This window comes from Lutjanus erythropterus, chromosome 3 (genome assembly GCF_056507025.1).
Source record: "Lutjanus erythropterus isolate fLutEry1 chromosome 3, fLutEry1.hap2, whole genome shotgun sequence".
Lineage (NCBI taxonomy): Eukaryota > Metazoa > Chordata > Actinopteri > Lutjaniformes > Lutjanidae > Lutjanus > Lutjanus erythropterus.
The window spans coordinates 41,153,905-41,224,909 of NC_139319.1; the positions used below are offsets into that span (position 1 = coordinate 41,153,905).

The 71,005-nt window shown below is 39.0% G+C and overlaps 6 protein-coding genes across 9 annotated transcripts in view; all 6 read left to right on the top strand.

Annotated features, from left to right (window-relative positions):
* Positions 1-5,416, top strand: part of LOC146330697 (uncharacterized) — a 15,620-nt gene extending 10,204 nt beyond the window's left edge. The window contains exons 4-6 of the mRNA XM_084711603.1: positions 1,665-1,831; positions 3,927-4,027; positions 4,448-5,416. Coding sequence (XP_084567729.1) covers positions 1,665-1,831; positions 3,927-4,027; positions 4,448-4,589 — 410 coding nt within the window. The 3' untranslated portion in view covers positions 4,590-5,416. The remainder of the gene's footprint in view (positions 1-1,664; positions 1,832-3,926; positions 4,028-4,447) is intronic.
* An 8,212-nt stretch (positions 5,417-13,628) lies between these two features.
* LOC146330698 (uncharacterized) lies at positions 13,629-18,336 on the top strand. 2 transcript variants are annotated; one of them, XR_014769560.1, is made up of 4 exons: positions 13,629-13,901; positions 14,034-14,202; positions 14,385-14,507; positions 17,345-18,336. XR_014769560.1 is itself a non-coding variant. In XM_084714239.1 (4 exons), the coding sequence occupies exons 1-4, from the start codon at positions 13,724-13,726 to the stop codon at positions 17,413-17,415; spliced, it is 495 nt and encodes a 164-aa protein (XP_084570365.1). In that variant the 5' UTR covers positions 13,629-13,723; the 3' UTR covers positions 17,416-18,336. The 2 variants fall into 2 exon arrangements, 1 of the variants encoding a protein (XP_084570365.1); XM_084714239.1 differs by having other exon boundaries at positions 14,080-14,202.
* Positions 18,337-19,929: 1,593 nt separating this feature from the next.
* On the top strand, positions 19,930-30,142 carry LOC146330699 (putative ATP-dependent RNA helicase DDX5). The gene is made up of 13 exons (XM_084716215.1): positions 19,930-20,130; positions 21,245-21,425; positions 21,642-21,738; positions 21,884-22,017; positions 22,535-22,600; positions 24,032-24,173; positions 24,346-24,506; positions 24,782-24,954; positions 25,273-25,383; positions 25,585-25,646; positions 25,763-25,822; positions 27,270-27,491; positions 29,317-30,142. Exons 1-13 carry the CDS (start codon positions 20,090-20,092, stop codon positions 29,772-29,774), a joined length of 1,908 nt encoding a protein of 635 aa, XP_084572341.1. The 5' UTR covers positions 19,930-20,089; the 3' UTR covers positions 29,775-30,142.
* A 1,544-nt stretch (positions 30,143-31,686) lies between these two features.
* polg2 (polymerase (DNA directed), gamma 2, accessory subunit) lies at positions 31,687-40,218 on the top strand. Of its 2 annotated transcripts, none has more exons than XM_084716217.1 (9): positions 31,687-31,745; positions 32,019-32,576; positions 34,189-34,294; positions 34,619-34,724; positions 35,277-35,462; positions 38,857-38,994; positions 39,090-39,166; positions 39,383-39,483; positions 39,574-39,739. In XM_084716217.1, the coding sequence occupies exons 2-9, from the start codon at positions 32,078-32,080 to the stop codon at positions 39,603-39,605; spliced, it is 1,245 nt and encodes a 414-aa protein (XP_084572343.1). In that variant the 5' UTR covers positions 31,687-31,745; positions 32,019-32,077; the 3' UTR covers positions 39,606-39,739. The 2 variants fall into 2 exon arrangements, with proteins under 2 accessions (XP_084572343.1, XP_084572342.1); XM_084716216.1 differs by having other exon boundaries at positions 31,728-31,745; positions 39,090-39,170; positions 39,574-40,218.
* Positions 40,219-42,191: 1,973 nt separating this feature from the next.
* On the top strand, positions 42,192-59,346 carry srp68 (signal recognition particle 68). Of its 2 annotated transcripts, none has more exons than XM_084716219.1 (16): positions 42,192-42,347; positions 42,820-42,886; positions 44,687-44,800; positions 45,067-45,262; positions 45,552-45,634; positions 46,086-46,195; positions 46,376-46,455; positions 46,663-46,803; positions 51,535-51,633; positions 51,799-51,863; positions 52,990-53,143; positions 53,493-53,587; positions 53,729-53,858; positions 56,113-56,188; positions 56,299-56,351; positions 57,082-59,346. In XM_084716219.1, the coding sequence occupies exons 1-16, from the start codon at positions 42,260-42,262 to the stop codon at positions 57,307-57,309; spliced, it is 1,779 nt and encodes a 592-aa protein (XP_084572345.1). In that variant the 5' UTR covers positions 42,192-42,259; the 3' UTR covers positions 57,310-59,346. The 2 variants fall into 2 exon arrangements, with proteins under 2 accessions (XP_084572345.1, XP_084572346.1); XM_084716220.1 differs by having other exon boundaries at positions 51,802-51,863.
* A 6,339-nt stretch (positions 59,347-65,685) lies between these two features.
* Positions 65,686-71,005, top strand: part of evpla (envoplakin a) — a 20,607-nt gene continuing 15,287 nt past the window's right edge. The window contains exon 1 of the mRNA XM_084716221.1: positions 65,686-65,865. Within this exon, the coding sequence (XP_084572347.1) occupies positions 65,807-65,865 (59 nt within the window). The 5' untranslated portion in view covers positions 65,686-65,806. The remainder of the gene's footprint in view (positions 65,866-71,005) is intronic.

The window sequence follows — 71,005 nt, forward strand, 5'->3', positions numbered from 1 at the left end:
TTGAGAGAGGAGTGAAAGAGGCCATTTTTGTTAACCTGGAACGGCCATCTCTCAACAGAGGAGGAGGTCTGAGGCACAATTTATCTGCCACTTACAATGTAGTCTTAAGATCACTCCCCAGGCAGTTGGATACCCACCTGAAATCATGTGACCCTAACAAGTCACATGACAGCAGAGTCCTTAACGACTCTGATTCACACCTCCCCTCAAGTGAAACTCACGAGTCACACAATGGAGGGGTGGACACATGAGTCACATGCTCCCCTAGGTGTTAACGACCCCATTAGGTTTAATACCTGAACTCCCAAACCAGTCAGGAAGAACTGAAGAAGCTTCTTGGATGAGAGGCGAAACGTCTTCAAGAACTCTATCAAGTCCAGTTGCCTACTACAAACCTTGATATGAACACAGCGGAGTGGGCTCGGCGGGAGGCGTACATGGAGGAGGGCCAGGGGGTGGAGTAAATTACACAGACCGTTTTCGCGGGATGCAGAAAATACAAGGAAGAGATGCAGCGAGATACACAGCGTCCTGAAGATCTACAAAGCTTTCTGTGCGGGCGATGGTGTGTAGCTGCTCTATAGGAGTCCAAAATCAAATACAAAGGCCCAAAAATGACTATAATAGGTCCCCTTTAAATGTTAAGAGTACATATTTAACATCCTTTGAAGTGATTTAGACACAGACAATAGAAATTAGTCTTGGTGTTATCTTTATACAACTGCCAATACGCCTAAAACTCGACGAGACAAGAATGTTTAGAAGCAGCTCCGGGACTAAACCCACCCAACCCAAACAACCCAAACCAACAAAGGCAACAAGTATTAACCAATCTGATCTTCTGTGTTCAGTCAAGTGTTAAAGTGCAACAGTTTGGAAAATCTAAGGTTCTCTTATAGACATGATCCTGTTTCCCCTTTGCACCATCACATGACCAGTAGTGGGTTAGATTTCCAGCTGTTATAAACCACTGGAAAGGATGCACAGCACAGAGAGAGAGCACAAGCAGCATGTGAATATGAACAGAAGTGTTGATGTGCCTCTTGTGCCTGGTATTTTTCACACTTTTGACGGCTGTAGAAGCTTCACTGGACTTCAACAGCAGGGCTTCTACTATTAATACAACACACAGCAGAGCTCCAGCAGCCTCTCTGAGTCACTAGTGTTAGCTCGAGATAAAACACAGAAAAAAAGGTCACAAATGTGCTTCTAGAGACTGTCAAAGCTCCAGCAGACTCTCTGTGTTTCCAGTGTTTCTTCACAGACACAGAGAGTCTGACAGCAGTCAACCATGATAGGTTAGCTCTGATTACTAGCAGAGCAGTGATCGCTCTCTCCGGCAGCTGTTGTAGCCACGCCCCCTACTGTCCTTGTCCTGTGTCGCCCCTGCACACACCCCTCCTCAACATTTTTCCCTCTTTTTAGCATTTCTCAAAATGGTGCAGTGAGGCTCAGACGTGGGGATGCAGTTCCACTTCACTGTTTAGACATGGAGAGCTTTTTAACTGATTGATAGAACAGATGGGTAACATACAGCACAGCATATAAAAACTGAGAGTGGTGTTTCTGCTTGATGATCTGAATTGTGTTTGTCTTTAATCGTGTCATAAAGTATTGTTGCTGAAGGCATGTCATTTATTTTATCATTTTGTGTCATTAAATAGAGACGCATTACTGTCCGGACTATTGGATACCATTTAACAAGAGCTGTTATTTAATTTCTAACAAGAAACAACCAACAATACAATCAAAGAAAAACTGGAATGACAGCAAAAAGTTCTGTGAGGATCAGGATGCACACCTGGTGATCATATCTAATGAGAAGGAACAGGTGAGTGACTTTGTTTTTATTTCTTTCTCTGTAAACTTTTCTAAATTATAAATGCTACCAAAGTACAAAACATGCTTCCCTTCCCAAACTCATCATTTGAATATTAGGACTTCCTGTTATCTGTGTTTTATGATGCAGTTAAAGGACCAGTGTGTAGGATTTAGTGGCATCTACACCTCATCTCACCCTCCTACTCATACGGCAGCCACAAAACTAATGCAAATGCTAGAGCCAGTGAATATTATATTCCATATTTATAAATCCCTGTATATTTCACACACTGGATCTTTAAAGGATTTCATCTAAAATATAGACAACAACTAAACAAACCTGTTTGATAGTGTGTTTAGTATGAGGTAGAAGAACATTTTAAAAAGATGAAGAAATAAAGGTCAGTGTGTCAAAACAGGTTACAGAAATGTATTTTAAAAAGGAGGAAGATGAATCCACAATGACTTGTACAAAGCTGCAGAAATAATAACCTTGTTCAGACCCAGTATTAACATGTGTCCTAGCTGATCTGATCACAAGTGGACTCCTTTCTGTTTGGTCATTTATTCATTCCTTTATTTTCAGTTCAGCACCACACTAAACTCCTCTATCAGCCAACACAAGCCTCATATTTTACCTGCGCTGTCAGCAGCACAGCACAACAGCTTCATGCTGTGAGGACACACACTTTGACTTGTTTTAGCTGTGTGGAAATCTGATGTTTTCACATCACACATGACAAAGACACACATTAATGACAGAGTCAGACCCCACAGAGCGACCCTCCTGTCTGTTCCTCTCAAAAACACATTGGGTCTCACGCAAGAACATTTTCATATTCTTATCTTAAATTTCTCTGACTTTTTTGGGACAAAAGGCTCGTATGAACATGCCACATCAGATTCAACAAACACTCATAAGTTCAGAAAACCATGAAAATGATCCACCTGTGAGTATTTGACTGCATGTGCATGAGACTTGTAAATGAGCATAATTAACACCCCAGTAATACCATGTAAGGCTGCACTTCCTGCTCCATATGTCAGGAAGTGTTTGTTCATGAAAATGGAATCAATGAGAAAAAAGAAGAACTTAACAAGTTTGGAGCTTGACGTCCTGCTTTCAGAGATCCATAAAGGAAAATCTGTCATTTTAACAGCGTCAACAGTGAAATTAAAAGACCTGCTAAAGCAAAGAAACGGGAAAAGTGAGTGCTGTTAATGCTGGAGGGTTGGACTTTCACTGAAATGAAGAAGAAACATCTCAATATGAAATTGACTTAAGAGGGGGAAAACAAAATAACTCATCACAGCCACAGTAAGGGGCGATCAATGACCACAGTGAGAGAAAAGAGTTAAGGAGAAGTTTTCATGAAAGAGACAGAGGACAGAATAAGTGAGAATGTTCACCTGGACAGAGACTTCATAAACCTGCACAAGGTAATAATAGATCATTAAATGAATGACGAGAGGCTTTATATGTAATTTATCATTTGAAATATAGTCAAACAGGATAATGTCAACATAATACAAAATAATGACAGTTTGGCTAACAGCAGACTGACTGCACAACATGACTCTACAACACGTCTGGACCTCGTAAACTGTCTTCATATCTGAAAGAAAATTCAAAATACGAGAAAATTGGTGCCACAAGTTCTCTTCAATCACTCGTACACACACAAGTTAATATCAGGTCTGAAAGGAGTCCATGTGAACAGGTAACATGGAAATGAATCATTCAAACCTGAGAACACAGACCTTCTTCATGGCAGCCATTTAGACATGAAATCACAGCGTAAACACAGGTGTTACCAGTGATACTAATGAAGGTTCCATCCATTCAGCTCAAACAGAGGCAGAGTGCTGCTAATGTGCATGTTGACTCACTGGAGAGACTCTGCTACACTAAATGGAACAGAGCCTTAAAAATTATCATTGGTATCACCTGTGTTTGGTATTTCATGACAATATTGCAGCCATCAGTAATTTCATCAAAAGGTGAATCTTTAAGTGATCTCTTTGGAAAGACAGTGAATAAAAAAATGAGAAATAACTATAATAACTGTAACTGTGATCCATCTGATTGTCTCTTTGAAATCCAGAAGTTTATCAGCTCATTTGATCTGCGTGTCTGGATTGGTCTGACTGATGAAGAGACAGAGGGAGTCTGGAAATGGGTAGATGGGACAAACGCTACTGAAACGTAAGACATTCTCCATTTTCTCATCTATTGACTGTCTACACTCTAAATGTGTGTCAGAACAGGGAGACATTGATGAAGTAACAATAAAGTCCAGGTTGGTCTTAATGTGTCTCTGGAGACAAAGTCTGCACAGACTTGAATTCAAAGATTAAAGAAGACAGATGATACAGAGATGAGCTCTGCTCAGCTTTATATAATGACAATAAAGAACTGTGTTTGTGTGAGTTCTGTCTACAGATTGTGTGATTGTGAACATCCATGATGTGACTCCCAAATCAAATACCTGACATTTCTCTTTCTTTATATTCACTTTTATTTATGTGGGACCTCATAATATCATGCACTGAAAGTACAATTCACAGATGTCAACTGTATTGATTTATAATATTTTTTGTCTAATCAGTTTTTGTTCATCTCTAGGTACTGGAGAGTCAATCAGCCGGATAATCATAAACCAGCTGAAAACTGTGTTGTGATTGGAACACACTCTACTTATTTAAAAAAGTGGAATGATTTCTACTGCAGTGAATCATCAGACTTTATCTGTGAGATTAATTTATGAATAGTCAGATGAAACAAATGATTATGATATGCTCTTGGACTGATTCTACATCTGTTTTGCGCTCGCATATGAAATATCCACAGGTGTGGACTCGAGACTTGGACTTAAAGCTGTGTTGTTAGCATCAATGAGCAATACTTCCATAATAACCTTTCAGCATGTTATGAATCAAGTAGTCTGAGACAGAACTAGACTTCTGCACCTCCTCTTGGCTCTGCTTTCAGCCTTTACATTTAACATTTCCAGTGAAATCAATGGCAGAAACTCCTGCAGGAAAAGTCACTTTAAAACAGAATTATCAGTAGCAGAATCTTTAAAAAGTTCATGTCCAGCTAATGAGCAACACTCAGCCCAGGAGTTTGTCAGCTCACCTGGTCACTTTTGAATTCATCTTCCTTGAGTTCATTCACGTCTGTCGGGGGGCTTTTGCTGAGGACAGAGAGGACAGAGAGGACAGAGAGGACCAGGCAGAGCTGAGACACAGATGGACAGTTTTTCCCAGATGTCAAACTTTTTATGTGAAGTGTTGACCATGTTATCTACATGACTTTATATATTAACTATGTTCAGTGACACAAATTCAAAAAATATGTGACTAAATTATTTCCTGTATATGTATATTTATAAATAAGTGCACATATTGTTTTTGATTCATATTTTATCTTATTCTACTCTGAATTTAATTATCTGTACTGTTATATTGTGTGTGTAGCATTATGGAGCTACTCTGCATGTTTTTGTATACCTTTGTATTATGCAATGTAATAAATGACCTTGATTGGTAATTATTAGTGCTGTGCATCATTAATAAAGTCATGGAAGCTGTTGCTCTGTTATTATTTTAGATGCAGTTTAAGGTTTAGAACCGGTTTCAACCTGTGTTGTGTGCATCAGAGTCACATGATCACTCAATATGAACACAGAAACACAGGAGTCTCCCTCATGGCATAACAAACAGGGACTTATCTTATGACCACCATTTTTAATTATGTCAGCTTTGTTTCTGAGTAATCATGTCTATGTTAGTTTGGCTCTGATGCCCATGAGCCTCAGCTGCTCATTACTACAATACCCATGAGCCACTGCAACCGTTGCCATGGGAAGAAGCCCGTCAAAAGTCTGAATCAGTGCAAATTCAAAACACGTTGTTGTTAAACCTGTGAATGAAACATGGCACCAAAGTTGTTGAATTAATCCAAAATTGACCCAGAACCCAAAATTCAGTGAAGGGGTCCTTCTAACTAACTAACTGGAGAAGTGTGTGTCACACCTGACAGTCCAGTGCTCCCACTACAGTCCTCCCTCCTTTAAAACTGTTTGCTCCATCTGTCAGAAAACAAGTAGATCTATATAGAACAGAATGAGGCACAAAACAACAATATTTATTGATTAGAATATTTTTTTATTTAGAATTTTAAGATAAGTGAATATTGACATTAACACAAAAAAATGTAGAAAATACTAAAATATAACACTGAGCTTTGGCTCTGATGTTTGCTAATTAGCCAGTTGATGTAAATGTAATTAGTTACTGTCTACCACTGATTACATTAAGTACTGCACTTATTTTGTACTTTAGTTCCATTTTATCCAACTTTATGCTTCTACATGACATGCTGTAAATTAAATCAGCCAACAGTGGCTCATTTTAAGTAATTAATGCGCTCAACCTTAAACATCTACAGCAGTAAACAGCAAGAACATTAATGCAATAATATTAATCCAGAAACATCAGACATAATAACACTGACAGGAACATTTTACTGCAACATGAATACTTTTACTTTAAGTTCAGTTATCTGATAATATTGCCATGCTTTTACTTCAGTAAGGTTTTGTCAATGCAGGACTTTTACTTGTAGTAAAGTATTTTTACAGTGTGATATTAGTACTTTGTTTCAGTAAAAGATCTGAATACCTTTTACACTCCTTGTTACCTTAGAAGAGAAATATCGGGCCAAATTCAATTTCAAACAGGCTTTATTGTCATGACCATAACAAAGTACAGTATTGCCAAAACACACTCAAGATATAAATATATACTTAAACACAGGCAATAAGTGATAAAACACATTTCCATATATGGTCTGGACAGACAGACAGACCAGTGTCTGGTCGTTTAACATGCTGGGTGGAAGGAACAAAACTTGTTTGCTGTAAATGATAAATGTCAGTGTATTGTAAATAATGAATGATTATAACAATAACACAGTGTCAAACCAAACTGAGAACTTATCACTTTATATTTAAATCTACATATATTTAATCATGGTCGTTATTATTCATAAGAATTTACATTGTGACCCAGCAACTTCCTCTATTTTTCTTGATTTATTCAAAATAAATAGACCTGTGTTTACTTCCCTGTTCACTCTGTGATAGCTATAAGCTAGATCTTACCACAAAGGTTCAATTTCAGAGAGGTGAGAAGAAAGAAGAAAAAGAAGAAGAGAAAGACAGATGAAACACAGACGTCTGTGATAACGCTGAGAATGTAGTGATTTATGACAATTGCTGGACAGAGGGGAGTGCTTTCTATCTATCTGTCTGTCTATCTGTCCGTCTGTCTGTCTGTCCGTCCATCTGTTGAGCACTGTGAAAAACTCATATTTTTATGCCTGAAAATATATTTTAAAAGAACACTTGGTTATTAAACTTTGTAACCAGCCAGCCTGCAAATGATTACATTTTTTCTTAAATGTAGACGTCAGATGGAAAATCTGATGAGTCTTAGGTGGTCAACATTTTCACAGCATAGTTGTACAGGGTGTCCATAAAGTCTCTTTACAATTTAACAAATTTATTACAAAAGCAAATGAATAGAAAAATCTGTGGAAATTATTACAAAATGAAAAGTAGATATTGAACTTTTTTTGCCTCATTTAATACACCTCTATATAGGCACCAATAGTTGCGTGAAGCATGTCAAGACGGTACTCAATTTCTTGCCATGTTCTCTGTAGCATAGCCTCATCAATGGTGATCTTTTGCTTCAGGTCGTTGATGTTCCTTATCTTTGTAGCTGTAACTGTCTGGCAGCAGTACAGATGGACATTGTAGGAGAATGATCAAAGGCTTGTCTTACACGATCAATGTTTTCCTCAGATGTTCTTGGTCGTCCACTCCTCCCTTTATCCAACACTGTCCCTGTGTCCATAAATTTCTTGTGCCATGCACAAATTGACACGTGTGACAGTGGATGTCTTCCATACTTAATCCTGTAGTTTCGCTGAGTCTGCGTATCTGATTTTGTTTCAATAAACCACGATACACATTGTGCCTTTTCTTGAGGAGTAGCCATTTTTAGGGGTTTATTTAACAGAACCTATTTCATCAACAGGGTACCTGAAATACACAAATGCAATGTGATTAAAGACTTTGATAACCACTGAGTACATAGAACAAATCTGATTAACATATCTCATCAATTGCTTTTGTAATAAATTTTTTTAAATTGTAAAGAGACTTTGTGGACACCCTGTAGCGTCTCAGAGTTATATATATATATATACACACACTCCTGAACACAATCTTAAAACTGGGAGAAAAATTATAAGTATTCACATTTTGCACTGGTGGATCATAACCAGGTTGTAAGTGGAGCTTCAAAATACAAAAAGAAGAAACAGGAGCAAGAGACAAAAAATAGAAAGTAGGCAATTTATTTAAAACTGGATTTAAACTCAAACAGGCTCTTCATCAGCTGATCAAAAGTTTAAGACCATCGCCCAAAAAAACCCAAAAACAGAACTAAAAGTGTCAAAAAAGGACTCAGTAGTGAGGAGCCCCACCGTCCTTGTTGATCACTTCAAAAATTTGTTTAGGCCTGCTTGATGCGAGTGTTTCCAGGAGGCTGGTGGGATTGTTGCTCCATGTGGAGAAGATGGCTTCACAAAGGGCAGCCACGGTCTGAAACTGACGTCCGTTGTTGTAAACTTCCCTTGCCATCATCCCCAAATGTTGTCAGTGGGATTTAGATCAGGGGAACGTGCAGGATGATCCAAAAGAATGACATTATTCTCCTGGAAGAAGTCTTTCGTCAGGCAGATGTTAACTAAGGCAGTGTTGTCTTGTTGAAAGACACAGTCATTACCACACAGACGAGGGCCCTCAGTCAAGAGGGATGCCCACTGCAACATCTCCACATAGCCAGCTGCTGTTTGACACCCCTGCACAACCTGAAACTCCATTGTTCCATTGAAGGAAAAAGCACCCGGATCAAGATGGAGCCTTCTCCACTGTGCCACGTAGAAAACATCTCCAGTGGGATCTCCTCGTCATGCCAGTAACATTGGAAGCTATCAGGACCCTCCAGGTTAAATTTTTTATCGTCAGAGAATAAAACTTTCTTCCACATTTCAGTGACCCATGTTTCGTGCTCCCTTGCAAACTCCAAATGGGCAAGTTTGTGGTGTGGGAGTAGACGTGGTCTTTGAAGACATTTATTATTCTTTAAGCCCTTCTGTCTCAAATGGCATCTTATGGTTATTGGGCTGCAGTCAGCATCAGTAAGGGCCTTAATTTGGGTCGAGAATCGGCCTGTGTCTTCATGGACAGCCTGTTGGATCCACCAGCTCAGTGCAAGTGAAATTTTTTGGGGTCTACCACTTGATTTTTTGTCCCACAACCTTGAGGATCTTTTAAGAAATTTAAAATGACTGTCTTACTGTGTCAAACCTCGGCAGCAATGGCACGTTGCAAGAGGCCTTTCTTGTGCAGCTCAACAATCCTGCTACGTTAAAAGACAGAAAGCTTTTTTGTCTTTGCCATCAAGAGGTCATGACAGTATGAATACCTAAAAGAAATGACATGAAGGACAGATTTTTGCACAGATTTTGACTTTTTAAGGCTATGGTCTTAAACTTTTGATCAGCTGATGAACAGCCTGTTTGAGTTTAAATCCAGTTTTAAATAAATTGCCTACTCTCTATTTTTTGTCTCTTGCTCCTGTTTCTTCTTTTTGTATTTTGAAGCTCCACTTACAACCTGGTTACAGTCCACCAGCGCGAAATGAGAATACTGGAATTTTTCCCCCGGTCTTAAGATTTTGTTCAGGTGTGTATATATATATATATATATATATATATATATACATATACATATAGATATACATATATATATATATATATATATATATATATATATATATATATATATATATATATATATATATATATATATAGGGTAGGAACGTAGATTGACCGGAAAATCGAGAGCTTCTCCTTTCGCCTTCTTTCCCACGACAGACCGGTGCAATGACTGCATTACTGCTGCCGCCGCACCAATCCATTTGTCAATCTCGCGCTCCATCCTCCCCTCACTCGTAAACAAGAGCCCAAGATACTTGAACTCCTCCACTTGAGGCAGGGACTCTCCTCCGACCCGGAGGGAGCAAGCCACCTTTTTCCGGTTGAGAACCATGGCCTCGGACTTGGAGGTGCTGATTCTCATCCCAGCCACTTCACACTCGGCTGCAAACTGCCATAGTACATGCTGAAGGTCTTGGTTCGAAGGAGCCAACAGGACAACATCATCTGCAAAAAGCAGAGATGAAATCCTGTGGTCCCCAAACCGGACTCCCTCTGGCCCCTGGCTGCGCCTAGAAATAAGTTATCCTGATTACATAATCTTTACGTGTGATCCATTACTCTCCAAAAGTGCAGATGTGTAACATACAGAACAGCAAATAAAAGCTGAGAGTGGTATTTGTGCTTGATGCTTCATGCTGTATTTTGAATTGCCTTTACTCTGATCATGGGGTTACATAAAGTATTTTGACTGAAGGCATTTTATCATTTTGTGTTGTTAAACAGAGACGTTCTCCTGTCCTGCTGATTGGATCAAGTGTCACAAGAGTTGTTATTTCATTTCCCCGACAAAGAAAAACTGGTTTGTAAGCAAAAACTTATCATCATATTTAACACTGAGGAACAGGTGAGTGGACAGACATTTCTTTGGATGTACTTCTGTTTAATTCTCTGCTGTGTATTTGAAAAGGCTGTAAATGTAGAGACTTGTTTCCCTTCCCTTATAAAGGTTTTCTGATGCTTTTAAAGGATTACATCAGAAATATATTTACCCTTTTTGTGTGTGGTAGAAACACAAAGACATTTGTCCTTTTCAAAAGATAAAAGAAGAAGAAAAAGGTGCGTTTAGCAAAACAGGTTCAGTCTTCCCGAAATGTATGAAAAAGGGAAGAGAAGTGCAAAGTGTTTTCTGCAAAGCTGCAGAAGAAGCATATGAGCAGGGGAACAGGACAAAGAATAATGAATAATATGACATTCAGTTCTGTTTTCCCTTGTCTACCTGCATAATCTATTTATTAAATAAGAATGTTTATTGCAGCAGCAGAATATAGATAGAGTTTGGTGTCTTGGCTCCGACCTGATCGTTCCTTGCAGATTATGTTTAAATAGAGATATTGAGGAGTGATGAACACATATCTTTGACCCCCTGTCAGAGCCTTCAGATGGATGCTGGGGTGGTGGTGGGCCTGAGTGAACAGGCAGTGACATTGTTGCAAGGCAGCAGACTTGTTTCCTGGTTTTTAGTGATTAAATACCTTAGATTTTTATTTTCATTCTCAGGAAAGATTACAGAATAAGTCACCCCTCTGGCATCAGCTAATTTTCACCAGTTTTCTTTCATTTATTTAGTTTTTGCCCTATCTCTGTAAGAAACTTGACATTGCAGATTTTTTAAAATGCATGCCCTTTTCCTCAATAAACAGGAATCCTTCCTTCCAGGAAGTCTGGTTTGGCTTAGCTGTGTTGTTGTCCAGGTCAAAACAGTAGACTTTTAGAGTCGTAGGGTCGATGCACACTGTAGAGTTCCAGAAACAGGTTGTGATGAAGAAAATAAGATGTGAAGCTTTGTCATAAATTGGGAGAAATACTGGAGAAAAGTAATCTCAGAAGGAAATAGGGTAATAGGGTAATAGGGTAATGAAAAATGGAAGTCAGGAGGGTTGGCAAGTATGATCAGAAATGAAAGCAGATGAAGAGCTAAACATGCTGCCATCATTTAGACTTTGGAGTGAGTGATATGAAGAGATTGAGTTCAGTGTGATGGATTTTTTCTCTCACAATGCTAGAGGGGACAAGTTGACTAATATGTGGTGCTGACGAAATAGTCAATTTCATGACTTTAGGTTTTCTGTGAAAGCAGATATAGTACAAATCACTTTGATATAACTATAGTTTTTCATTGAAACTGGACAAAGAATATTATGCAAAATAGTAGCTATATTGTAAATCGAATGCAGTTATCTGCAAATGTCTTTCATGTGCAAATGTAAAAGATTTCAGCATCAGGCAGCACCCATGCAGTCACACTTAATAACACAATGCATTAAAAATGCAACAACAGCAAGAAGTGCTTTTATTCCAAATGCATAATCAGACAGCTGTGCACTGGTAATAATATTTCAGATGAAATGGCTTTCACAGCAACAGAAATTAAATTAATTATATCCAAAGTGCAGCCAGAACAAGAAGTGCATTTAGCCTAGATGCTGTAAACTGTGCACATGCTTGTAAAACAAACTATCATCACAGTTTTAGTGATTTTATTTCTGTCGCAAGAAAAAAAAAGTGTAGGTCAATGATATACATGAACATGCATCGGTTAATGTTATGGATTAAAAAAAAAATCACAATGTCATAAATTAAAGGCATAATATTCACAGTAAAGCCACAACAAGAAGTACATTCACCCCTATGTCTGGAAACTGTGCACACATGGTGTTAAATGAGCTCTTTATTGAATTTGCATATTTCTTTATCTATGAATGAAAAAAATACTGAAATGCTGGGTGAGGCTTAATTGGAGCTATGCAGATTTATGACATGGCTATAGCACCCCCTAGTCCTGATGTAGCACCCTGCTTGCCTCTGGGGTGCTCTTCCAGTGGAGAACACCCAGTTAAAAAAAAACAAAAAAAAAAACTGTTTGTGTCAGCATGATTTGGAGCCAATAAACTCATCATGACAGATTTTCAAACTGTTAGCATTAGGGCTGCACAATTAATCCAAATTTTAAAAAAAAAAACTTATATTATGGCTTTCTGAAAATTTCAAATCGCCAGAGGTGCAATATTTGATAAAGGCATAATGTGTTTAAGTCCACTTCAACTATCCCTTTTAACGTAACTCATGTCACTATGTCTTATTTTAAATCATGAAAGCAGTAATTATGTCCTGGCATTATTGAATTTGTCCTACAACCACAGAAGGGCCTCATTCAAGAAACCATTTACAAACAATTTTTTAAAATTATGTTTGTACCTATTGCTTTCTGGGATTCACTTATGTTTTCTTAATTTTGCCTAAATAAGAGAAGATTTTAGGATGGGTTGAAACACTCGTGCTGAGATAAATTGTTGGCCCAATGCAAGGGAACACAAGTTTAGAGAATATCTAAGTATTTATTTCTAATAATATTAATTATTGTTTATATACAATTATTTGTTATAATTAAAAATGTATACATTCACTGTTTCCCACAGCTATTTTCTGTCCCAAAAACTTTAATTCATTTCATAAAATCTATCTATGATGACCAAAAAATAAAGTTCTTCTTGCAGTCTTTCATCATGGTGTCTCTCCAGTTCTTGGCCATGTGTCAGTGTTTGCACACAGCCCATACACGCCCTAATATCTTTACTTCTGCTGGTAACAAACACTTGGCCACGCCCCTCCAGCTCATGATCAAGTGGGATTCATCATTCAGTTCACCTGGGTAAGAGCAGCTTTTGTGCATCTGTCTTTTTTTTTTTCATAATAAAAAATTCATAGAAAATATTCAAGACATTTTTAAGAGAATATTGCTGCATGAGACCTGTTGTTTCTTGTCTCTGCTTTGGTTTATTCACTGCATGTTGGCGTTTCACTTGACCGTTATCTCAGGTTACTGACCCCAAATCAAATGTCAAAGGGTCGCTGATGATCAGGTGAATTTAGGAGGAACAAGCAGGCACTTATGACTTCCTGTTTTTTCTGCTCTTCCCCTTTTATATGCTGTCATCAGAGTGGACAGCCTCTATCAGAAAACAGACAAATAATTTATCAAGATTTAAAAACACACTTTGTCGAGTATGCTAGTGAAATCGGTTGTTAGTTAATGTCTGAGAAATAATGTCGGAGAACATTTACGCTGAGCCTGACATCACCAACAGGGTTCACTCTGATCAGGACAACAAGGAGAGAATAGTGGACATCTATGTGAGCGCAGAAAGCCTGAGGGTGTATGACAACCCCTGGGTGGAGGGCACATCACCACATATAACAGGATCTGCAGGGCCTCAGCACCCAGGTATGAACACAATGAGCATGAGCAACAAGTGCTGCAATTTCCTTCATTTTTGACATTTAAATGTCAATTAATATTCAGTGTTTCATTGTGTATAGGTTTTTTTTTGTCTCTGAATGTCATATTCTGTTGCAGTATCCTAAATATTCTGAGCCTGACGTTGATTACTTATGTTGTTAAGTGTCTGTGGTCGGTCAAAACTCAGAGAAGAGGAAATGTGCCAGAGCTGGTTCAGTGTTTCAGCGCGTGCTGTATCTTCTCTTCCTGGCAGGGATCCTCGCCCTCATTGGCCTCGGGATCCAAAGTGAGTTTTTCCTAATTATGTTTTGTGTTAGTAGTTCAGTAACAGTAAATGAATGCAGTTCACATTTTGTATATTAAGCCTTAATACCTTGATAATATTATGACATATTATGTGTGTACATATATATACACATATACAGTATACATTCAGTAGCTGTTTTGTTGTTCCCCTTGTAACAATAGTGAAAAACAACAAAATCGACTGGAGAAGCGAGAAAAAAGACTTGCAGGAAATAAAGGAGCAGTTAACAGCCAATTACACAGAGCTCAGAGAAGAAATAGGTCGCTTGTGGAAGTTATTTTGCGGTAAGTGAATATATTATAAATATTACCATTTCAGTTTATTATTTTTGTTTATTGGTGAGGTATTTGGTAGTGTTAATTGTATCTGAAAATACTCAAAACATCACCATAGATGATAAAATAGAAATAACTGATTGTTTATTCTTAACATATTTTATCAATATTTATGCCATAGTAGGTTGTCTGAATCGTGACAGTTGTAATTTTAAGGGGATAGTTTGGATTATTTGATATAGGGTTGTATTAAGTACTCCCAGAGAAGACAGCAGTCGGCTCTGTCCCAGTTTGGAGAAGCAGAGAGGAGCACCAAAGCAATTATCTGTTGTGGACAAGTATTTTAGCCTCTTGAAGGTATAGTTCACCCAAAAATTAAGTCATTTTTTACTCACTCTCATGCCAATTAAAGGTCATGTTTAGTTTTTTAGTCCATGAAATGCTGCTGGAGTTTCACAGCACTGCAGAATCTCCCAAACATCTGATATAATTCTGCAACACTGTTTTCATGTGAAACTCCAACAGTGTTTTATGGACTAAAAAACTAAACGCAGCCTTCAATGTGTGAGTAGATAATGACTAAATTTTCATTTTTGGGTGAACTATCCCTTTAAAAAGATCCAACTTAAAAAAAAATCATTATCACTTTCAGTGTACGCCATATTTAGAATATATTCACAGCTTCAGTTTGCCATCAGACTGCCTTTCCTGAAAGAAAACCAAGCCAAATATCGTTCTGTCCAAACCAACCAAACTCCACCGGCAAAATCAGTCTTTTACCTTGTAGAACACAGGAGTTAGTGGTCTGCTGCTGCCACCTGTCGATTTTTTTGTGTTATTGTGTGACTTCAAAAAAATATGCTAACAGTCTACACTTAGGTGAACCTTTTTTTTAAGTGGCTAAAATACCACATTTCAAAAAAATCTGAAGTCCTCCCTTAAATGCCACACTGTGATATATAGTGGCCGTGAAAAAGTAAATCATTTCTAATAACACGCAAACAAAATGGAATGCATAACAATGCAGACAATACAGCAGTACTATATATGAACTATTTTTATCATTGTGGATGTCTGAGGTGTCACTATATCGGAAGCAGAAAATAGGAAGTAAACCAGGGAACATTCATTGTTCCTTTGTGCTTTACAGGTGGTTTACCGCTGATGAGTTCCACCTGTGTGTCAGGAATATACTGAGCAGCACTTCTCTTTGTGGTTTTTGAAATGACACGAAACTGAGACAATGAGCCAGAAAAACAAGTTCACTCTGTGTGCAGGTGTGTATCTGCAAGCAGAAACAAAACTTATGTATTTGGTCCGGCTGTTTCCATCCAAACCAAAGTGCAGAGAGGTCTCTCCACTATTGTCTTACACCTGAATGTATGAATTGGTAAAATGCTGAAGTAAATTACTCATTCTTGAGAACTGATACTGTATTATAGTTTATTACAATAGATGATGTGTATCATATGTGTATCTACACATTACATATAAACTATAACAGTTAATATAAAATATAATAATTCTACACTCTGTAATCTCACTCAATGTCCCACCCACAGCACTGTCTGATTGGTTACATGTCAGAAGTAATAGCCAGTCAACAGCTGTGTCTTGCAGGCTGCTCCTGTGAGTGACAGTTGTGTGTCAGAGGGAAGACATCACAATAAATAAATATATAGTTACAATAAATATCACAATCTGATGATCGATTTCTGAGACGAGCATGTTTAGTTTTAGGTGAAAGTGACGGCCTGTAAATCGGCCTCACTCCTGTTTTTTTGTTTTGTTTTTTTTAACACTGAGTGTCCCACAGCACAGCGCTTCAGAGTTACTTACAGCACACATTTGTCTCGTCTGTTCACTGCACCTCTGCATCAAGATTGGGAGAGTTATTACTTTAAAAGCTAAATGCACAGGAAAACTGTATACTACACTATGATGATTACATTTAGTACATCTGTACAGGCCAGGACCAACTGTGAACTGTTGCATCCCTAATAGATATAGATATAGATATAGATATAGATATAGATATAGATATAGATATAGATATAGATATAATACCAATACCTATACACTGTGTAAAAATGTGCTGTTATGATCATCTTTGTTTAAAAAAATAATATTAATGTCCCAGATTTCCATCAACTCCATCAGATTAAAAAAACAAAACAAAAAAAACAACAACATAGTTCAATCAGGCATAAAAAGGGTTAGCTATCCCCTAAGGACCCCTGTCTCACTTTGTGGTGTAAAAGAGGTGGAAATATTGTTCAAACACTGTTAAAATTTAGATTTTTTTGACAAATTCATTAAATAATATTGCTATCAGATGTGTCTCAACCATAACATGACAACTCTGTAGTCCTTCTAAATCAAAGCTAAATAAGAATTATGGTTTAAAATGTGTATTTTGTTTAGCATTAAGAGAACTCTGAGACACTTTAAAAAATAAAATGGCTGCTAACGACCACTATGCTGTGAAATCTCCACCAGGGACTTGACCCTTAACAAGGTTTAATACCCAAGTGTTTGATCTTTTAAAATATATTTCCCAGTATAAAAGTCAAAGTCCACCAAAAAATGGTTTTGTTCAATTGTCAAAAATGACTGAATTAGCAATTGTGTTGCAATACTGCTAAAGTTGATGAAATGATGAGAAATGTTGGTAAATCCAGAGTGCATTGATTCAATTATTATATGCTTAGTTAGTTTACTGTTTTGGGTTTTTTTATGAAGGGACAGCATTTTGTGTTGTGTCAGTTTGGCTCTTAAGAGTCTGAGATATCAAAACTCTGCTTTGTATTGGGACTGATTCACACGTCTCTCCCTCTGAAACACAGACCTGAAACCGAAGAAATGTAAGAGGCTGGATTGGTCGAGGCCCTCGAGAGAGAAAGGAGCAGGGAACTGATAGATGGGACACCGCTGACCACCGAGCAGTGTCTGTTGGACTGTTAGTGTACAATGATTTCTTCTGCTGGATCGTATCACATCACTTTTTAACAAACGTGCTGCCTGCAGATCACAGTAACATGAGTGATAAAGTAGGTTTTTAAACAATTTCAGTGAATAATAGACAAAAACCACACATCAATTTCCAATGCCAAAACTTCACTGTATATTTTTTGAAAGAGACACTGGTTTTGAATTTGTCAAAATGTGTTTTTGTGGTGCTTTGAACACCACAGGACTTGTGCCATTTAGTCACATTATTCTGAAGAGAAGACAGACATCTCTACAGCTGTTATCTCCAGAATCCTGCCACTCACACCAAAGAAAAATTTTGAAGGATAAACAGCACTACAGGCCAGCAGGAAAAAAAATGTATTTTTGATTTGGGTGTGAACTGTCCCTTTAAGTTTGTGAGTGATCACAGTGCAACCATTATGTCCTACAAAATATTATATTTATTGACTGCAAATTTGCTTTGTCAAAGTTAAATTTACTGCCTTTATTCCAGTCCAAGATGAGACCACCAGAGACCACAGACTGTATGACAGGGGTTTGTCTCCTGCATTCCACATGTTATCAGGTCAATGATGCAGATAGACTGTATGGTCAGTATGAATATGATGCTTTATAATCACTAAATAAATGCCCACTGCAAACTGCATTGTAATACATCAATAAATGGTGGCCTCTTCCTCTCATTTCACATGATGAATCATTTTTTAAACATTATAGCTGTATGGGCACAATGCATAGGGTTCATAAAGGTGCTGGAAATCCTTGAAAACACTTGATTTTTTATGTAGTGTTTTCAAGGTTCGAAAAGTTCTTGGATGTGTCATTGCATAACTTTCATTATAAAATGCCAATAGTTAGTGAATAGATAAAGAAATAAAATAAGTAATTTGGTTGTATAGAATGCCAGTCAAGTGACATATTTTGGAACATGAAACTTTGTTGTGTTTTCCTTAAACTGTATATGGTACGCATTATGATGTCAGATGGTAAGGAAGAATAATTTTAAGGAATGTTTTAATTTGTTTTTCAGGTAAACTTTAGGATGTGTTACCTTAAAGCACCACAGTACAGAGTGATAAGCAATGAAAATATATAGTTATAGTGTTTTATTTGAATAAAATATACAGTACAAATGGAAAATATTCAATTGCCTCAACTGTAAACTGAAATTGAAAAAAAATTAAATATTAACTCTTTTCAGAAGTTTTTTTTTTTTTGTCTGGACGTTACCTTCAGGCAACATTGTACCATTGTGGAATTCAGCAAACTTTACATCAACAATCTATCAAACAAAACAATCAGAATCTCCTCAGAACAAGACAGTGAGTCACATTTCAGTGTTTGATCATTGTTTTACACTGAAACGCTTGGTTTCAGTTTCCTGGTGTGTGTCTCTCCCGACAAACAGGAGATGCAACCATTTGTTGTGTTGCTGCCATCTATGCCTCACTGCTTATGTGTTAAAATAAAATAAAATAAAATAGTTATCAGTGCATTTTACACCATATCTTATAGTGGTTGAACATTACATAAACCTAAATACACAATCACAAAAAATGGTATGTGTTACTTCAAGGCAACATTGATATTTTGACAGTTTTCCATTACTTAATTACCAAATCAAGTGCATTAAACATTTTTTTTTAAAGGCTGGACTAATGGAATCTAACAGCAATGTTTAAATTTAAATTAAGTTTGATTCCTTTTTGCAGCCTTCTTCACATGGTTCAGCTCCATCATCTCGTTCCACAAAAATGATCTGAAAACATCTTTTTCTTTCATTTAACAATCTGGAAAAATTGGATTTAAATTAATAGATTAATTTTTAAGTATTGCACCATAATTGAGGATGTATTTTGTGAGTGTGATGAGCCAAAAGTGAGTATGTTACCAAGAGGCAACACTGTACTATAGACGGATAATTTCTTAGAAAAGTCACAAAATATAATTTTGGTTGTTTGTAGCACAATGACACCTGGTTGAATGTGATGAAGAAATGAAATGATCATTTTGAGCAAATGTATACAAACATGCCATCTACCACAGCTGTAAGCTACTGGAAAAGATTGAAAATGTACATTGAAATGTGAATTTGAATTTTACTTTGCTATCAATCTGTATGCAGAGGAAATAAAGATGAAAAAACTGCTGTATAAAAATTCACCTGAGTCACCTCTCACACAGGCCCATTATTCTCATGATTTAAATTATACTCTCTTTATAGCCTGTACATATTGTGTATTATTCAGTCGTTGTGTATTCATTCATATATACATATATATAAATCGATCTATCTGTCTGGTTAGATAGATACATAGACAGATAGATAGAATAGTCTGCTCTCAAGTTATTTCATCCTCTTCCGCTACTGAATATCGATGCACTGAAATAAAATAGTACCCCAGGAAACCATTCACTGTGATAGGACGCGCATTGATACAATGTTATGCGCCGCGTATGACCTCACATCCGTCCCTCCAGACAGACTTTTGTCTGCCGGCATTTTCTTTTTGTTTTCCCTGTTCCGTCTTTAGCTATTAGATTAATCTTCTGTTTTGTGGACTGGTCAAAGGGATTTTTAGTCGAAATCCGTGTTTGCCACAGTCGTCTGCTGCACGATGCCTGGGTTTTCAGACAGAGACCGTGGCAGAGATAGAGGGTAAGTCAACTGTCAGCTCCGGCGTTCTTCACGTTAGCCAAGATGAACCGCTTAGCATACGGCTGCTAACGTTAGCGGCAGTGCTGTCATGGCTGTAACATTATACTTAAGAGAGACGTTGTAGTATATGTCGCCATTAGTTGACATTTGGCTACATTCATTCATTAAAATGTGAATTAAGAGTTGTATGCAGCTCAGCGTTTCTGTATTTAAGTATCTGTGCTGTTCTCCGGTTCCCTGCCGATTAGAGGTAAAATGGCAGCTATCGACGGCTCTGTCTCTGTGTGTGTCGGTGGCAGTTTGCTCGGCAACACACTTGTTCTGTGGCCATGTGACGCAGTGGTGTCTTTTCTTGCGGATGCACAACCGAGACGAAGATTAGTGCCGCAGAGGCCCAATTTATTTTTAACGACTGGTTTTCCATTAATAGTGTCACCTAGAATGCCTCTTACCAGAGGCAGAACTGAGACTCGTGATGTCCCCGTTTCCCATATAGAAACACTGGTAGAAGCAGGTCACGCCATCCTCGTGTCAGTAGTCTGACAGGTTAATGATACTTTGGAACCTCTCTGGTGGTGTTGGTGTGTCTACAGTTTGTATAAGTACGGCAATGTACATGTAAAGTGTGGTATAAATTTAAAGTTTGCACTGTCTAAACGGTGTTGAATTTGGCTACCTTAATCCTGAAGTTGTAGCAAACTACTGACAGTAGAAGTTGTCCTGGAAAAACGCCAGAGATGCCTAGTGTTTGCAAGGCAAATAGCCTAGGAGGTAAAGCCCTCAAATCTCAATTCAAGATTTGCCTTGAGGTTATAAACTCTGTCTATTTGCCCTTATTCACGTAGAATGAACACTGTCTTTTAAATGAAAATTGTCTTTAAAAGCTGTTGACTAATTTTAAGCCCCTTACCATTTTTTAAATATATTTATGTGTTACTAATAAATAGGGGGCTGTTAATTTAATCCAGAAAAATCTTGTAATTTAGTTTGCCTGTCAGTGTTAAAGGGACACTTCAGTGATTCAGTATTGCGAGTTGAGAGTGATGAGAGACAATTTTAAGTACATGCCATCTCTGGTCGTGCTTATGTTATATGTCCCTCTCTTTTACATTAGGTATGGTGGAGGACCCCCTCGTTTCGGAGGTGGTGGAGGAGGGAATAGGGGCGGACCTCCTCCGGGGAAGTTTGGAAACCCTGGTGAGAGGCTGCGAAAGAAGCACTGGAACCTGGACGAGCTTCCAAAGTTTCAAAAGAACTTTTACCAGGAACACCCAGATGCTAGTCGCAGACCACTTGTAAGTCCTGCTTCTAGCTTGTTCTCTTTTCTAAGGTTTAATTTGATTTTTTCTTTAACACTCATATTAACAGAGTTACAGTTAAATTAAACAAAAACACCTAAAACAAACATTCCAACACACACAATCAATGGCTTTTCTTGCTGTTTCATGTAGACTTGTGTATATGTGTATTAACAGTGGTCATTTTATTGAAAATTCTTCTTTCAATTCCAGCAAGAGGTTGAACAGTACCGAAGAAGCAAAGAAGTTACAGTCAAAGGCAGAGATTGCCCCAAACCAATTGTAAAATTCCATGAAGCTGCATTTCCAAGTGAGTAGAAATTTGTGCTCCACCACACAAGTAGTCTTGAGTAGGCTTTGACCTGTTTGCTGAAACATGTTAAATATTTCAGCATCCTGTATAATTTTCACAAGCTTTGACATTCAGCAATTCAACTTGTATATGTTACTTCTAGGCTACGTCATGGATGTTATTAGCAAACAGAACTGGACTGAACCAACTCCAATTCAGTCTCAGGGATGGCCAGTTGCCCTGAGTGGCAAAGACATGGTTGGCATCGCTCAAACAGGGTCTGGAAAAACCCTTGCAGTAAGTATTTTCGTATTAGGATTTTTTTTTTTCCCCAGATCCTTTGTTAAGACATAAAACTTCTTGCAAATACAAATTTAGAGTAGTTATGTGAAGGTCCAAAATAGACCGCAGACTTGTTTCTACAAGAGCTTTCAAGTTTTACAGTAATTATCTAAATGGTGTAGGTGGTTGTTGGGGCATGGCAGTTGTGGCAATGAGCTGTACTTTTATAAGAGTTAAGCCACATTCTGATCTGTTGGACCAGTTTTGTCACATGATGCTGCCACAAGTAGTCTTCTGTAGCTCTCAGCTGGATTAGATTCATAACACTCTAGCCCAGAGTAATTTGCTCACAATTGAACACAATGATGATAATATAAAAATTGCCATTTAAAATAAGATGTTAAAAATATGCCCTGCTAATGCTGTGGAAGTTGATCATTATTGGGTAGCTTGGGTGAATTGGAAGACTCCAGTGCACTGTGTGTTAAAAATGTATATTTACAGCTGGGTCCTTTTTGTTTTTATTTTTTAGTACCTTCTGCCTGCAATTGTGCACATTCAACATCAGCCATTCTTGGAGCATGGAGATGGACCTATCGTAAGTATGCTTTAAAATATTTTTCTAGTGTGTTATTCCCTTCCTGTTGTCTCTATTAGCACAGGATGATGGAGGTTGACGGAGTGTAAGTTTTGTTTTATTTTGAAGAATTAATTTAAAGTAGACTTGCACCGATTTCAACTTTCTTAGCCGATTCCGATTTCCGATTATTGAGGGGTCTGACCTACTGATTCCGATTTTGGCCGGTTCCGATTTTCAGTCTTTCTAAGAACTGTAATTGACAGCATTCACAAACATTTTTGCAACTTTTCTTGTAAATATGTTCATAATAAGACACTAACTATTAAATATTAATTTAATACTTTCTCCAAAATCATCCAGATTACAACCAGGCCTTGTTATAATTTTATATTAAGATTATGAATTGGGTGAACGTGATCTCGCGATATCTCGCGGGATTTCGTGGGACGCGATTTCACGTGATCTTTTGTGGAAGCGGATGTAAACAAACCGGAGACTAACGCGGTGCAACAGTTTGAAGTAAAACTTTGCCGTGCGAAAAACAAACACAGAAAAGAGTCTGGATGAGAAAATGTTTGAGGAGACACATCAACACAGGTTATTTATTCTTCAGCCAGAACAGGAGGTGAGATTTTAACTGTCCCTCTGTGAACAGCAGTCTGCTGCTAGCTTGCGAGCATTAGCCTGAAGTGCGAGAGAGTTTACGGCTGTTTTGCGACATTGTCAGCTGCTCTGTCTCGTTGTAGACTGTCTGTCTTCTCTTTATCCTGTTCTTGGAATCTGTCTCTGACACCATCTTCAAGCAGACGTGTGTCAGAGTGTGTAGCTGTTATCAGCGCTGTGTTGACGTCACGGTCAGTTTGTCTGCTGCGCGCATGACGTGACCATCGTGCAGAACATGTGTGTGACAATGACGGGCACAGAACCGGATTTGTGACGCTGACCGGCCGGTCACCGGTCAAGGCCAGTCACGTGAAAACCGGCCCGATTCCGAGCACTGCCGATTAATCGGTGCAAGTCTAATTTAAAGTCATATAAAGAGTATGCACTGATCAGTATGATATGAACATCTACCAAACAAATCAGAAACCAGGGAACCTGCTATCTTTTATGTGTTAAGTTTGTGTCTTTCTTGTGTTTTACCTGGTTGCAAGAAGAATTTTCTCTTTGGTGTCCAGCAGTACCATAATATTATATTAGCAGGAGAACCCTCTTTCAGGAGGGGACAGATAAATTGCTTAGAGTTATAGCTTGGCATGCCATGACATGACAATTGTGGTCCTGGTCTGCAGTGATCATTGTTTCTTGATTGTGGTGAAGTTACTTGGGCTGAGCTAAAGATTCTCCTACGTGACTGTCCACTATATGTGTGTCCTACATATCTGATCAATTTATTTGATGTGAAGGATGCAATATGATTTTAAAATAAACATATCCATCTTTCCTCAGTGCTTGGTGCTGGCACCAACCCGCGAGCTGGCTCAGCAGGTGCAACAAGTGGCTGCTGAATACGGCAGGGCCTCCCGTCTCAAGAGCACTTGCATCTACGGCGGCGCGCCCAAAGGACCCCAGATCAGGGACCTTGAGAGGGGTATGCTTAATTTGTTACTCCCACTATGTAAATAGCATTCATTTCATTTGACTCGTCTTTGCTTATGTTGTTCAAGGTTTGATTAGTAAAGGTTAAACATGTAATAGTATGTTTTTCCTGATACTTATTTATTTATTTATTTATTTATTTATTTATTTATTTATTATTCAAGGTGTTGAGATTTGCATCGCTACCCCAGGTCGTCTCATTGACTTTCTGGAGTGCGGTAAGACTAATTTGCGTCGATGCACCTATCTGGTGCTGGATGAAGCTGACCGCATGCTGGACATGGGATTTGAACCTCAGATCCGCAAGATAGTGGAACAAATTCGGGTAAGTTATGTTGTTGTTGTTGTTTTTTCTCTTGGCAGACAATCAGCATTATTATTGAGACAATCTCAGAATAAATTGTCTCACTACAAACATGACTACTACCCAGCTGCTTTGTGCCACCTGTAAACAATACTTATACTCTAAAACTCAGATTAGCTGTTACTGATATCAAATATCCAACTAGTCCATCATTACCTTATTTAACAGTTAAATGTTAGCATTGCCTTAACTTTGAGGCTGCAAACTGGTGTTATAGTCCTTTTTGTCCTTACCAGCCAGACCGTCAGACCCTGATGTGGAGTGCCACCTGGCCTAAGGAGGTTCGCCAGCTGGCTGAGGACTTCCTGAAAGACTACGTCCAGATCAATATTGGTGCACTGCAGCTCAGTGCCAACCACAACATCCTGCAGATAGTAGATGTTTGCAGTGACATGGAGAAGGAGGACAAGTGAGTAGATGGTTCCTACCTTATTATTTGCATCAGTCATCTGATGTGATGGAAAACACTCTATGTCCTTGTACATACAATTTCCTGTTAAGCTTGCCTCTCAAAGCATTGTTTAAGTTGTTTAATAAATCTAAGTTTAGTATATTGCTGTACTTACCTCAGCTTCAGTTAGTATGCCAATTTCGCATCTACAATGCAATATTCAACAGTACCTAAAACATTAGGATACTTGAATCACCTAGTAGAAACATTATGTGTTGTCATGACAGATGTTTTTTTAAGTTTTATCTCAACCTTATTTTGTCTCTTCTCTGTCAGACTGATCCGTTTACTGGAGGAGATAATGAGTGAAAAGGAGAACAAGACCATCATTTTTGTGGAGACCAAAAGGCGTTGTGATGAGCTCACCAGGAGAATGAGAAGAGATGGGTAAGGATCTTTTCTTATATACATTCAAAGGAGGGAATAAAAAAGAGTGTTACAAGACTGAGTCCTAGTCTTGTTTGGGTAGGCCTACAAAAATATGTCATCCTGCAGCGCTCTATGATGCAGCTATGATGAATGATAACTGTTTGTCTTATTGGCCCTACTTGTTGTTGCTTTGTTTAATGTTAAATCTGTCTGTCACAGGTGGCCAGCAATGGGAATTCATGGGGACAAGAGCCAGCAGGAGAGGGACTGGGTCCTTAATGGTGAGACTTAATAAATCATGTTGTAATTCATAGTTGAAAAGGGAAAATAATTTATTTAAGAATCATTGTCAGGCTGCTCTGTAATTGAATTAAATACTGTCTCTCTCTCTCTACAGAGTTCAGATATGGCAAAGCTCCAATCCTCATCGCTACAGATGTGGCCTCCCGTGGCTTAGGTCAGTATGCCTTTGAGTAGCACTACTTTCTTATCAGTGTTAACACTTGTTTTAAAGAAAGTGGTTGCTTTCTTTAACTATTCTATGCATTTTCTGAGTTTTTCTCACCTTAAGGTGGAGTCTTTGTGGCAGGCGCTAGGCATGACAGTCCCAGGCCTCGAGAGGGAGAAGGATGACATATTGGAAGTGCTCAACTGGCTTGCCACCCAGTGGGCCTAGAGAGGTGAAAGCTCTTGTGTGCCAGTGATCTTCAAAAGGCTGTGTGGCTAAGCCTTTGTCTCTGATATGTTGTTGAAATACACACACATCTGTTCTCTGTCCATGGATTTCACCTGACAAATGCCATCCAGCTGTTTCCAACTCAAACGTAAAAAAGAAAAAAAGATATGCTCGATGTTGTGACTTTTGCCTTGCATGCTGTTGTGTTAGAGAGCGCTGTATTGCAAGTCACTTGTTTGAGATTTGGAACAATTGTTACCTTTCGGAGCTTGTATCACATAGCATGGGTGCTTGTGAGCCTGTCTAAGCTTTCAGTTGTTTTCTTTTCCCGTCAAAGTGCTGGATTTCTTGAAATGGAGAGAGCAGTTTGAAATCTTTTATTTGTCTCTGAAAATTGATGAGACCTGGCACATGTGTTTAGGGGGTAGTGGGAACATCTAGTGAGAGGAGAAAGAGAATGAGACAGCTCAAACCAAAGTTCCTCCCTCGCCTGCGTTTTATAGTCATGTCGAGACCTGCCAACGAGAGACATTTTCTCAAGTGAACACTGGCTTCTTGGAAGATCTTGCCTTGATGAGACTGATGAAGGGGGTGGGGGGAATTGTTCTGTGCTCGGTGAGGGGTGCCACAGGGTTCAATGCTTGGGCCTTTTTCATTTTTGCCCCTGTTCAAATTAGTACTTGGTCTATTTTGTCTTGGCAAGACGTGCAGTGCGGCCTTTAATATCAAGCTTCTTTTGAGAGTGTACTGGGAAAAACGGACCTGCAAAAATGTACCCCTGAATGGTCCTATATTGGCACATGAGGAGGCCCCAGTGCATATCGTGGCCCAACTGCGTAGAAGCTCCTGGATGTCACTTGACAATTTGTGGGGGATTTCGCTGCATTGGGAAAGGACTAGTGAATGCATACTCCTTTATGGTAAGACTTAAATCCATTTTTTCTCCCTTGGTTAACAAAAGGGAGAGTGAATGTCTCTTTTGGATCTTTTTGATTATGGTAAGCAATTGGAGTGTGCATCGTTTCTCTCTTCCCACAGTAGTATTCCCATGGAGTAGATGTGTACACAGTCTTATGATGTTTTAACATGTTTCCTCCACAGCCTAATGACCAGTTTATTTCCCCAGCCTTCACAGCTGCTAACTTTTCCCTTTGATCTGGCTGTTGTGGTGTGCAAAATCCTGTGTGGCCTCCATGTTTTGTTTTGCCACACTGCAACACTTTCACAGATGTGGAGGATGTGAAATTTGTCATCAATTATGACTACCCTAACTCCTCCGAGGATTATATCCACCGCATTGGACGCACAGCCCGAAGTCAAAAAACGGGCACTGCCTACACCTTCTTCACCCCCAACAACATGAAACAAGCCAGTGACCTGATCTCTGTGCTCCGCGAGGCCAACCAGGCCATTAACCCCAAGCTGATCCAGATGGCAGAGGACAGAGGAGGTAAAATCTGATACTTATTTACATTAATAGCCATATGGTGTTCTAATAATAAACTGTTTTTTAGCACCTTTCAGGACAGTTACACAGTGCTTTACAATGAAAATGGAGCACAAATGGAGCAAAAAAAACAAAAACTAAAATCCATAAAAAGTAAAAGTAAAATGTCAACACATAAATGAAATCATTTGAAAGCCATTTTCTGAAAGTGATTAAAGACGAGACAGCTTGCAGCCCTCATCATCTCAGGCAGGCCATTCCAGAGTCTAAGTGCAAACTCTCTTATCACCTTAATATATCAATCTGGACCTTGGAACAGCCAGGAATGGGGCATCTGAAAGAGTGGAAAGGCACAGAGGGCAATAAAAGATCTGATAAGTAAGTTGATGCAAGGCCTCTCAGGGCTTTGTAAATAATCAGTAGCAGTTGTTTAAGGAGGAGTCGGTGTATCTTTTAGTAGATATGAGAATTTGTTGAGGCTCGACTTTGCTGATTTTATTTGTCTATTTATGCCACTGATTCATGTCGTCTCTTAGGAATATCCCAGCTGGTTAAGATGAAATGATACAAGCTTGGACATCTTCTCAGAAGCTCCTTTCAGACATGAAACATGTTACATGAATTTGATGGCAGTGTAACATTTTTGTGTCATGTCTTGAATTGAAAACCTCTAATGCTCATGTTCAGTACAGCAGCAAGTCTGACTACAGTGTTGTCAGATTAAAATCAAGGCTACAGCAACACAGGGTTAAACATGCACCAACTTAAACCATGTTCTGAATGCATTCCTAAAAGCACTGATAAATATTTTCCTTGATTATCTCTGATGCATGCAGATAAGTTGATAAACCAGGACACACTGAGAATAAGTTAGTTTTAAGCTGTTGAGATTCTTGTCATGTCAGACTAGTTTATAAAAGTGTTTTTTTCCCCTTTGTGGTGTATGGCAAAAGAGATAAACAAAAGAACTCTTATTACAGTCATAATAATAATGAAATGAGAACCTCAAACCCAATCAATCTGACTGCATGGATAAAAATCTTTAAAAGTCAGTATGTGAGTAAATAAGAAATCAAGAGGGCAGAGTCCAAACATTTCGTCCATTCATACATGATGCACAATTAAGAATTTAAAGTAGGCAGCAAAATTTTTTAATGAAGTACAGTGAGGGTATTTATTAGATATATGTTGAGAGGTAGGGGGAGGCGCCTGTCATGCTGTGCTTAAAGGCTTTAAGCGCCAAGTTTTAAAATCACTTCTGACTTAAGCTTAATGAACATTTACACTTGTCTCAGAGACAAAAAGCCACCACTTAAAGGGACAGTTCACCCCCAAAATCAAAATGACAAATTTTCCCCTGGCCTGTAGTGCTGTTTGTCCATCTAGTACTTCCTACATGAAACTGCTCACAACAAAGTGTGTGGATTATCTTGTAAAAAGGTCATGATTTCTGGAAAGAGACACTGGTGTTGAATTTTTCAAATGTATTTTTTGCTGCTTGGAGCACCATGTGCTGAGTGCCATTTAGTCCCATTGTATTGGAGAGAAGGCAGACATCTCTACGGCCGGAATCTCCAAAACTCTGCAAGTCATGCTAAAACTATCTAGTTGGGTAAACAACACTGCAGGGCTGAATTTTTGATTTTGGGGTGAACTGTCCTTTTAAACTGATGAATGAAGCCAACAATATTGCATATTCCATGTCTGAAAATGACATTGTTTATCTCATAGTGTCTCTCTTAAGTATTGCTGCCATGTTACTGTAGGTTCAGTGCATTAATACAGTTCTCTGTCTCCTTTGTCCCTCTCCTGTCTTCATCTCATCCAGGTCGTGGAAGGGGGGGAAGAGGTGGCTACAAGGATGACCGTCGGGATAGGTATTCCGGGGGTGGGAGGAGCAACTTTGGAGGTGGTAGCTACAGAGACAGGGACAGCGATAGAGGGTTTGGCAATGGGCCCAAAAGTGCCTTTGGTGGCAACAAGGCCCAAAATGGTGGCAGCTACGGAGGTAATAGTGGTAGCTCTAGTGGTAGCTATGGCAACAACAATTACAGCAACAGCAATGGACAGGGTAATTTTGGTGCTCCAGCAAACCAGGTGGGTGCCTTTGGTAACCAAAGCTTCCAGGGCCCCCCTCAGTTTGGGGCCATGCAGAGGGCCACTCAGAATGGCATGAACCACCCACCATTCCCATTCAACTCTCAGCCACCACCACCACAGGCCCAGCAGCCACCACCCCCACCACCAATGGTGCCCTACCCCATGCCACCACCCTTCCCACAATAGATATGATATACCCACAATATATGGAACCAACATGATTTTTGTTTAGTCTTGAAATCTTACAGTATGATTATTATTATTGTTATTATTATAATTATTATCCTTTGTACTGTTTAACTTTGTTTTGCTTACAGCAGGGTTGGAATTATTCAGTAAAACCCAGAGCATTAAACGGAGTCATAGACACGTCTCCTATAGTGCAACTTTGATTGCTGCACTTTTCCTTGACTGTTTTTTGTTACATTCCTCAGTAATTTATTTTTACTAGGTAATGCAGTGTTTTCAGTTTGTGGTATGTTCAAAGTGATGTTATGAAGATCATAATTATAAAGGGTGCGTGTGGCCCTTTTAAATAAAAATAAGCAAATGGGTCACTGGTGTTGTGTTGTCTCTGTGGGAAGTTTGGCTTTGAAGAATTATTAGACTGGGATTGTTTTGACATGGATCTTGGTGCCTCCACAACACACACATATGAACTTTATCAGTAATTCCTGATTTAAAAACCATAGGTCTGAATACATTAGTGATGAATCGCATGGATTACAAAGTTGGTTTAAAGGCAAATGGAAACAATGAAAAAAGCATTCTTTGCACTGCCATACCAATTTTGAGCTGACTTATAAGAAACACTGTCTCACAGAAAGGAAATCGGTGCACATATTATTGGACATCATGGATGTTTGATCAACCCCTTGATGTCCCTGTCCACCATTCATCTTTGGAGCCCATACAGGAGTTCACATCCCAGTTTTAAAGCTATACCTGAGTGCAAATTTTGTAGGCTGATTGCAGTATTTGTGTAGACCTGAGATCTTTCTTTTGACTAATTCAGTGGAGGTAAGGCTTTGGAACAGCCTTTAGATTTTAATGTTGCAGACACTTCTCAAACCACTGTAAAAAAAAAAAGTAAAGATGACTGACAGTAAGTTATTTCAGCATATCGTTTAGCCCACTGGGACTTGTGTTTGTTAGAAAAAGCAATGTCATATGAATTAATAATGATGACAGTCATAAAGATGAAAAAAGCTGATAATTGGATGTTAACTGAATATATATAAGCAAAAGATCTTGTCAAAATCCTACCAGATATTAAGTTGAATTCCGTTAAATTAACGGAAACCTGTTATGTTTTTTGTTTTTCCAACTTAAATCGTCAAAAAATGTACGCACTTCATTAAGCACAAACATAAAAAAAGAACAAAACTCGGTTCAAGAGTTGATGACAAAAGAACAGAATATTATTTATTATTATTTTTTTTTATGATTATTTATTAAGTGATGGAAACAAAATAAATCAGTGAGATAAATAAGTTGAAAATTAATGATACAAACTTAATTTATTTGACTTTAGTGGGTTTCATCAAATATTGCTCTGTAATATTCCAAAAAACCTGTTGAGTTTTTTTTTTTGCTAGAGCAAGAGAATTAAGCATTGGATTAAAGTCTTTTTTTAGGGAAAGAGAAGATTAGCCTAAAAACCTGTTTTTGAATTTTCCCTCCACAGCACAATAAAAAGTATAAGTAGTTATAGTAGTTATAATAGTTTAGAGGTTTGTCTCTCGTCGCCATAATAACAGATTATATATTTAATTAATATTATACAAAATATATTTAAGAGTAAAACAGTGAGTAGCATTAGTTTTGTTTCTTTCTTTCTTAATTTTATTGACATTTACATACATACAGGAACTCGTAATGGATACACATAGATACATATAAACGTTATAAAAATCGTTGTCAAACACAAAAATTTAGCGGATTTAAATAATAATGTAGAAACACAGTATAACAAATAAATAACGTGAAGTGTGGTTATTACGGTTATTTCAGAAAACTAAATGCACCACGTGACATGTTAACTACGTGACCCGGAAGTAAAGATACCAGTTCCGGAGCTTATGTCACATGTCACTCTAGTGAATTTCAAACTTTGTGTCCAGTGGTTGTTATTGAGTATTAATTTAGTTACAGCAGGTCGGTTAAAAGTTTTCACTTATAGATGGACCGGAAAGCACTAGCATTTACGATAGCTATGTTAGCATGGTAGCTTAGCTAAAGTAATCGCTATGCTAGGAGTCAACGCTCAGTAGACGAAGGATAACTGGCAACTGCTATAAGAAGGACTATTTGCTAGATTAAGTCCTACCTAATACTTAACCTTAAATTATCTATTTTACGTTAGTATTTAGTATGTATTTGTACTGCTAACCAGCAGAATTTACTCATGAGGAGTCATCTCTTCAATAGACCATCTTTGGGTTTTGCGACATCTGGACCAGTCTGTCACCTCTGTCAAACTTCTCATCATGCTAACTTACTGTGTCAGAAACGTCATATCAACGCGCCTATTAAAAACCTCTCAGTGCAGTATGAGACACACTCTGCAGCACACCAACAGACACTGCAGCACATCACCCACTGAGGACCCGGATCAAGTCAGGACTCTGATGCAGCTCTGTGTGGACAGATACTACATTTCCCCTGGTCAGACTAACATGGAGCTGTTTCAGCGCGGGCTGAGCTGCAGTTATGGACCTCTGGGCATGGAGCTGAGGAGGAACCTGCTGGAGCAGTGGTGGCACTCTGTGACCAGGTCCACAGCTCAGGTGTTTGGGATAAACACTCTGAGCTGCAGCAGCAACGAGGAGGACGCCTCATCGGCTGGACCTGGGCAGCTGAGGATTGTTGAGTCTGAACATTTAAAACAAATTCTAGAGCAGCAAGACCTGAGCAAGGAGCAGCTCATCCAGAGGGTACACAAGCTCCTTCAGAGGTCCCCATCAGTGAGGACAAACTTTCTTCAAGGTACAGTGATTCCAAAGACACTCATAGTTTGGTTGATTTGATTTGCCAAATGATAGTTGTACTAGTATGAACTGTTTAATGACCATGAGAGCACGTACTTTTGTCTGCACATCATAGTGATGGCAAGATAGACCATCCTCAGCTCAGCAAACCCACAAAGCACTACAGTAAACTGACCTTTAGCCAACCCTAACCCAATAACTGGTACCTTTATAGGGACAGTTCACCCCCAAATCACCCCGGCCTGTAGTGTTGTTTATCCATCTAGATTGTTTGGTGTGAGTTGCACAGTTTTGGAGATATCAGCCATAGACATATCAGCCCGCTGTACATTGTAATGGGACTAAAACACACTCAGCTTGTGGTGCTCAAAGGACCAAAGAAAAAAAATGTGATCAGTGTCTCTTTGCAAAATCATGACCTGGTTACCAATTAAATGTAGGAACGAAAGTAGTTCCTGTATTTACCTGTTCACAACAGGATCTGTGAATTGTCTTGAGTAACTGGGTCATGATTTTTGCAAAGAGACGCTGGTTTTGAAATTTAGTTTTCTTTTGTTTTTGGTGCTTTGAGCACCACAAGCTGAGTGCCATTTAGTCCCATTGTATTGTAAAGAATAATAATTATAATAATAACTTTTATTTATATAGCACCTTTCATACATAACATGCAACTCAAACTGCTTTACAGTGTGACATTAAAAGCAATGATATGGGGAAAAAAAGACAAAAGAACATAAATTCATAAAAATGATTATTATTCTGGTGTCTAGCCAGACATCTCTATGGCTGATTTCTCCAAACCTTTGCAAGTCACACAAAAAAAAAATCCAGAAAATCCAAAATCCATGTATTCTTAATTCCAGGGTGGACTGTCCTTTTAAGGGACCCTCTTGACTATAATTGAGTCTTCCTCAGTTCAAGCTCCACTAATCAAACATTATGTTTAGTTATTACATGGCTTTGCTAAATACTCAATTCTGATTGGTCAGTTACAGCATTCTGTGGTCAGTTATTTCTGTACATCAGACCGTTGCTATGTAAAACAGACCATTGCTAGGGACACAGTTCTGATCACAGACCCTGGAGAAACAATAAAATCATTGTTAAATCACTAAAACTAATTTTAAACTAATATTTTGTGTCAAATTATTGTGTTTTTTTCGGGGGGGGGGGGTGCATAACAATGTAATATGCAGGATAATGTACCACCATGGTACTATATGTAATGGTTAATGTATAATGAGCAGGTTGATATTGTGAAATAAATCCCGACAGGATGATGCAGGACCCCGACACAATCATCCGTACATATAGTATCACGGTGGTGAAGGTAAAGACTTTAACAGTCTGAAAAGGAGCTGGGATTTGTACTCATCTTCAGAGGTAGGGAGCAAAAACCTCAATTCAGCCAAAATCCAGTCCACTCAAATCTGTCCAGTGGCTTCAAAAAATAAGTGTTATATCAGATGATATCAGTATATAAACCACTGATTACAACCAAATATTGCACCTTTTAAATTTTTTAGAGGGATGAACAATGTAAGCCACCTGTAACCATCTTCATAGGACTACAACATTAGAATAACAGCAGCAGTCTGGTTTGTTCTCAGGTGCCCTGGAGGAGTTTGTCCCCTCGTTGGAGCTGGTGAACAGGAAGGTGCCCTTCGGCCTAGCTGAGACTGGACTGTGTTTCCAGCCCTCAGATGGCTCTGGTTGGTGAGGCTTCATCTACTGTCTGTCTGTCTGTCTGTCGGTCAGTCGGTCAGTCGGTCAGTCGGTCGGTCGGTCGGTCGGTCGGTCGCTATGTAGTGGAGTGTAGTATGTATGTGGAGAGAAAGCAGATATTCATACAGCTGATATCTACAAACCTCTGCAACTCACACCAAAGAAATCTAGATGGATAAATAGGCCAGGGGTAAAATATGTCATTTTGATTTTGGGATGAACTTTCCTTTTAAAATCAGTTGATGGATAAAAACATTTTTGTAGAGATACTGTAATTAGATTTTTTTGTTGTTGTTGTTGTTGTTGTTCTGGCAGCCCAGCTGAGGTCACCCAGACGTCTCTGGTGTGGTTCTGCTCTCCTCGTACCTCCTCCCAGTGGCTGGATCACTGGACGCGTCACAGACTCAAGTGGTGGAGGAAAGTGAGTATTTGAGGCAGCGTCTCCCATGAAACTCTGGTAACTTCCACCAATGCCTAGTGAACAGTGTCACTGCCTTTAAGTTAAACAGATCTTCATCATTACTCAGATACACACACATTTTACAGGAGGTGTGTACCCATATATTGTAGGTTTTTCTTGGATTACATTTTATTTATAACCACAAGGTGGCTTTATAGTCAATTATTTTCTGATATTGTGCAGTGTTAACTGGAGCACAGAAAGGGTTGTGGTTCTGTTTTTGTCGGCTTCTTACATTAAATAAGTGTCTGAAGACACCTGAATAGCTCATGAAGCCTCATCATGGATACTTATTTTTATTACTTAAAGGTACACTCCCTGATTTTTCTGCAAGGGCAGCCTAATATAAAACTCCCCCAGAAAGGACTGATGTTATGAAATTTAAGACTTGAAGATCATTGAGAGCAGGAGGCTTGGAGATGCTGTTAGATGCAAAGTGACTGCATCTTTAATTCAGGACTTCATTCAGATGACTTCAGTTCCATGACATAAAGTCAACCCGTGTCTTTCCAGTTTGCCCTGTCTCCGTCAGACTTCAGCAGTAGTGACGTCCCAGAGGGAGAACTGGAGGCGGTGGCATCTCATGGGGTGAGGATACTGTACAGGTTCCCGTGGGGACAGGAGCCCCTGGAGACACTGTGGAGCAGAGGAAACACCGAGCTGCTGGAGACACACAGAGGAGCCCGTTCCAAACTACAGGCTGGTCTTCCTCTTTGATTTTGCATCTAAATGTGGCTACTGGCCTTTTTTTTAATATAAGTGCGTTTTACGTCTGCAGGCTGCTATTGCCGAAAAGTCACACAGAGGGTACAGAAGCTTTGTATGTTAGGATGTTAGTAGTAGGGCTGGAGTCAACCAAAGAAAATGTTGGTCGACTGAAATTCTACCTCCTCTTCAACCAATCAGTTGTTCTATGGGGAAAAAGAACTGAACGTTATCTCAAGATTAGTGTTAATCAAACTTATTACTCTGTGTACCATTTCAGAAAATATTGAGCTCTCTAAGTACCACCTTACTGTTTTGCACCACTGGCACACCAGCGCTTGTGCTCAGTTCTCTGTCATGCAATTAATTTTCAAGACAGCCTCTCGAACTGTTCTCCTCCTGATCTGCAGCTTCTCTTTGCAATACTTCCTGTTTGGAACCATGATTATTGTGTTTTTGCACCAACCATTTTCAGTTCTCCACAGTTAACCTCCGCTTACTATTTCACCATCACAGTTTAGCTCATAACTACTGATAATCACACTCTCACATTTGAAATTTTGATAATATTATGTTTTTAAAGTAATTAATTTCATTGTTATAAAAACATTTCTGACATGTACTACTAGAGGCGGCTTGTGTACCACAGAATCTGCTCTAGATGAACTAGATCAGCCACAGTGCACTGAGTAATTCTACCTTGGAGCCTAAATGGATGCTAATCAAAGTTACACAGCTTTGCAGAGAACATGAATTCCTGCATTTTGACGGTTTCTTTTTCACATGTAGCGTTGTTACCTTCAGGGCAGGTCTATCAAGTGAATTAGTGTTACACACAGCAACAACACACACACACACACACAGTTACTGCTATCGTTATTCAGTTTGCTTCAGATGAGGCTCACCGTTCACACACTGTCCCTCAATATTACAACATTAGCCATATTAGCAACATGCTAGCTCAACAGGATGAGCTATAAAATAAAACACTAAAACAAACAAAATATGGCAAAACACACAACATTCTAGTTTGTCATAAACAGCTGATCCCTGTAAATCACTGAGCTTGAAACATCACTGTCAGGCTGAGTGAAATCCACACACACTTTCATCGAAAATTAGCTCTTAATCCACTCTGCTCTTCTGTCCTGAGGGTGGCAGCCAACGTTAGCTTTTGTGTTGCTACTTTGACATGGTGTCAACTAGTTTGGAGCCAGTAAATGACCTGTAACTCAGATATAAACTTCACAGCAGCAATGAATTAAGAAGCTTCCCTTCTTATTAAAGTAACACCTCTGACTGTCTGACCAGTGAGAAGCTGGTCGGACAAGAGCATAACAACCAACTGAACACAAAGGTGTCAGCCCGAGTTAGTATTAGGTTCACCCTGTGAGAAACGTGTACTCTTTTTTTTTTTAAATTGTTTTTACCAAATTGTAAGTCGTGTTAGACACATTTGCATGAGTGACAATTAACAATTAGTTTTTCTCTTTCTCCAGTTACAGTTGTGGTCAGAAGTTTACATACACTTGTAAAGAGCATGTATATCATGGCAGTTTTGAGTTTCCAATGATTCCTATAACTCTTTCATAAATTTACCATAGGTGTTCCAGAAATATGACAAAATCTGCTGGGTCAAAAATATAAATACAGTGAGGCTAATATTTGGTTAAATGTCTCTTGGCCATTTTCACCTCAGTTAGGCTCTGTTGGTAGCTGTCCACAGGCTTCTGGTTGTATCATGCATGATTTGAGGTTTTCCTGAGGAATTTGGAGGTAACCATCATTCTTCATCATTTCATTTGTGTTCTGTAAAGCACCAGTTCCACTGGCAGCAAGACCAAGTGAAAAAAAAAGTGTAACTTGCAGGTTAAATGTCCTAATGAGATTTATGCATAATCTTGTGTAAAATGACATTTTAAAAACTTAATTTAAGATTATTTGGACATAAAGACAAAAAATTATAGGAAAATTCAGTTTGTTGTAGCAAGGCTCTTAAAAATGCGTTTTTTCCAATGTTGCGTCATATGACGTAAGAAGAGGAGCTCGCTGTGCCTGAGTCTGTCTCTGACCTACGTGCTGAAGTAGTTCGTATTGAGTCTGAGTGGTTATCTTTCACTGGGTTGGTGTTTTTTAGCTAGTTTTACAGTACATTTCACTTCCGGTGACCATGCCGAATCATTATGAATGCTACGGGGACACAAACTTCTGCCTGTCAGTCGCTCCTGGGTGCATTTTGTGCAGGTGAAGAGGCGGGACTTCACTGCTGCCTCCGTAACTAAAACGGCGGTCTGACTGCCTGCTGACACTGACCTTTGTCTTTATTGCCAAAACTTCAGCTGAGCCTGAAGGTGCCGCTACTGGAGACTTCCTTCTTGCTCAGCAGCCTCTCAGCCCAGCGATGTACAACACGCCTGACTGTGGACACTGACACCTGTGTTCCAGCAGCTTGTAATTCACTTCAGACCTGCTTTGTGGTGATTCTTGGTTGATTCCTGACCATCCTGACCAACTGTCTCTCAGCAGCAGGTGATATCTTGCGTTTTCTTCCTGATCGTGGCAGTGACACAACCGTGCCATGCACACTAGACTTAGAAACAGTTGTGTGCACAGTTGATTTTAGGGTCTGTAGCTGCTCTGAAATGGCTTCAGATGACTTTACTGACTTGTTCAAGTCAATGATTCGCTTTTTGAGATCTGTGCTGAGCTCCTTAGACTCTTCCATTGTAGCATTTGTGTCTGAGTCTAATGAGTGAATCAAATGGGCTCTGTTTAAGTCGGCTCAGAGAAATTATCATCTGTAGTGGATCATAATCACTCACAACAAGTTTAGAGGCCATGGTACTAAGAAAATTTGATTAACACAACTTTCTACATAAAAAAACCTGACAATTCAAGTTGCTGTATGAATACTTTTGACTCAGCAGATATTTCCAGAAGACCTGTAATAATTACTAAAGAAAGATTGTTTTGTGACAAAGACACACATTTCAATCATTCCATGATAAGAAAATGAGATTTCTAAGAATCATTAGAAACTCAAAACTGCCATGATGTACATGTTCTTTACAAGTGTAGGTAAACTTTTGACCACGGCTGTATGTGGCCCCCACAATGAGATCAGATATTTCTCTTATAGGCCTTTTAGACAGAAGACATTTTGACACGTCCCAGGAATAAAATGTTATTAGTGACTCCTGAGCATTTCCTTTTGCATTTCTGTCATAAAAAGGTTTATAGCTCATACCAGTAAGAACAGTACCTGGTGCTGAAAGAGGTCTAATCAAATAACCAGATAACAGATTGACAATAAAATCACAACACAAGCAGCTGTTCAGTAGTGTGGTTGTCTTCAGTGTAATCACATGCTGTGTTATTTGTCTGTCAGTGTCGAGATGGTCATAAGTCGGTCCCTCACGTTGTCTCTGTAACCGGGAACATGGACCGAGGCCTGATGGCCTTTCTGTGCAACTCACTCCAGCAGCTCAAGAAAAAAGACAGCAAGCAGAAGCTGCACCAGAGAAAGGTGACACCCCAGAAATAGTTTTTTTCCCACCTTCTCACTTGGCACTTGCCCTCTGTTCTGTGATGTGATACTCTGTCTATCACTGATGGTTTCAGGTTCTGAAGTTGCATCCAGTGTTGGCTCCAGTCAAAGTGGCTTTAGACATCGGCAAGGGAGCCACCCTGGAGCAGAGGCAGGTAAGAAAAATATGTATTAACAGTAGAGGTTAGTGATTAGTTTTGTTTTTACCTTGATTAAATCAGTGTGAATCCACATCTAAAAAGCGTGTTGAGTGCTGGGTAAAAAGATTTTGACTGTGATAGAATCAGCACTAAAGTATTTAATTGACCTCTTTCATTGTGTTGGCATTTAATCAGAGTAGATTAATGAGTGTTTAATAATTGTGTAGGTGTGTGAAGGGCTGCTGCAGGAGTTTATGGAGGCGAAGATCTCTGTGTGGCCAGGGTATCTCAGAACTCTGCCAACATCAGTGGAGCAGCTCAACACAAAGTAAAGGACCATTTTAATGGAAACAGAGACAGTTATCTCAGGAATGATTCTCTTACTGTGGACTGATGTGTCTGTGTTGGTGTATTTTAGGTACGACGAGATGGGAGTGCTTTTCACTGTAGTGATCAGTGACAACACACTGGAGAGCGGCCTCCTCCAAGTCCGCAGCAGAGACACCACCATCAAAGAGACCATGCACGTCTCTGAGATCAAGAACTTTCTGTCCAGATACATCTCTGCTGCCGACAACATCTGAACGGACTCTTGTGTGGACAACTGAAAGGATAGTCTGAATATTTTCCTGTCTCAGTTTTGCATCCCTTCTGAGGTACAAAACTATCACACGTTCACAAGTTGGGGATTTCCTGGTAAGAAATATTTCTGCTGAACAGAACATTTCATGGAGATAGTTACTTTTCTGTGAAGATTCTCAGTCACTTCCTGAATGATGTTTGGCTTAATGTGACCCAATTATGAACTGGCAAAGAAACTATTTTTGTGATCTGTCAAATTTTTGGGAGATGATGTGTCCACTCATCCATGTTGCAGATTTTTTGGGAGAGTGTGCTTTAAGGACTCATCCTACACCTTCTCTCAGTACCTTGAAGATAAGGTGTGGATAACTCGTGCTCATGTTGCACGTGATGGTCTGAATGTAACAGTGTGGTGTTCACATTGCAGGAGGAGTAGTTTATTTCCTTACTTTCCAATAAAATATACAGACTGTCTTTTTAATATTTTGTTTAATATATTTTATTTATTTATTTACTTGCTGGGTTATTCTTGTATACTGTATCTTAACTGTGTATAGCAGGGACTTTGAATTGAGAGGAACTTGAATTTAAAAAGTGGTTAACACTCACCTCATAGCAAGAAGGTCCTGAGTTTGAATCCCCCAGCTGTCTGGGGGTCTGGGGAGTTTGTGGCTGGGGCAGGACCTTTCTGAACGGAGTTTGCATGTTCTCCTTGTGTCCATATGGGTTCTCTCTGGGTACTCCGGTTTCCTCCCACAGCCCAAAGACATGCGTTTGTTAGGTTAACTGGTGACTCTAAATTGACCATAGGTGTGAATGTGAGTGTGAGTGGTTGTCTGTCTCTATGTGTCAGTCCTGTGATGAACTGGCGACTTGTCCAGGGTGAACCCTGCCTCTCACCCAGTGTCAGCTGGGATAGACTCCAGGAGCCCGCGACCCTTACGGAATAAGCGGTTACAGAAAATGGATGGATGGATTTTTCTAGTACAACAGAACCAGACAGATCACTCATGATAATATTTGGGAATTGTTGGGCAGAGGTGGGAAGGAACTAAGTACAAATGCTTTGCTACTGTACTTAAGTAGATTTTTTAGGTATCTGCACTTTACTTGAGTACTTATTTTTCTGATAACTTTTTACTTTTACTTCTTACATTTGAAGGCACATCTCTACTTTCTACCCTTTACATTTTCAAAACAGGCTCATTACTTTAGATTTGATGCATTTGATGAGAATCATTGATTATTTTTAGTAAGCATCATTGTGCACCACCTTCCCAAGATCAAAAATGATGTCAGCCTAAATGGACAAAACAATAACACTTAGAAAAGACGATTCCTTGATGTATCCACCAGTGCATATCTCGTACAACAGATACATACAAGATGAAAAACTGCGTAAAAAGACAAAAAAATATGTAATTAGAAATAAAGCAATGTGACAAGACAAAACAATGTAAAAGATATAAGACAAAACAGATGTATAAAGACTTAAAACATAAAAAAGACACAACAAAACAAAAAAGATGTAACAAGACTAAAAACAACATAAAAGTTGAAACAAGACCAAAAAAAAAAAACTAAAAACAATGCAATGAGATGAAAAAGATGTTACATCATGAAAAAGACCTGCCAACACAAGAGGTAACAAGACAAAAAGAACACACAAAAAACTTAATAAGACAAGAAAGAAGTAAAAAAAAAAAATGACCAAAGATATAACAAGACCAAAAAACATAAATGATGTAACAACATGAAAACAGACTAAACAACTAAAAACAATACAAGAAGACAAAAAAGATGTAACAAGATGAAAAAGATGTAAAAACACAAAGAAGACTTAAGACAAAAAAAACAAAAAAGCCATAAGACAAAAGAGAAGTAACAATACTAACAACGTAACAACATGAAAAAGATGTGACAAGTTGAAAAGACAAGACAGAAGATGTAACAAGACAAAAACAATGTAACAATATAGGAAACACCATAGAAGATGGCCACTTTTCACTGTTATACTTTGAGTATACACTTTTTCACTTTTCTGGACTTCTACTTGAGTAAAAATTGTCTGTACTCTTGCCTTCTCTGATGTTGGGAATACATGATACTGCACAGGGGCTTTTTATGGTATTGTTATGTAGTTCTCTTTTGATTTGTTCCTTGGCTGCTGTACAATATGAGTTCTGTGTCATTATAGATTTTATATCTCATAAGGGCCCTCGATGTTTTGTTTGTATATTGTTATATATGGTGTAACTGGGGACTGGTTCAGTTGTAGTGATTGCAGGAACAGTCGTTTAAGTACATACATCAATAAAAAATTATATATTTCTCAGTAGGAGTTCTATCAGAGATTCTGCTGTGAGGATAATCTGCACGGTTGAGTCAGTGATAGCGATAAGATAAATCTCGCGAGGTTTGGATGTAACGTTGCCCCTCCCTGTGCCGTCATTGGTCCCTGGCTCCACTTCTGACTGAGCATGTGTGTGTAGTACCGCTTAGCTAGTCGTTAGCATTTAGAGATGGCCGCAGACAAGCAGAACGAAGCTAAAGTTTCCCCCGTGGACGAAAATAAAGAAAATTTGCCAGATGGAGGACTTGGACTGGAAAGTATCCTTCACTGCACCACGTGTAGCCGCAGGTTATTCTGTTCTTCAGCGAATCTATGCCAGGCTCAGAAGCTAACGTTAGCCCGCTAGCTAGCTCTGTTAGAGGGTAACATTAGCTAGCCCTAGCGTTATTAGGCTACGTGTCATACTGAGGTAGTCAGTGGCAGACGTAAAAAGCAGATTTAATTGACTTGTCACAAACTTTTTTCAAGTATAAGTACGTTAAATCAACTAAGGGTGTTAGTTAATGTGTCATGCTGTAGATGTGTTGATTTGCTCAGTTGTAACTGGTAGAACACTTGAGTTTCAGCAGCAGATACGTCGCCGTTCCTACAGTATATCACAAGACCACCACAGTCTGTAACATGACTGACATATTCATACTTGAAAATGAATGACAAATATTCATCTGGAGTACCATATGTTAATGATGTCACTAGATAAAGTCACGGTCCCTTAACATTCATTCACAGTTTTGCAAATAATCAAGGAGTCCCAGCAGCAGCATGGTCTCAGGCACGGAGATTACCAGAGATATAGGTGAGTGTCCAGTCATACATGACCGACTTGACCATATCTGCAGACATGTCTGTAGTTAACTGTGCGGTGTTGTATAGCTGTTCTCATACAGGTGCTCAGATTTGTCTATGATCACAAGGTACCTCTCTTAACTTTGTGTAAATTTATAATCGCTTTTTATCCCTTTTCCAGACTTTCTGTATAGAGAGCAGACGATTTTGCATGGGACTGCCTCTCATTATTATTTTCATCATTAATTTATCTGTCATTTTTTTCGATTATTAATTGATTAGTGGTTTGGTCCATAAAGTGTCAGTAAATACTGAAAAATGTGTTGTTATGTCTAAATCACAAATGTATTAACTGAACTGTTTTAAAAGGACCAAAGAAACCAGAAAATACTCACATTTGAGAGGCTGAAATCAGAGAGTTTTAACTTTTTTAAATAAGAAAATGACTCAATTAATTAAATTAAACAATTAATTCATTATCAAAATAGTTGGTGATTCATTTGATAATGAATTAATTGTAGCAGCTGATTTTGTAAACAGTGTTTTATACCTTGAGGAAAAACTGAAACCTTTGCTGCCATATGGTGCACATGAGACAAACTTTTACTATCTAATGGAATCAAATATAACAAATTTGCCATAATTCTACATTAAGAAGCTTATCATGTTCAGTTTTGTCCAATTTTTGTCCATGTATTGACATACATGAGGGAGCAGTATATTAGAAACGTCTCAATTTAATTAATTTGAGTACATCACCACCACTAACTACAGCCTCAGTAATAAACACGTGATTGAATTAAGACCTCTCTGACAGTGTCCTCATAGTATAAAAAGAATTTATGGCATAACTGTTGCATACAATTGGTTTGGATTGTACAGGTGACCTTTTTAAAAGACAAGTGTGTAGGATTTGGTGGCATTTAGCAGTTACCTCATCTCAACTTCTCTTTCCAAGCAAGTGGGAAAACTTACAGTGCCTGTGAAACGTGCACAAAAAGCAGAAGGCCATATCTAGAGCCAGTGTTTGGTTTGTCCTTTCTGGGCTACAGTAAAATCTTGGTGGCTTCTGTGGAAGAGAATCTGAACCATTTGTCGCTATAAAGGTCTCATTCTAAGCTATCAAAACAGTTCTTATTATCAGGTGATTATGCACTAATGAAAACATACTTGTGAATATTATATTCCATTTATGCCAATAAACCCCCCTATATCTTCCATCCTGGACCTTTTTTCTTTTTTTTTCTTTTTTTAAAGTGATCACTATTTGTATTTTACATACATCATCTGTCTTTAAAGTGGCTCACATAACAAATCTTGAAGAAACAGAAGTTTCTTTGCCAAATAGGATAACAGTTCTTTGTGTGAAAATTACTTGATTGGTTGTTATGTCAACTTGCAACTTGAACATGTATTTGTAAGTCTTATTAATCAGGGATGAGCTGATCCAATACTTGGTGTCTGGTCAAAATCACTGTATGTCTTAAATAAAATGAAGCAGCACCATAGCTGAGTCATGTTGTGAGCTACGTATTCATTCTTCTAGAAGAATAGAATATTTATTTCAGTTTGAACATAATGTTTTTTTTTTTATGGTTCGGTTAAGCAAAGTGTATCCATTAACAGATATTCATACGTCAAAGGTATTGATAACAGCTTAGTTGTGTAAGGGAGGGAAAAAAAACTCTATCAGATTTGTATGGGCAAATACTCAAGGTTGCAGTATCAGACATGAAAAGTGGTATTAAGCCATCCCTCTAGAAAATTAATTAACTGTAATGTAACCATCTTTGTATCTCTCTGTACCTAGGGGCTACTGCTCCCGCAGACTGCGCCGCCTGCGCAAGACTCTTGGCTTCAAGATGGGACACAGACACAAGTTCATTGGGAAGAAGATAACTGTTGAAATGCTTTCTGACAGCAGGTGAGGAATGGATCGTCTGAGCCGGACCATTGTGTGTACTTAACATACAGTGAAAACTTGATTGTTTATTATTCTACATCAAACACAGCGTCTGTGAGCCACACACCACAGATGAGTTTGGGCTGTTTCCCTGGCTTCTTGTTGTCTATATAAGACACAAGTCTTGAGTTTGTTGGTTACACATCACAAGTTATTTATTGTGTCTGTTAAAAAATTTTTGAAAATATACTACCAAACAACTGATGCAGTGACCTCTCCCTCTTCAGGTATCTGTTGCTGGTTTTGATGGAGGCAGAGCGTGCCTGGAGTTATGCCATGCAGTTGAAGCAGGAGGCCAATACAGAGCCACGAAAGCGCTTTCACCTGCTGGCACGTCTACGCAAGGCTGCCAAGCACAGCGAGAAGCTGGAAAAGCTCTGTGAGAGCCCCCGCGTCGACGCCAAGACCAAACTTGAGGCCCAGGTACACAGAACGGAGTCACCTTCATCCTGCTTTAAGAGGGACAGTGGAGATGTACAGCAAGAGATGTAAATGTGTAATATGATATTGCAGCCTCAAAGGTCCAAAAGTGTCAAGATCAACCTTCGTCACCTCATCCTTCAACTTCAGCAGCCATTTTTTGATGGTCACTTGTTACTGTTGCATTGTAGAGACATAGAATGTATGAATTAAAGTTGCTACAGGGAGCAAAAATCAGATGATTCTTCTTTTTACAACAGCCACTAATTATGATGAATGCATTTTATTTCAGGCCTATACTGCATACCTGACTGGTATGGTGGAGTTTGAATTGCAAGAGTGGAAGCGCGCCATGGAGGCCTTCAACAAGTGCAAGTGAGTCTCAACTTCACTAATGTGACGTATTTCTGAGTGGAACAGGACAGGCAGGCAGAACGTTCTGTTAGAAGGAATTTGATTTGAACACAGGAAAGTAGATTTGTCTGTGTTTTTATTAGCTCTGCGCTGCTAAAAATTGAAGATTGATTAATGAGTGGATGCCATGATATTATTGGTTGAAACTGGTTGGTTCGAGCTTATGTAAGCACACGTCATATATATCAAGAGAACATGATTGGAATTTGTTATATGAAAAAAGAGTTTTGTTTTTGCATATATTGTTTAATAGGTGCACAAGATGACCAGGGCTGTGATCTAAAGTGTTAAAAGGGCATTTTTCATTTCATCTAGACTTAAATGGATTGGGAGATTAAGTGGAAGTGCATTTGTCATACATTAACTTTTTTGACTCTTGGGAAATAGATCAACCCCATTTTTATGTTGTCAGGACCATCTATGAGAAGCTGGCCAGTGCGTTCACCGAGGAGATGGCAGTTCTGTATCGCCAGCGTGTGGATGAGATATCACCCAACATCCGCTACTGTGCTTACAACATTGGTGAGTGATGCATGTGCATACAGGTGGGAAAAAATGATCTCCCTTAAAAAAAATTAAGCAGCCATCTTAGACTTGTGTGGGACTCCTGACACATTGTGCACAAACTACACCAGTCCCAAAGCTCATATACCCATCCCTCCATATACACACACTGTAACTTTTTTTTTTGTCTGATTGCAGGTGACCAGAATGCCATCAATGACTTGATGCAGATGAGACTGACTGGTGGAGGAGGAGGCATGATGGCTGAGAAACTAGAGGTGAACATTCAGTTAATACATGTTAGATGTGGGACACACACTCAAATTTGATCGTAATAAAAAGTAAGCAGAGCAAATACAAGTAAAATTCTAACTAAGATGGAGTATTCATTTATGAAATCCAAAGACATCTTGGCTCTTATGGATTATAAAATTCTTGTTTTCATGAAGATTGTTTCACATGTGGGTTTACTTGTGTCTCCTCAGGCCCTGATCACTCAGGCAAGAACCAAGCAGGCAGCCACCATGAGTGAGGTGGAGTGGCGAGGGCGGACGGTGCCCGTCAAGATCGACAAGGCCCGTATCTTCCTGTTGGGTCTGGCTGACAATGAGGCTGCTATCGCTCAGGTCAGTATTTCATCAGTTCCTCCTTTTCAAAGCAAACTCAACTGTCCTCAGTGTGAGGCCCTAATTGTTAATGGCTCATAATATGACTAGGGTTGGGCCTGTAAAAATGCTCAAATCAGTTTGATATTCAACCAAATACCAGAGTGGTAATAATGAATTTTAAAACTAGGCATCACACATTACTCAGCTGTTCCTGAATGGAACATGAGTGGAGTTGCAAGTTGATGAGTTTTCCTGCAAATTTTTCATAATAGAAGCCTCGATAAGAAATAAAGGGCTTCTGTCCACTGAAATACTAGAAGGCATTTAATTTGAAATGACTACAGGAAGCGTTTATATCAACATTAATGCAGTAACTTGAACAGGGCAAACAGGAGCAGATCAAAACTAGGCTGTACTGACAAACTGTAGATGGCTAGCTGCCTTGCTAACATAGCAAACAAATGTGATGAGCGTTAGTAACCTGACTATCAGGGATAGATTTATATTAGAATTATACTGAAAATGGAAGATGATGGGGTGATTGTTAATTTTCCACCAATGCATTTCACAAACTAGTAAGCAACTTACTGTGAAGACACTGCTTGACTCCAAACCGCCGTCTGCTCAGCTGTGATCTGCTACACATGCTGCAGACAGGGCAAAGAGTTTTGTAGCGACCACCCACATTTCCCATCATGCCTACTAGTGCTGGAGTCAGTAGTTCAAATTTGCTCTTTTATTTTCCATAATGCAAATGTTACTTTTTGTTCGTGTTTGTAATGTGTCTGTTCAGAACACGGTGGTTTATATTTTGGGTCAGGTACTCAACTCTGTATTTTTAACGATACGATTAGCTAAAAATCTGTCGCTGGCTGTTTCTGAAATTCTTTACTAACATGCTATTTAGCATGATGTAAGACGGTATGAGATTTATTAGTATGTTCGAAACCTTAGTATAATCCTAATATTTGTTATTTGTAGACTATTTATGGGAAAACATTACAATATGCAAGCACTTTAATAGTAGCAAGATATCAGGAAGGATGGTGACAAGATGCAGGTTGTAGGGATGGGTTTTATTTCATGTTTAAAACATTTAGATAAACGGTCTTAAAGAGACTATCTGTCTAAAGGTTAAATAAAAATAAAATATCTGTTATAACAGAGTACTGGGAAAAGGGTACCATTGGATACCAGCTCAAAAGTGTTTGAAACCAATCCTGTTTCTTTTAGAGAATCTTGTTTTTGTGTTGATTTATAGTTTTAACCATCAGTGAGGTGTCTGTTAGTTCTTGTGCCCTGTGTGGAGGGGCACTAAAGGGTTGCTATAGATGAGAACGGCTTCTTGTCTCTCTTTAACTTGCCAAACATCTCATAGGCTAACAGTAAATGCTGGTTCAGTCTGCTCGCACAAAATCAGCCTAGTTTAAGCATGTACACCGCACTGGCAACACCAGAAATTGGCTCAACCCTAATATGGTGCTTAAAAATACTTGCTGGCATGTCCCTGTGGCCTAGTGACGTAAAGTTTAAATGATACTTTTGTGTCTATGTGGCATAGTGTGTCCACATGATGGCAGTATCTTATTTGTTGTTCCACTGAATCAGAAAAGAGTACTTTGATGGATTCATCCTTGTGCTTATACATCCCACCTCACCTGGATGTTTGCAAATGCTATACCCCATATGCTTTGTTTGACTTTTAAGTGGTTATTCCTCATTTCCTCACACCTATATGTGCAACTCCACATGCCTAACTATTCTTGCAGTGTGCATACCCCTCTGAATTCCCTACGTTTGTGCAGAGCACCTCTTCCTTACAGCAGTCCATGCAGTTCCTCAAACTTTCACAAGGTGGCACTCTTCCTCTTTACAGTCTGACATGTCCCCTCACAGCCAGCACAGCTCATTCCTCCAGCGTTCATATGCCCGAGAGCTCAGCACACCCTGCAGACACACCTGTCACACCCACAGCCACTCAGGTCTCTGGCATGTAGCCTCTATCATCGCACGACTGCATTCTGTGCATTTCAGCCCACACATGAATACAGGACTACACCCAGTAGGTCTCTGTGGACAGATTAGTGTCATTATCTGTAAACACCTTTCAGTTTCAAATGGGCCCTTTTGGGACTCGACAGCAGTGTTTCTATCCATTGTTAAGCTAATAGTGACTGACTGTGTGATGCCACTTTGAAGCTGACCATAATCTTCAGTTGTTTTTTCTTGATTGTAAGGTCTACATAATAAACACCTGCATCAACTATGTTTGTGAGTCATAGAGTGAATGTTATAAAATTAACTGGCTTGTGTACCACCTGTCCTCGATTGCTCAATGAGAGTCAGAGTATGTCAACACCTGATCCCAGCTCCTGCCCTCTGGGGACAGGAAACACCGTATTGGGCCATACTTCAGTCCCAGTAGAGAAAAGCTCCGTCTACTCCTCCCTCATCTAATCTGTTTATCCAACCAGCCCTCCCTCTGTACAACAGAGATGCTCAACAGGTTGAGCTGGTCTTGCTAGGCGTTGCCAGGGTGTTGGCACGAGTGTGTGGCACTAAAATACCATCAGCCTTCTGGGTGCATGAGAGCAGCCTGATGACCTGTCTATTATCAATTATCAGTGCAAGGAATTTTCTCGTAACATTCCTCCACTATGTTGCTTCCTAAGAGTTTTTTGCCCCTTTTTGAAGACGATGTCCCAGTATCACCTACAAAGGTGTAGTATGCTTTTACATGAGTTTAAAACTAAATATTACTGTATTAACTTTTCTTTCTGTCACTTTCACTCACACTTTCACATTTATGGTAATCCTCTTTCTCTAAATTTCGACCCAACTTGTCCTGTAGTGCATATTGTAGTAACGCAGTGAGAAACACAGGCCCATTGTATGAGCGTGTCGATGAAAGGAAGGTGAGGTGAAGAACAATCCTGTCATTCACAAAGATTTGAACCCTGAAACTCCACAGTATCTGATTGCTGATGAGTTGTGTGCAGGAATGTCTCAGCAGCCTGCTGGACCACATACCTGCGTCTCTCCCCCAGTTGGCCACAGTCACATCCTGCTCTGACTGTAACTCTGCTTTGTATCCAACTACAACTTCCAAACACAAATCAATATTTGTTTGCACAATTTACTTTTATTAGCCTAAGAGTAGGTTTAATCAGGTGGAAAGTGATTCTGAGTGTCTGAGTTTAGATATTGAGGTCAATGTGTATATACTTCATCTCCTTGTAGAGTTTTTATGTTTATTCTTTTATATTTTAAAGATATTTTTGGTGTAAACACTTAGTGGACCACACTGAATCTTGTAGAGTTCTACAGGCTGCAGTTCAGGTTTATAAAGAGCTCTTTAAACTCAAGTCTTCCCCTCCCAAATTCCTCTGGATGTGAAACACTTTGACATAGTTTCATGACTTCTTTTCTTCCTAAAAGCTTTCCCCATCTTTTATCATTTCATATCTGTAGTGCGCTGCACTTAGGCTCTCCATGTAAGATCAGATAAGATGTTCTTTTATGGATCCCTTGTAGGGGAAATTCGTTTTGACACTAATTATTGATCCATAGATTTTGCTACATCCAATATATTAACAAAACACGCACGGAAAATGTTAAAGGAACTATTCTTACATGTATTTTCCTTATGAAACAAACAAATATAACTGTACAACATCTACATTAAGTTTATCTTTTTACCGAACTAAGACGAGTTTGCTGCTGTAAAACCAGAAAAACAAACCAAAACTGGCCAAAAACATCTTGGTAAGTTTTTCCACTGTTCTAACAATCACCAGCTCTGGTTTGGTTGAAATAAATTAATTCACCTTAATTCACCTTAATTCACCACGTTAGATGTGAAAATAGTCCCACTTTACTGGCTGTTTTCCTCTCACTCATCCTCCAGCTCAGTGGGAAACAAAGTGAATGAATATGAAGGCAAATGTGGATTTGGAATAGTTTCTTGTCAAGTTTGTTCCACAGACAGTTTTTACATTCTTAGATCACCTGCATCGATGTGGGCTAGTTTAGTTTTGGCTTCTGTAGTAAGTTTTAAGCTGCAAGTTTTTCCTAAAAGCTCTCAGCAACACATTTCTGGCGTGTGTCAGAGAAATAATAAAGCAGATAAACTGCACTTTTTTTATCTGGGGAATTTGGAAACATTACATGCACAAAACAGTTTGTAACATGTTTAACAAAGCATGATAAAGCCATCATAAACTGCAACATCTTCTCAAAAAAAGATTGTTTGAAAGTCTCCATCTACAGTTAAGCCCTCTTACAATCTCAAAACCCATCAGCTATTTGATGATTTAGCCTCTGGGGGTAACAACCAACGTTTCAGGGGATTCTGGTGTAGCCAGCAGATATCCAGGTAATAGATAAAGCGTGTCTGTGTGCTGTCATTGTTTACAGTTTGATTAGCAACTTGAGACACTAAAGAGTTGGAGATTAATCTCTAAACGGATACATTTTAAAAATAAAGAAATAGTGCTCCACTTCTTTTGCTCTCCACACAGATGACTCACCTGTATGTAACCAAAGCCCACTCAAACATGATTGGCCAGTATTACTTGAACTACAAACAGAAACCAGAACACTTGCTGTAGGAAAACCTTGTCCCTTGCATTATACATTCATATGCAGATATCTGTTTCTAAAAATTAGCCTTATTAATTAAATTAAATTTGGGATCTTAAATGTTGCAGTGTTCCACCATAGGTCATAATTACTGTGTGTGTCCTGCAGGCATCTAATGAGGAGACCAAAGAGCATCTGTATGAGACCCTGCTGGCCGAGTGCAGAGACACCATCCAGGCTGTGAGAGAGGAGCTCAAGAGTGAGGCGGTAAGACACACCAGGTTAACTAGTTGAGTGAAGGAGACGAATGTGAGTTTTTATTTATGGGCTAGATGTTTTCTTGTGGGTCAGAGTCATCAGTTTAACACGTGATATTAAAACAGGAATGTGAAAACTTTTTTTTTTTCTTTTCAATATTGTTTGTCTCTGTAGAAGCAGCGAGAGAGGAGCTCTGATGCTGACAGCGGGAAGGTGTCCAACCTGCAGTTCCTGCACAGGTAACCTGGACACACACTTTACTCAAGACATTTACTTGTACTTCTAAATGATCAAACTTTCAAAATAGACACAGAGAAGGTGATTGTAACCTTGATGTTGCAATTCATTATTGATTTAATATCTCATCTTTGTCTGATTTTTGCCTGTAAAATGTCAGGAAATAATAGAAAAAAATCCTTCAATTTCCCAAAGCCTAAGATGGCCTCTTGAGATTTCTTGTTTTGTTTGACCAACAGACGAAAAACCCAAAGATAATCAGTTTATTATTATTGCAAAGAAAAGCAACTAAACATTACTGAAATTGAATAAGCTGATTATCAAAAATATTTGCCAATCAGTTTTTGCGTTGATCGAATAATCTGTCTGATCAGGACATTATTAGGCAGCCTGATCTCAACGCAAGACAAGTTTAGAGAATGTTTGAAGCATGTTAGCACAGATCCTTATCCTGAAAGAAAAAAAAAACAAAAAAAACATACAAGCAGTAGGATTTGATGATTAATGGATAGTTTGTTGCACTACACAGAATAGGCTCTGTGTGAATCAGTAGAATTTTCATATGTAGAGAACAAAAGTATTGTTGCCTGTGATACAGTGGCCTATATTTAGGTCGAGGCAAAAAAAAAAAAAAAAAAGTCTTTCAACCCTGTGATCTTTCTCTCTCACCACTTGATTACACCGGTGCAGCTGCCAAAGCTGATTGCAGCCAAACTAGACAATGTCTGTGATTCCACCAGACAGGCTGCAACAGGTTTCAGAAGCAGCTCTCCTCTCCTCTCTGCTCTGCTTAAAATGCACACCTAATCCATTTGTGATGGAAACAGCATCAAGCTGCACAGAGCAGATTTGGGCAGGAAGTCAGACACATAAACAACATAGAGCATCTGGTCAGTTTTCAAAATAAAGCACCCTGTGCAGACTACTCATAATAAAAACGGACAAAATCGTACCCTTTAATTATGCCTACTTACCTATGATAGAAGCACAAAAATCAAGGAAAATGACCAAATCAAAAACATCTGAGTAAATCAACGAAATCATCAAGCCATGCCAGATGCAGTCAAGGCATTCCACTGATCTCCTTAATACATGAATAATAATTGAGCTGTTGGTCTCCTCTCCCAGTTACCTGACCTACATCAAGCTGTGTACGTTGGTGAAGAGGAACGAGAGCATGGCCCATACTCTGCATGCTAAACTGAAGGAACCCGAGGCTGACGAGAGCAAGAGAGGGCCCCGTCCACAGGACCTCATCCGCCTCTACGACATCATCCTGCAGGTAAATGTCTGGACATCAGATATCTTTTTATTCACGAGGTTCTGTATGTATGATGACATTGTTTTAAAAATAAAGTTGTTTAGATGTGTGTTTTCAGAGCTCATATTGTGTCAGATTTGACATAGATAATTGTCCACATCAGCACTGTGTATTTCATTAAGTAAAATTAGTATACAAATAAGATCTTATTTGTCAGTTTCTCCCAGTAGCTGTGTGTTGATTTGTTTGATCTGTGTTGTCAGCAGTGAAGGGATGTCTACGTAGCCTGGTTTGACAGTCTGTCATTTCCTGTTCACACTGTAACTCTGTGCCTCCCATCACCCCCCTAACCCTCCTCTTGTCTCTCCAGAGTCTGGCTGAGCTCTCCACCCTCCAGGGCCTGGAGGATGACCACAACTTCCAGAAGGAGGTGTCCCTCAAGACCCTGGTCTACAAGGCCTACAGGTCAGATATTTGTGCTATAAAATCTCAGCCAGCATCCTCTCTTTTTGTTCTCGACCTCCTCTCTTTTTAAAGTTTTGTTTCATATATATGAATACATACAGTCATGTGTTGTTGATGTGATCCCTTCCTCTGTTCCCTCAGGTGTTTCTTCATAGCTCAGTCTTATGTTCTGGTGAAGAAGTGGAGTGAGGCGCTGGTGCTGTATGAGAGGGTGCTGAAATACGCCAAGGAGGTCCAGTCTAAGGCCAAGAGCCTCAACAACAGTCTCAAGGTTGGTCATATAAAAACACAAAAAAAGTCACATTATAGGGAGTCCAGGTGGTTCATTTGGTGGTTATGCACCCCATGTGCCAAGGCTGTGGGTCTGTAGCATCAGCCATGGGTTTGACTCCCACTTGGGGGAAAAAGTCACCTTGCATGTGTTGACATAAACACAAGAAACAAAAGAAACAAAGAAACTCCCTCAACAAAGACCTTGTTTACAGTTGGTGTTGTGATCCGGTCACTCAGACAACCTGCTGATACGATGATTCACTATGGCAACAGCCAGATAAAGAGCAGAGTGTCCGTTTTAATCCAGTGGAGCAGAGATATGAATGTGTCCCAGTGTAGACCATGATAGTTATATTAAAAAACATAAGTGGAGAAAGATATTTTATTCATTGGAGTCCACTCATCATTCATCATTTCCCTTATGGATATTAAAATGCCAGAATCCAACCCTACGTTTGTTTGTATACAATATATTCATCAGCTGTAATTTGTCTTCGACAAAATGCAGATGACACAGACTGAAGATGAAAATATAAATCAAATGGATAAAACACTGTTTACGCATGACCTTGTGATTGTAAAGTCACAGCCCGAACCAGTAATGGTGATCTGCAGGTGTCTCACTTCAAACTGACTGTACATTTTACACATCAATTTCAGACCTGCACTAAATAATTTCTCTCTGCAGTGTTCTATATTTGATTGTGTGTAAATATTTCACAGTGAAATGCTGTCAAAACAAATAAAGACATATGCAGCTGATACTCAAAAACTCAATTTTAAACTGCATTTAGTTTTAGTTGGTTAGTTTTGGAATCTTAGTCATTTCAGCTGCACCGCAATCATCCTCACTCAAATATTCACATCATCTCCAACATGAAAACTATGATAGGAATCTTCCGTCAGTGTGACTGATCACAGTATGACAAGTGATTGTTCACCGAGCTGTGTCTTATACACATTATTATACACACACAGTAATATTTCAGTGCAGGGTGGCTGGTTGAGTCACAGTGTTATGAAAGATCATGTATAGATTTTTATTCTGAGATCCACTGATGGCTAGCTCATAAAAGTGTTCGTGTTAACAGTAGTTCTTGGGTAATAAACTAATATCTAACCAGGGGTTTGATGTTTCTAAGACATGTAGTGCATTCAGATGAGCTGTGTTATCAACTGCATGAATGAGGAAATGAAACAGTGTGTCAGACAGCTCCTTCAGACTCTGCAGGAGGGGCACAGTCAGGGAGAAACCAGGCCAGGAAAATATGTCTATTGTATCGTGATATGAGACTAGATATGATAGATTTTGGATATTGTTACATCATGATATTACAAGTGTCATCTTTTCCTAGTTTTAAAAGCAGCATTACAGTAAGGTGATGGGCTGTTGTAGCTGTTCTATTATTTATCTTTACCAATTTAATCATTATATCCACATTACTGATGATTATCAAAAAATCTCCAAAATCACAGATGGTCGTCCCTACAATATTGTTGCAATATCAAGGCATCTGGTCATAATAATGTGATTTTTACTCATGTTATTACTGGAGCTGCTTATACTTCTTGGAGGTGCACAACATTTCATCAGTCACAGGCTATATGATCAGTAATAATTGTGATAGGCATTTCAACCATATCGCTCAGGCCTAAGAGAAACTCACTTTGTTGAAGAAAACCTGCCAATGAGCAGGTTAGCTTTATAGCATTCAGAGTTACCATGGTAACTGACTCAGAGTTTAAGATATGTCTCCTTCTGAAACAGAAAACCCAGAGTTTCACTCATCTCAGGCTCAACAAACTAAAAATGCTTTCTGAAACAGAGCCCTGATGTGTCGCCGACAAGGACAAGACAGGAAAACGCATCAATTCATCTTGTCGTGCATGTTCATCAGGTCTTCAAACATTTTTTGTTTTTTCCCTAGCCTGGTTGAAACATAGGGCATTTGTCTGACAACTAACTGGCACAATAACTGTGCGAGAGGGGTTTTGACCCCATAAGTGACATAAGCAGTCATGAAATCTGAACACAAGCAGTCAGCTGGACACTTTGGGGACGTATGATAGACACAGGTGTGAACAGTGATGTGTGCCAACTGTGTTTGGATCACTGCATTTGAAAACAGGATCAGATTTCTCATGTTTTGAATTTTACCCTGGATGATTTTGTGCATAAAAGGTCTTTGTGGCAGTTCTCCAACATCTGAACTTGACCAGAAGCCTCACTGTTGTATCTCTGGTTTGTGCAGGATCTCCCTGATGTTCAGGAGCTCATTGCGGAGGTCAACGCTGAAAAATACTCCCTTCAAGCTGCTGCCATCTTAGGTGAGAACACCTTAATGAACAGTTTTCGAGCCAGCTCATTTGTTTTTACAGTACGAGAACCCATTTAGGCCTGTTCTCTGTACAACGCTCAGGAAATGTTTGTGTTTCAGACACTGATGAGACTGCTGAAGCTCCTTCCCAGCAGCAGGTGAAAGACAACACGGTAAGAGGACAAAATCAAGGGACACCACAACAATATTATAAATGTTGTCTATCAAAGTAACAAATGAATTTGTTCAGCTGTCTTCCGTAAAAGTTAGAAAATTCGATCTCTAAATCTTAGAGTTTTGAGAGTTGAATTTTTAAAGGGGCAGTCAGAATCAAAAATCCATATTTTTCCTCTGGCCTGTAGTGCTGTTGATCCATCTGTACTGTTTCGCTGTGAGCTGTAGAGTTTTGTAGATATCAGCCATAAAGATGTCTGCCTTCTCTACAGTATAATAGGACTAGATGGCATTAGTCCTGTGGTGCTCAGAGCCTCAAAAATACATTTGAAAAACTCAACAGCAGTGTCTCCAGAAATCATGACCTGGTTACTCAAGATAATCCACACATCATGTTGTGAGTAGTTTCATGTAGGAACTACTTTCTTTCTACAGTAGCATCTACTAGACTCTACTTTATGTCTAGTAGTTCCTCCATGAAACAACAAGGTGGATTATCTTTAGTAATCAGGTCATGATTTTTGGAAAGAAGACACTGCAAATTCTGTATGTGTGTGTATTTATTTGTCAAATAACAAACTGGAACAACTAAATAGCCCTTTAAACAGCTCTACAGGCCAGGGGAAATACATATTTTTGATTTTGGGGTGAACTGTCCCTTTAATATAAACTTGCAGTTTACTGTGATTAAATAATTTTCACTTTTTCCGTTCTCCCTCCTTCATGCAGCCCCTCTGCAACCGCCTGGAGACCTTCCGTCTCGACCCCACCCTCGTGGGAAAACAGCCCAATCTGGTCCAGTTCCCTCCGGACTTCCAGCCAATCCCCTGCAAGCCCCTCTTCTTCGACCTTGCCCTCAACCACGTGGCCTTCCCACCCCTGGATGACAAGGTGGAGCAGAAGGGCAAAGGCGGCCTCACCGGCTACATCAAGGGCATCTTCGGCTTCGGCAGCTAAATCGGTCCCCCAGGCTCTGGTCTCTCATGAGAGAGCCACCGGGCCCCGAGTTTACCACAACCAACCAGACTTGGGTCAGATGTTAATTAGAATAATTTCAGTTCCTTTTTATGTTTGATTTTAGTGCCTCAGTTCAAGATGGTAGAGTTGGCAGTTCTGAAGAAGGCAGAGTGAGTTGAATCTTCCAAGAAAGATGATGGAAATCTAATCAAATCCATTTCAAGTAGCAATATGACCCAAGTCCACCTGCCTCCTTTAGAAATAACACCAGGCGTACAGGCTCCCTCTTTAATTTGAGCTGTGGCTGCATCTCTGTGGCTTTGACTGGTCACATGCTTTTGATCGGTACAGCCAAGTCGATCTCACAATCCTGTCGGAGTGAACGAAGCCATTTAGGCACCATTAGGTTTTTGTTGTTGTTGTTGTTTTCAGTGTTATGTAAGCGCCTTCATGTAATTATGTCTCCATTTTCTTTTTCTTTGTTTCAGCTTTGTTTCTTAAACATAGAACTTATACAGTGCAGTTTTGCATTGGCGAGTCAGCCCACCACGTCTGTAACCACACAGAGAAATTTCACCAAAAAGTCTAGAAAACAGATAAACACAACAGGGTAGTAATGCATGATTAAAAATGCTACAAGGAGTTTTTAATTGGTTATGAAACAGTCTCAGTTTAATACTGATGCTTCTATTTGATGTGCAAAAGCAAATGAGACCATCAGCAAGAAGATCAGCTATTTCTGTATAGTTATTCTTGATGCCTGCCACTGAAATCAGATAAAATAATCTTGTTACATTTTCTAAGGCAAAGTTGCAGTGAGTAATATGCTAACCGATTACAATGAAGAGCAAAGCAGAAGGAGATTTTTCTTTAGACTATTTCATTTTTTTTTTACCTTATATTTTGTGGTTATTCCGGTAGAAACACTACCACTTTTTTCCCACAGGGGCCTCTAAAATCAACACAGTATGGAAGTTCACTGCAGATGCTTTACATGGATATGATTTGCTGTTTAAAAAAAGCACAAGAAGAAAGCTATCTCGACACCTTTTGTTGTCCATCTTTTGTGACATCAGTGTACAACTCATGAGCAGGCCTCTTCAAACGAATTAAGAAAATAGTTGGGAAGAACTGGGATAGAACTTGGAAGTTTGAGGTTCATCAGCAGGATGATGAAAGACAAAGCCATGAACCAAAGTGTGAAACTTGTTTTCCTAAAAATACAGGATGGTTCAGTGTTTTAATTCAGCTGCAACCTACACAGATCACCTACACTGTATTTGTTGTATGACGTGCGACAAGGGTCCAACTGCAGCAGCTCGTCTACATGGAGGCCCAGGCCTCAAGTTTAACACCCATCGGTCTCACAATATTAAGGCGCATGTTTTCTACAGAAGGAGCTGCTGGCTGATGTTGCAGCAGCTCTTCAGACTGTAATGAACCCCTGTGATGTTTTTATTTTGACATTTTATTTCATTTTTTAAGTTTCATGTCAGCAGAGTCACTGTTGTAGGACAGCAGTAGCCATTAAGGAGTTTTTAGCAGCCTTTCATTTGTCACACCACCACGCCTGTGTGTCAGCCATGAGTAGGACTAAACTTTTTTTCATCACCACTGACATGTCTATGGATACTATACTAGACTGTAATACTCAAACTCTTGTCTTCAGTAGTTTGTCAGACATCATGTTCACACCAAAGCAGCTCATCCTCTGATCCCAAAGGGACCTGGTCTCCCTGTGATACCCAGAGAACTGTTTCACGGTCACTCACCCACTCATATGTTTAACTGTTTTGATGTCTAATTTATATCAACATCTTGGTTTTATCTTCTTTTTTTCTTCCCCTTCAGTGTTTTATGTTAAAGAATCAAGATGGACGTGCTGGAACGGTTCCAGCACTTTACCTCGATCAGCCTGGAAAACATTTAGTCATGATCAGTACTTTTTGGAAACACAAGTGGAAAGAGAAAAGAAATGATGAGAATGTATGATTTGATTTAATTTCCAGGCCTATAATTAAAATATATTTGCACCAACCACTGTCTATTTGTTCATTTCTTCTGTGGAAAATTCAGCGATGCTCATTTCAAACCTCGTCCTCGTGATTTAAAGATACCAAAAGGATCATGATGGAGGACAAAAAAATGTTTCTGTCATCTGTGGTTTTTCTTAGAATTATTGTGAAATCAAGTTTGTTAGGTTTTACACAGTAAAAGTTGACATTGTGGAGTACAGAGGTGTGACTGTTGCACCTCTGTCTTGGGTGTGGGTGTGTTAGTAGAAGTGCATAGGATGCCTCAGCAGGGTGTGAATGTGTAAAGGTTTACTCTGTATATGCATTTTCATAAGTATGAATAATTAAACGGGTGTGTTTGGTACTCAAGCACGTCCAGCTATGCAAATAACTTTTCTACATTTTAACATCAAAGAGTACATTTGATAAAAAGAGTTAACCCCCCCCCCCCCCCCCCAGCACACACACACTCTCCAATATGTCTTATCTGCCGTCTGTCATCACCGTCCCGTACACACATTCCTCTGTCACTCCAGAAACATACCTTTCCTTGGTGAGGTGGAGATAAATGTTTATTTGCAGGAAGAAACCAGAGATTAGACAGTATCATTACTAATCAGCTCAGTGTTTTTACATTACTTCAAATCAGTTCATTCGCAGCCTGTGCCTTTATTTTACTGTTGTGAGGTGAAAAGATGAAGGACATGGAAATAAAGAATTTCTCAGAAAAAATCTATTTATCGACAAGCAGATGTCTTTGGTGTCCAGGTTGTATAGTAAAGGGAAAGGTGAAAAAGTCCAAAGTACAGGACCATACAAGCGTCAGAGCTTTGTGAGACGAGATTTACTTTGTAAACCAGACAGCCGTGCTTTGTCTGCTGTGTGTAGTTTAATGAAAGAGACTGACACACCCTCGCTGTGTTTCTACCTTTGTTGTTTCCTCTCAGTTCAGCTGGAATTTGGAGGCATGCAGATAATTTCCTCCCTGCTGTGTTTATGTCACCCTGAAACTATGAGAATGAACTTGACAATGTTACTGATCCTTTTTCAAGCACAGTCAGATTTGACCTCCACTGACAGCTGACCTTTAACTCTGAAGGACCAGAGTGCAGCTTTACAGCTACATAAACAGCCGTTTCTATGTCTGTGTCACTTGTCATGTTCTTCTGTGTAATCTTTTCTCTTTAGCCAGTGTGGCTCTATGGATGATAATGTCAGTCCATTGGTTGGTCCACCCATAGATTGTATAAGAGAAGTGGATGTAGCCACTGTGATGTCATCCATTGGTTTATACCATCTTGAAGCCTCAAGTTTGGCATTTTGGCCGTCAGTAGTGACCATATTTGGACAAGACGCTGGAGCTGGGCAGGAGCATAGCAAATTATAAGTTAATAGCTAGTGCTAGCAAGGTCCATCCATTCAGCATTATTGGGGCCTTCACAAATGTGACAGTTACCCATGATGCCATGGGCACTAACACACCTCCATACCATCACAGCTGCTGTCTTTTGAAGTCAGTGCTGGTAACAATCTGGATGGTCCGTTTCCTCTTTAGCCTGGAGGACACGACGTGAAATGTGGACTCATCAGTCCACAACACACTTTTCCACTTTTTGTTTATACAATGATGTGGTTTTTTAATGCAGTTTTTAATGCAGTGCTGCCTGAGGGGTCAAAGGTCACAGACATTCAATGTTGGTTTTCAGCCTTGACCCTTATCTGCAGAGATTTCTCTGGATTCTCTGAATCTTTTAATGATATTATGGATTGTAGATGGTGAAATCTCTATAATCTCTATATATCTATATTTGTGTCGACAAACGTTGTTGTTAAACTGTTGGACTATATGTAGTTTTGAACCTCATCCCATCCAGAATTCCACAACTTTGCTAGTCCTCTGTTGCTCCTGTCTCAACTTTTTTGAAACATGTTTCAGGCATTAAATTCAGAATAACAAACACATACATTATTACATAAACAATAAAGTTTATCGGTTTGAACATTGAATATTTTCTACTGTATTCAATTGATGCAAGTCGAAAATGATTTGCAAATCAGTGAAATGCATTTTATTTACATTTTGCTCAGCATCTTAACTGTATTAGAATCTGGGCTGTACAACCAAATGCTGAATAAGGCATTTTTAAGCAACCAAAATATTACAGTTAACTGAACTGAAAACACTGTGAAAAGTTCAGAGGTCTCAGGCGAAACAGACAACACCCAAAACAAATTCATGGCCATTTAAATGTACGCAGCACAATGGATATGCAATGCTACGCCTCTATCCTGATTGACAGGTTGTCATGGTAGCCACACAATCCCAAAAGCTCCACCCTGAAACATATCCAGCTTTATCTTGTATTTTACTCTAAATGGGACCATCATTTACTAAATGAACATCATGCTGTAGAGAAGAAGACTTGACACTAGTGATTGAGAACATAAACTCATCAGGAAACTGTTAACTAGGGTCAGAAATCAATTGTAAAGTAGACTCATTTCCTTATAAGCTTAAATACAATGAGACTTCTTTTTGAAACCAGTGGAGTCGACCCCTGCTGGCCGTTAGAAACAATGCCATGTCAAGGCACTTCTGCACTGGCTTCACTTTTCATACAGTCTACAGGGCCACCACATTGGTCCAGACTCAAATATCTCAACATTAGCTGGACTGCTAATTTTGCTGTGTGCAGAGGTTCACTGTCCTGAGAGGATACATTTTAATGACTCTGGTGATCCCCAGCATTTTCTTTTCTTGGTAAGAAGTCTTGACAACTGTTGGATGGATAACCATGAATTAGGTTGGACACTGATGCCCCACAAACTGAACTGTATTAACTTTTAACCTTCAACTTAAACTTTTGTTCTTTCGTGGTTTTACTTATCTTAATTAGATAATCTGATTCAGGAAGCATCTATCTGAATCATCAGTCTCTTCAGGGACAGACTGGGATTCAGTGCTTTGTTCACTGGCTTATTTTAACAGACATAATTGAAGCTTTTGGACATGTAGAGGTTCAAATCAGTATCTCCATCCCAACTTTAGGTTCAGAGGAAGAACCCACAGTACAAGGTATGTCACTGTATTTGATTTGATTTGATTTGTTTTATTTTGCCATGTATGTATGTATGTATGTAGGACAATACAAAAAAGTTACCATATCGGTCCTCTTTCCAGGAAACTGCAGCTGAAAACAAAACAATCTCATCAGCCACTGTTCTGGAGCTTTAAATCTTATCTAGATTTATGTATTAAACAACTGATTTCATCTCAACTTTCAAGTGGAAATTTTGACATCTACAGTTCCATGATGGAAAACCTCAAAAGCTGCAGAAAGGCTGGTCATTGTTTTTAACAATATTAAGCAGGGTCTTTGTACAATACAAAACTATTTTAGCATTAAAATATAAAATTACTTATTATATCACTTAATTGATAAAATTCTTCACAGTAGGTTAAATATTTTTTTTTATTATTTAAGGTTAAAGTCTTAAAAGAGTTTTTTTTTTCTGTATGTATCTCAGCAACAGAAAGAGTATCTGTTTTTCCAGAAAGGTGGACGCACCCAAAGAGAGACACTGTATGACTGGACTGATCAAAAATGTGTCCTCTCCATGCTGTTCCCCTCTCTGCTGCATAGAAAGCTGCCCCGCTGCATTCCTCGCCATGATTTCCTATTGTTGATACGCCGCTGAGAGACGCCCTGATTCTGAATGACTGGCATGTCTGTAGATGCTGCACACGGGACTTTGAAATGTATGGAGCCGTCTTTAATCATTAACATCATGAAGCGTGCCTCTATATGAAGGTATTACGTAACAAACTTCCCTTGTGACCCACAGGTTGTGAGACACTTTTCCATTGTTGACTGTACACACTGTGTGTTTGAAGACGGGTGTGAAAGGGGACAGTTAAAATAAAACACAGTTATATATTCTCAGTTTTATGTTCATTCTTAAACTCTCAAAATGTCATGTTTCATGTTTGATTTTCTTCATCAACTGATGATGAAAACTGATGATGATCAACATGATTTTTGTAAATACATGCGTATTTATATATGTTGTAAAAGTTGGGACAGGAGCAACAACAAGACTGTGAAAGCTATGGAATGCATGTTCATGTTTGGATCATTCCACAGACAAACAGGTGAGCTGGTGACAGGTGAACAGGATCATGACTGGGTATTAAAGGGGCGTCCTGGAAAGACTCAGTCATTCACAAGCATGGATGGATGAAGTTCATCACTTTGTGAATGAGTTTAGGGGCAAATAGTCCAACAGTTAAAGAACAATGTTAGTGGACACAAAACAGCAGGAATTTAGATATTTCACCATCTACAATCCATAATATCATTAAAGATTCAGAGAATCCAGAGAAAGACTGAAAACCAACTCTGACTGTCTGTGACCTTTGTCTCTGTAGGATACTACATGATCTCAGGAACACTTTGGAAACCTGTTGTCAGTAAACACAGTTTGTCTCTGCATCTACAAATGTAAGTTAAGACTCTACCATGTAAAGAGAAAGACATATATCAACAACATCCAGAAACACTGCAGACTTCTCTGGACCTGAGCTCATCTGAGATGGACTGAAGCAAAGTGGAAAAGTGTGCTGTGGACTGATGAGTCCACATTTCACTAATCATGGACGTCATGTCCTCCAGGCTAAAGAGGAAAAGGACCATCCAGATTGTTACCAACACTGACTTCAAAAGACAGCAGCTGTGATGGTATGGAGGTGTGTTAGTGCCCATGGCATCATGGGTAACTGTCACATCTGTGAAGGCTCCATTAATACTGAAAGGTACATACAGGTTTTGGAGCAACATATGCTGCCATCCAGACGACGTCTTTTTCAGAGACGTCTCTGCTTATTTCAGCGAGACAATGCTGAGACACATTGTGGACGTGTTCCAACAATGTGTCTTCATAGTAAAAGAGTTCAGGTACTAGACTGACCTGCCTGCAGTCCAGACCTGTCTCCCATTGAAAATGTGTGGTGCGTTATGACAACAGAGACCCTGGACTGTTGAGGACCTGAAGCTGAAGAATTTCACTTTGACAACTTCAGTAGTTAGTGTCCTCAGTTCACAAACACTGACTGAGTGTTGTTAAAAGAAAGTGATGTATCACTGTGGTAAACATGATCCTGTCACAACAAAAAGTGTTGCAGGTATCACTTTCAGAATGAGTTCAAATTTACAAAAAAAACCCCAAAAAAATAAAACAATACAATTAAGTTTGAACATTAAATATCTTGTCTTTATACTAGATTCAGTTGAACATAGGTTGAAAAGTTTTTGCAAATCATTGCATTCTGTTTTTATTTACATTTTACACCATGTCCCAACTTTTTTTGGAATTGGGATTGTACTTAACAATTTTCCAAAATTCTTACACACTTTCATTAAGAGTTAGAATGAACATATGACTATTGCTGCACTGTCTTCACAAAATATGAACACAAAGAGATTTTTGATAAATCATCATCAGTAATGTGGATACAATAAATAAGTGGGTAAAAGCAAATAATAGAACAACTGATATATCATATCATAATGATGTCCAAAATCTAAAATTATATCTAATCTCATGTCACAATATCAATACTATATGGATTTATTACATGGTTTAGTTAAATACTTGATTGAGATTGGTCATTTACAACATTCTTAGAATTGTTTATTCTGTATATCAGACCATTGTTACAAAGATAGACACAGTTCTGATCATAGACTCAAGCAATAAAATAAATCCAAATCAGTAAAATTATTTTAAAATTAATATTTTGTGTCAAATTATTGTTTTGTGGGGTTTTTTTCTGCTACATAACCAGGTAACAAACAGGATCATGTACAGTGAGCAGGTCACTTTTGTGAATTAAAGACATGAATTCTATTTAAAATGAATATTCTGTCACATAAATGTGTGCCAAATATACATTTAATTCGCCTGACATGGAATCACTCACTACTTTACATCTTGATTTCTCCTGCCTGTGTTCTGTGTTTTGATCACTAGTGAATTTGACATTTGCATGAATAAAAAATGTTTTGTTCTCTCTGCTCCCTGCAGGAATTCAGTGTCCCTTCAGCCCCAGGAGTTATGCATCCCTGGTACTTCAAGAGACCCTGGTGCCTTTGAGAGATTTGAGTGTTTCAGGGCCCCAATGAAAGAGGAGAGCGGGAGAGGAGAGTGCAGGGAACAAGTCGGACCGGTCCTCCTCCTCCTCCTCCTCCTCTGCAAGGTGGATGTCTGGGCGGTGACACACCTGTTAACCTGTCTGGGAGGGGCTGCCACTGTGCTGACGTGCGTGTGTGTGTGTGTGTATGAGTGTGTTTGAGAGGAACCAAAGGGACAGTAGAGACAGAGTGGGAGCCACAGGGTGAGGAAGACAGAGACGAAGAAGGAGTAAGAGACAGAGAGTGAGAGATTTTCGTGGGATCTCTGCTTGACCCACCAGGACCTCCAAGATGTTTAAGAAAGGCACGACCAAGGAAAACACCCTCAAGGTGTCGGGCAAGATCAGCAAGTGAGTGTGTTTTTTCCCTGTGGATTTTATGAATGCGATGCATGTATGAGTGTATCTCGGTCATGTTCTCCCCCTCCTCCAGAGAACTGTGTCATGTTTCCTTTCTGTGCGTGCCGTTGTCCTCTTTCTCCCTGACTGTTGTGGTTCTCCTCCTGTTACACTGTGGCCGTGCTGAGAGAAAGTTTCTAATCAAAGTTTGCTCAGTGAATTTCGAGTGCTGAGGTACGTCAGAGTTAATCCTCGGGGATGGTTGAAGCTTAGTGAGGTGTTTTCCAGCCTGTTCGCAGGGCCCTGAGGTCAGGTTTACCTTGTAAACATGAGTGTGCTTCAACACAGCAGGTGGAACTGGTGAAAATGTGTTTAAGTCTTATCAGTTCTTTTCAATCTGCTTCTCAGGAACTCAAACCCTAAAAATGTGTCTTCCTGGGCCAGTTTTCCCCAAATCTGAACCAAGATTCAGACTTTTAATGGGCAGCAAAACAGTGTTGCTGATTACCATATTTCACCGTGAGAAAAAAAAACTATCCTATGAAGACTGAGTGAGTGATGCTTTCAGTGTCAGAAGATAAGGCTGTTCAGTGTCCATTCAGACTTAGCTGCTGCTTAAAATGTAGAAATATGTCTCACTAAGGCACATGTTTCAAAATATTACTTCAGTTTGGCAGCTGAAGGTAGTCGAATGTTTGCAGCTGATAAAGAAGATCAGAGGGCCACAGTTTTTAAAGAAAGCTTCATTTAATGGGTAACATGAAATGCTCCAATCGTTTTCATGCATCAGACTTAAAGGAGGATTTGTCCAAGCACCAGATAAAGATAGCTGATAAAGTTTTGTTCCCAGAAGGTCAAATACCAGTGTTTTGGGTTGGTGAAGCGTCCAGAGCACAGCAAAATAATGAGAAAATAAGGTTTTGTAGAGAGTCATAAGTGATGATTGAATCAGATGAATCTATACGTTGTTTTTTGAGGAAAATGTTGCATATCATGCCTTGAAAAAGACACAGACAGCAGGCACTGAATGATAATCCATTGTGTCAATCTTCAAAAGAACTCTGAGGTAAACTGATAAAGAGGGCTGATGATTTCACCTTGTCCTGCACTCATCTAAGTGATGTAAAGTGTTGAGGACAGGTTGCATTTGTGGTCATCCTTTTGATGTACTGACGTGGCTTTAAAATCCACTTTTAAACACACCGTATGAGACGGGACCACCAGTCATACCTGCCAACTCTGAGGCCTCAGAAACAGGGAGCACTCTGAAAATAAAGAGGGGGAGAAAACCTGAGTTTCACTGACTTTCCTGCTTTCTGCTGACTTTTAAAAAATGAAAATATCAATAATAAGTAATTAATAAGTACACATTTTTTGTAAACAGTTGACTGCATACAACCCATAAATGATAGTTATTAGCTGGAATACACAATGAGACTACAGCACTTAGCCTACAAGTCCAATTTTGGACTCAAATTTAATTACAATAACACAGAAAATGTTAATAAAGGTTTTCTGAGAATATAATCATTTTAGCCTGCTCTCAGAAAAAAACTGTGCCCCTTCCCTTTAGAACTTTCTGTAAGAAAAAAAAAAGGTGAAAGTGTTTTGTCCATAAATCAGCAGAAATATGTGAGAACTGTGATCCCAGGAGGGCAAAGGAGAATGGGAGTCTCCCGAGAAAACTGTGAGGGTTGGCAGATACGCCACCAGCATGTCAGAGAGAATCTGGAGCTGCCAAACTGATGGATAGTTTCCCCTCTTTGTCCCTGTCGGACGTCACAATGACAGGACGTGGTTTGACAGGCAGGTGGTGACCAGCCCCAGGTTTCACCCTGCCTCTCCTGCCCCGGACAAGCTGTCTCTCTGCTGAGGTGTGATGAGGGCCGGCCAGTCTGTTCTGCTCAGCTGGTTTCTGTCTCTCATGTGGGCGTTGGTTCCCAACTGTACTTTATGGTGTGACTCAGGACATCAACGGCTCAATGAAGACATTTCATCAACAAGTGAATTAATTGAGACAGTAAAGTAGTTAAGCAGCACTGCGACTTATCATTATTTTCATCATTGGTTAATTTTTTAGGTTATTTTTTCCAAATATTAGATTTATTGTGTGGTCTATAAACAGTTTCCCAGAGTCCAGACTCTTTTTGTCAGTCAAACATTGATAAACAGTCACTTAAAATGCTAGAAAACAGAGAAGAGCAGCAAATTCTCACATTACAGAAACTAAAATCAGCAAATATTTCACATTTTTACTTAATAAATGACTAAAGTGACCAATAGATAATCACAACGATTGGTAAGGTCTTCTTTAAAAAGTCAAATATGCCTCTAATAGGGTACATGTTTCAAAGTAGTACTTCAGCTTGGCATCTAAAGTAAAATGGCTGGTCACAACTTGATTAAGAAGAACTTTGTTCTTTGGTTTTTCAAGAAAAGCTTCATTTGGTGTCTGACATGTGAAATGTTTGTGTCCTTTTCATGCATTAAACTTAAATGGTGGAATCATTTTAATTTGACTTTGATGATTAGTCGACAATCACAATGTGTGTGTGTGTGTGTGTGTGTGTGTGTGTGTGTGTGTGTGTGTGTGTGTGTGTGTGTGTGTGTGTGTGTGTGAGTATGTGGGTGCTGATAAGTGTATGAGGGTGGCTGACGTGATGCTCCATGAGTGTGTGATCTGTCACTTACATCACAGCTCACATGGCTGGTGACACTGAGACTGAGGCTGATGACTGTCAGCATTCAGGGTCCGTTTCTTCGTCCTCTTAGTGGGACATTTGGACAGGACAGAGCTTTACTTAAACTTACATATTTAAATGAAATGAGCTCCAGCTTTGTGACTTGAAAGGTGTCACACACGGACCTGAACCTGCTGAGCAATAACTCCAAAAATCTGCAGCGTCACACAGCTCGGAGCTGCTTTCAGCCTCTTTTATCTTGAATTTAAAATACAATCCGTGAGCTGTGAGGACATTTGAGAGCTGTAATGAAATCAGGGAGTGTTTGTGGTACAAGTTTTGTCATCTTACAACCAACTCAAAAAATGCAGGCAAGCCCTTTGAAATTATGCGGGTTATCCAGTTATCCTACTTTCAAGTCAAATCAGCCATCGCTGCTGCCGCTGTGTCACTTTCCTGATATGTTCATAAATAAAATTCATATTGTTATGACATTTTTAAATCATTCCTTTTCTTTTTTTTATTTATTTATTTTAAACAGCGCAGTGTTTGGCACTTAGCTTGTTAAATACAAAAAAAATGATACATAACTGAAGTGCCACACTCGGTTTTTCTATTGTACTGTTTTCAAGTCAGGCATACAGTGCACTGTTTGTGAGGAGCTCAGACTGAAGGTGACACATGTGAGGTAATCTCACACAGTCCTGTCACACACTCTGCTCCCCTGATCAGAGGACACACACACACACACACACACACACATACACTTCACAGAGATCAGACATGTGTTGGTGTCACCTGTCATTCAGCTCTTTAAGATCATGATTAATGAGGAAAGATCTGCTTTTACTTGACAGCACAGATGAAGGAGACACACAAACATCTATCATTTATTCCACTCATGTCATCAACAGTCTTCAATCCCAGTCCATTACATTACATGTGAGAGGAATAAGTCAGCCTTAAATTCAATGTCAGTTTTTTGTTTTTGAAGTAGTGTCTTTTTAGTTTGGTTTACTGATAACACTCTACTATATTTATTGAAAAGGATATCTCATATCTGACTTTGTCAGGGACAGTCCAGGTCTTATTTTCATTGATGTCCTTTGTGGTTTCACAGTCCATCAATCTTTATCAAGAAGAGACAGACATTCAATGTCTGGCATGAAGATATATATAAAGAAAAATAAGAAGTAAAGAACGAGTAAACTGAATAAAATCAAAAAGTGACTGATTTTTTTAATCAGCTTTATTGGTCAATTATGTGTACATACACAAGGACATGGACATAACAGCTAAGAACAAGGACTACAGAGCAAAACAAATAAAAGGTAAAGAATAGACAGGAATGTTATGTATGTGAAAAAAGTCTAAGTCTCTATATATGTAAACATATATATAAAGGATCAATGACCAACAACAAAAATAAAAACTCTATTTACAAGTCACATGTTCTCAAGAAAAACAAAAGACAAACCAAAAACAACACACATCACAAAAGTCAATGAAGCACATCAAGAAAGGACAGGTGGTAACAGCCTTTAGTACACAGCTTTGTTAGGCACTTGATTCTGATTGGTCAGTTATGCCATTATAAAGTCTGTTCTGTTTCTGAATAACAGACTGTTGCTATGGACGCAGTTCAGTTCAGTTCAGACACTAGACAATAGATTCAGTTCAAATCAATTCAATATGCTTTATTGCCATGAATGTCTTGTGAACAATATTGCCAAAGTGTTAATAAATAGTAAAATAGTAAAATAAATAAATTCTTAAATTCAATAATGATAATAGAGAAAAAAGAAAAATAAGAAAGGAGGAAAGAATTAAAAATATGAAAATGTTCTTTTTAATTCTTTCTTTCTTTCATAAGTAGCTATAACAAGATAAATATACAAACAATATTCAGCTATTCAATAAAAAATATATATAATATAGCAGCAGATAATATGATCTCAGGGTGATGATATGATGTTGGGGGTAATGTGCAGTGAGCAGGTCATTATTTCACAATAATTAAGCTGCTTATAACCTATGAGGGAAAAATCAATCTCAATAATTTGTATAATAAATTGTATACTATATACACAAATTTTGTGTCAAATTTGAGACTGATTTTTCCTCCATAAGGTATAAGTAGTATAATGTACAGTAAGCTGATCATTATTGTGAAATAATGACCTGCTCTCTGTACATTATCCCTAACATAGATCATATTATCACCCTGCTTCATTAATCCAGGCTCTGCTGACACTAATGACTCCTTGTAATCAGCACAAATATTTCTTTGGCTGAAAAGCTAAGAAATAATTCTTTTGTGTACTGTGTGTGTGTGTGTGTGTGTGTGTGTGTGTGTGTGTGTGTGCGTGCGTGTGTGCATGTGTGCGCGCGCGTGTGTGTGTGTGTCAGTGTGTGCGGCACATACCTGTCCCTCCTGCTGAGTGAGCAGGAATAAGGAGACCATTGTGAGA

Excerpts from the sequence above, each read along its gene's own strand:
- LOC146330698 (XM_084714239.1), top strand. The coding sequence starts at position 13,724 with ATGTCGGAGAACATTTACGCTGAGCCTGACATCACCAACAGGGTTCAC. Across the intron at positions 13,902-14,079 it reads TGCAGGGCCTCAGCACCCAG|TGTCTGTGGTCGGTCAAAAC; the intron begins GTATGAACACAA and ends TATGTTGTTAAG. Across the intron at positions 14,203-14,384 it reads CATTGGCCTCGGGATCCAAA|TGAAAAACAACAAAATCGAC; the intron begins GTGAGTTTTTCC and ends TTGTAACAATAG.
- LOC146330699 (XM_084716215.1), top strand. The coding sequence starts at position 20,090 with ATGCCTGGGTTTTCAGACAGAGACCGTGGCAGAGATAGAGG. Across the intron at positions 24,955-25,272 it reads GACATGGAGAAGGAGGACAA|ACTGATCCGTTTACTGGAGG; the intron begins GTGAGTAGATGG and ends CTTCTCTGTCAG. Across the intron at positions 25,823-27,269 it reads TGTGGCCTCCCGTGGCTTAG|ATGTGGAGGATGTGAAATTT; the intron begins GTCAGTATGCCT and ends ACACTTTCACAG.
- polg2 (XM_084716216.1), top strand. The coding sequence starts at position 32,078 with ATGCTAACTTACTGTGTCAGAAACGTCATATCAACGCGCCTATTAAAA. Across the intron at positions 35,463-38,856 it reads GAGCCCGTTCCAAACTACAG|TGTCGAGATGGTCATAAGTC; the intron begins GCTGGTCTTCCT and ends TTTGTCTGTCAG. Across the intron at positions 39,484-39,573 it reads GTGGAGCAGCTCAACACAAA|GTACGACGAGATGGGAGTGC; the intron begins GTAAAGGACCAT and ends GGTGTATTTTAG.
- srp68 (XM_084716219.1), top strand. The coding sequence starts at position 42,260 with ATGGCCGCAGACAAGCAGAACGAAGCTAAAGTTTCCCCCGTGGACGAA. Across the intron at positions 46,804-51,534 it reads ATGAGGCTGCTATCGCTCAG|GCATCTAATGAGGAGACCAA; the intron begins GTCAGTATTTCA and ends TGTGTCCTGCAG. Across the intron at positions 51,864-52,989 it reads AACCTGCAGTTCCTGCACAG|TTACCTGACCTACATCAAGC; the intron begins GTAACCTGGACA and ends CTCCTCTCCCAG.